General features: G+C 38.1%; 1 long non-coding RNA gene across 1 annotated transcript; it reads right to left on the minus strand.

Annotated features, from left to right (window-relative positions):
• Nucleotides 1-26414: 26414 nt before the first annotated feature.
• LOC137215889 (uncharacterized) lies at nt 26415-43511 on the minus strand. Its single transcript, XR_010939474.1, has 3 exons — nt 43356-43511; nt 38653-38785; nt 26415-26556 (listed from the first exon to the last, which is right to left on the minus strand). It is a non-coding gene; the product is annotated as an uncharacterized lncRNA (long non-coding RNA).
• Nucleotides 43512-72089: the final 28578 nt, after the last annotated feature.

Genomic DNA, 72089 nt, shown 5'->3' on the forward strand with positions numbered 1-72089 from the left:
GAGTGGCTTAGGTGGGTTCCTAGAACCAGGGTCTACTAGTCAAGGTCTCTCATGAGGTTGCAGTCAGGAAATTGGCCAGCACTGTAGTCATCAGAGGCTTACCTGGGGCTGAAGGGTTATTTCTTGGGTGGCTCACTGGCAAGTTAATGCAGGTTGTTGATAGGAAGTCTCAGTTCCGCAATTTGTGGTCCTTTTCATAGCACTACCTAAGGGGCCTAATGACATGGAGATGGCTTCCCTCCGAGAGTGACCCAAGAGTAAGCAAGGCAGAATCCACATGGCTTGTGTGATCCAGCCTCGGAAATCACACACCATCCTTTCTGCAATATTCTACTTAGTTACATGGGTCAGCCCTGTTCACTGTAAGAGGAGAGTACACAAAGGCACAAATACCAGGGGGTGAGGATCATGGGGGATCATCATCTTCAAGTCTGGCCACCAGAAGATACCTGACAAGATGGTGGTGGCATTTAAATAAGTCACACATGTAAACCACCTGGCATGGTGCCAAGCGCACAGTAACTAGGAAATGTCGGTTCTACTTGGTTGCTCAGGCTTCACTGAGCTTTTTTTTTTTTTTTTTTAATCGTGGTAGATTATCGCTCAGTGCTTTCTGTAGACGTCTGCCTTTGTCTATGGAATTCGTATCTCTTTCTCATCTATTCATTCATTCAACAAGTCTGCTGTCCTCAAATACTATAGACCTGTGACAAGCTTATCCACCTGAATTATACATTTTTGGCACTAACCACTTGGTGAAATATGACCCAAAATGGCTGGTCTGCCACTGTGGTATTAGAATGTGCTATTTCCTGGCACCTGTGCAATGATATTATCTCCCGGATTTCCAGGTTACACCTGGTGTCTGTCAGTGGTAAGTAAGTTGGTCATCTTCTCTAACCTGCTCTGATAACTTTGACCCTTTCAACATTACCTTCTATGCTTCCAACCTTTCTACACACAGAGAATAATCTATCACGGCCTCAGCTTGGGTGTCATGAAAGCAGACTGCTGTGGTCTGAGTAATACAGAGCTGTGCAGAAATAAAAGGGATAAGCAAGCAGATGAGAACAAGTCTTTGACAGATGACTGAAGACCAAGCTGAGAAGAGAGAAAAAAAATCCTTCTAAAATGAACTTTTCATCAAACCTGAGAACAATTAGTGGGTGAAGAAGACATTTTGTAAACCTCATTCCTCTTGATTTTTTTCAAATTATAAGCTGTTTATGAGTGCTCTCCCATAAGCATTATTTTGCACATTTGAAGAAACTAATCATAAGCTTCCCCCGAAGCCAGCACCTGCTCAATTCTGTATTGCCAGCAAGGGTGTCACAGGAGTAGAGGCCTCACTCCAGGGAGTTAGCAGAAGATTAAACTTCAGCCGGAATGTTGGCAGAAGCTGGTATGCTGAGTCAATACCAAGTACCAGGTTTAATTTGATGCTTTCCATGCACGATGAAAATCGCGGGTTTTTTCTAACTGTAGAACTATTGCCTCTTCTGCTTTCTTTTATGGGTTCCCTGTAGAGTGTGTGTTATGCTCTGATATTTGAAATTGATCGTGCAGGTTCTATTTCGAGGGTGATAATAAACCTGGTACAAAAGCTGGGGTTAGTGAAGGTGACTATTAACCTTTCTTCTAATACAGTCGATCGATTTTGCCTTGTGGCACCAACAGATTCCCAGTATGATCTGCTGATGTCTTCAATTTAAATATCACCTATAGATGAAGAATTAGAAATGGAAGAGAAATAGTTGTTTGCAGGGAGAGCTAAAAAAGAGTTACCCCTCATTGTGTCCAGACTATAATAAATTTTGCCACTAAGGAATTCATAGGCAAATTAAAACCCTTTATTATCTGCCATGTATAGAACATCACATTTCTCATTTACTTATGAAGGTAAAGATCAACATACTAAAAAACTTTAAGCAATTTTAAGATCAAAATGATTCTTGCCATTGTGTGGCAAAAAGAAGTTTTGTAATTAGATAAACCAGACTTACTGTGCTGTCTTGGGGAGGTAACTTAATTTGAGCCTCAGTTTCTCTATCTGCTAAGAGAACAAAGAATTCCTGCATATTAGTTCTGTGAAGGTCAAATTATTTATCATCTGCAGCACCTAGAAGAATACTAGGTGGTTGTTGAATAAAACGTGAGTTCTCTTCTCTCTTTCTCGGAATGGTTTTTACAACATATGTACAGTTTTTCCATTTGTTTTCCATTTCTGAGTCTAAAGAATCTCAGGTTCTAGTCTCATTTGCTACAACAGATTTCCTTCAGATAATGCACTGGCAAGGTGACAGATGAGTTACCCAGTGTTTGATTGGGAAACACATCTCTGAACTTCTTACTGTCATCTTAAAATGTGGGTGTAGATTGGATTACAACTGGTTTGGCATTAATAAAAATATATATGACAATTATAGTTGCTCTACATGGGAGCTTTCACTGGTGCCTTGTGACCTGTTTACTATTTCAGGTTGAAGTCCAATAAATTTCATTTTTGTAATAAAAAAAGTCTTCATTTCCAAATGATTAGCCAGCTAGAAAAAAACTATAAACCTCCTAACTCAAGACTTGGGTAAGAAAGAGATGTGATGCTCCTTGTAAATTCTCCACTGCAAACAAAATCAACATTTGTGTGATATAAGAATCACATCTTGGGACTTCCCTGGTGGTCCAATGGTTAAGACTCTGCACTTCCACTGCAGGGGGCACAGGTTCGATTCCTGGTCAGGGAACTAAGATCCCGCTCGCCAGGCAGCGCGGCCTAAAAAAAGGAAGAAAAAAAGATTTAAAAAAAGAATCACGTCTTGACCAATTATCGATCATTACATACATGGCTTTAAATTTCTAAAGTTAGGATTATAAAGATATCCAACAAGGACCAAATGAGAACATGACACACGAGGGTAGCCTGACCTTAGAGCTACTTAGGAATTACTGTGTAAAGGGAACTTTGATTTCATGGGTTGAGAATAAGTATGCATCTTGATAGCTTAAAGCAACATTACAAAAGTGGACCCATGCTGTATCAGTATACTTACTCTTTTGTCCAAGTAGAAAACCAAACCTCTTATTGTTTATATCACACCTTTTGGGGGGTAGGAGGAGGAAAAGCAATTTATTTAAGAAATTAAAAAAACAACATTGAAAACAACTCGAAGCCCCAGGAAGCTACAGGACATGGTAATAATTGTGCCTTCAGAATGAGGTAGCAAGAGCTGTATGTTTTACTGAAAATGACTGAGTTAGATAACAGTTGTAAAAAGACTCAAGTGTTTCAACATTTTACTACCTTAAAAATGGGAAAGACAAACTCAATTAGGTTTTTCCTGAAAAGTCTCTCTTGTGCTAAAGAAATTAATACACATCCAAGGCTATGGCATATGTATATTGTATTTGGAAGTATCCTGTTGTGTTTAATGCAAATTCTTAAAGTAATACATTCAAGGCATTGCATGCATCTCACCCATGGTGTAAATTTGGATTAAGCAACAAAACAGAAGGCCTGCTTTGTTCATGACATGAAACATATAATTTAACAGTCAATGAGTAAAAACTGCTAATGGACTCAACTCGGTAAAATGTCGTTTTACACTAACCCTTAGTCAGTCTCCCTGAGTTTGCTGTGCCTATGAATGCCTGGAAGGGGATGGAAAACCATGGCCTTCCTCGGCATGGAGAGCTGACATGGGTTTGACTTCCTGATCAGCTCATTTTGTAATATTCCTTTCTCCTTAGATTTTCTGTCTTTCATGTTCTAAAACACTTTTTCTCTCTACCTATAGAATTTTATTACTAAAAGGTAACTTGATAGTACGTTTCTTGAAGGAATGGTTTGGGGGGCTACAGGCAGTTAGGAAAATGTTTGTGTAAACATTTTGTTTTCTTACTAGAAACTGGTTTGACAACTTAAGTCTGGCTGTGTTGTAGGCAGATTTTATAAACTCAGGGTTGGGACTGCTAGAGAGGCCAATTTTATTGCTTTGGCCTTAGTTCTGGAAAGGATTACTTAGATTTTTTTTTATTAGTATTGCCTGAAAATTTCACAATCCTCTAGGAGTTAAGTACATGGACTCTGATTTTACATGAGCCAGACCTGACTCTGACTCCTGATTCCAGCACTGCTTATGTGACCTCTGCCACCTTCCCTCTTTAAGCCCTAGTTTCCTCATCTGGAAAATGACATCATAATAGTATCTATTCCTCATGTTTTGAGGATTAGATTGGGTTTCCTTATGCAATACAAAGCACATGTGATTACTGCATATTAAGTTTGCAGAACTTTTTAGCTTTTTTTACGTTTATTCTCTGTAGATGTCGGTTTCGCTCAGTTCCTTCCTGAAGAGCTCTGAGCAGCTTTCTTGCCTCATCAGTCTTACTCTGTGAAAACCACTCTTCCAGGTACACAACAAAAGAGATCTGTGACTTTCCAGAGCTCCCTCTCTAGTGGGGGTAAATATGCACAAAAATAGCTTCAAAACAACTGCGTAGATGATAACCGTTAGAGCAGAAATATAAAATTGTTAACTTTAGGAGTACAGGAAGAAGACCCGGCTGTATAATTTTCGAGTCCAGTGCAAAATGAGAATGCAGAGGCCCTTGTTCAAATTTCAAACAGCAAGAGCAGAGCATGAAGCCAAGCACTGACCACTTCTGAGCTTGGGGCCCTGTGTGACTGTGTTTGTCCCACACCTATGCATCTGGTCCTGACTGGATGGGCATATTCATTTCAAGAAAGAAAATTAGAGATCTATTTATTGAAAGATCTAGCAGCTCAACTAGACCTTGAAGAATGGAAAGAACTTTGAAGAATGGGTAGAAGAGCCTGGGCAAAAGAGAAAATTTGTGTCAAGCCCCCATGGAATTAAAAATAGTTAGTTTTTTTTTTTTTTTTTTTTAAGAAAATGAGACTTATTGGGGAAAAGGAAAAGTGATTTGTCAATAGGAAAGGAAGGGAGACGGGGAGATAGTAGAACTAAGTCTGAATTTTCTGCTAAGAATAAAGTAATCCAAAGGATTTTGAGAATAGATACAAGAGCAGATCAATTTAGGAATATGTCTCTGGTGGCAGAAAAACAGAAGAATTGATTTTATGAAGGAAGTATAGGCAGTAGGAACTTTGCAGGTGAAAGTGACAAATTCCTTAACGGGGAAGTGGCAACGGTTCTTCCATTTCTGTCTGTTTTTCTGCAGTCTGATGTATGCTTTTTTCTTCTCCCACACGAAGCAATGATCTGTTTCTGTGTTGAGGACATCTTCAATTATACAGTGCAGGCCAAAGAAAAACATAATGGAATTTTAACCAGATTGCTTTTTCTCTGTAGACAGATTTTCAGGAACATCTCCATTCTGGTTATAGAAGGAGAGCTTGAAAACACCGCAATGTGCATTAAAAACCTATCACCTTTTCTTGGCCTTTCAAACAGAACTGTGTTCCAGAAACACCATGTCATTTTGTATTCCAGGCAATGCTTTTAAGACAACATGGGTAAACCCTTGCCCTATCCGTTGCTGAATAGAAGTGCAAGTCTGTGCACGTTTGTGTGTCTGCCTCTCATCCTGACTGTCTTCAACAGTGGGGAATTAAAATCTTTTTCCTTCCTTTTCTGTTTTTTTTGTAATAACTCAGCCTCGAGTCAGAGGTACATGTTCAGCCTCCCCAAAGTGCTGCTGTCATGTAGAAGGAGTTCCTTAATTTATCACGTCTTAAGGAAAGCTAAAAAGTTCAGGACGACAAGGACAGGATCAGCCATCCTCAGAGTGGTGAATGCACATGGGGGGCTGTAGTTCAGTATCTACAAAACACAGGGAATACAATCTTATCCACATTGCAGATTCCACTGAAACGGGAGAAAAGGGTGAATATACATTAATGTCAATGGAAATTATTAAAACTAATTACAAATTTTAAGGAAGAACTCTAAGGTAAAAATTCAGAAATTGTTTTTTTCTTTTGCTCCTCCATTAAACTGTTACTATCTCTGTTAAACTGGGCAAATGACCTAAGTCTCTCCAAGCCTCAGATTCCTTACCTGTGAAAGGAATAGGTACTTGCTAAGGTCTCTTCAGCATTAGAACATAAGCCTTGACATTCTCTGGCTCAGTGAATCTCCGTCTCGGATGCCTCTGTAGCGGGTAAGAGGGAAGGGGTCACATTCCTGCCCAAATATGTGCCCACAAAACGCCCATACCCTTGAGTGCAGCACTTACCTCTCTAAATGTCTATATTTCTTAAACAAGGGTAGTTACCCTTGTTATTTTCTCCGGGATAATGTGCAGATTGCAGGCAATAATTAACATTCTTCTAGCCATGTGCAGCCAGTTTAGGATTGAGTCAGCAGCTGCCGGTCAAGCTCAATCAGACTGGGGGGCGGGGAAGGGGGCAGTGGGAGGGGAATGCATATTCAGAGGCATCATGAGAAGCATGCATTTCCAGGGCTCTAAGAATGGGGCTGAGCAGCCCTTTGAATTAGAATTTCCTCTGTAGGTCTATTTCATAATTCCAACCAGACTTGAATACTGTTTCTTCATTTTAGTTGCTTTTTAAAAACTCTGACCCTTCACTTTTTGCATTTCTAATGTGCTACACACACATATACACACGTATATACACACACACATACTAAAAGAATGTCTGATAGTTGCGCTGAAGTAATTTTGCTATTTGGAACGTGCACAGCAGTAGGAGCTAAGCGGAGCGACCCTTGGGAAATCTCTATTGTCTGGAGTCTGGATTGTCGGGAAAAAGCTACATCAAAATCCCATATTATGCCAGATAGTGAGGTGAGTAATGTGGTGGGGAATCTCAGATGGTCCAGGAAACAAACCTTTTTCCAGTGACCACAGCTGTAAGAGGCGTGGGTTGTGAGAGTGTGAGTATGAGAGAGCTATAGGCGTTTACTGCTTTCCTGGAGAAGGGCTATGGGGTGAGGATGGGCAGTTTCCTTAGAGCATTTTTCACTCAGTAAATGGAGAATTTACTTTTAGACTTTTAGAAAATACCTCCAAGTAGGTACCAAGAATAACTCCAAACTTCTGTCGTTGAGCTGCAGGAACAGAGCAAGAAGTTGTTTTGTTAAGGGGCAAGAAGACTGTAACTAATTGTTTAAAAATGCTAATAACCATGATGCCAGTGATTCAACGTCTTTAGATTTTTTAGTCACTGGAATATGGGAGTGCAGATATCTACTGATAAACAATAATAGAACCACGTACCAGTTACCTGCCTCACAGTCTGCACTCTCACATGTATTATTTCTCCCTTTTTAATGTATATTGCAAACAAAGTTCAAAGAAGTTTAGTGATTTGCCCCAAGTCACTTAGAAAGAGGCAGAGCTTATAGATCCCACAGCTTAGAGGGTAGCTTTGCTGCTTGCATTATAACACTTTACCTCTCAAGGAAGGGTGGTTTTACTAGAGGCCAAGACTTCTCATTTTCCTTAAATCGCTCATGTTGTTGTTTGTCTCATTCTTCTTAAAAATAGTATATGTCAGTTTTAATATGTTTTAATTAGAATATTATTCACAGATATGAACACAATGGGGAGACATTTCTCTCTTGCTTGTACTTTTTGGAATTTCTTCTGAAGAAGGTAATAATACCTTTGAATTTATGATTATTTTTGTTTTCTTTCATTTTTGCCTCTTACTATTTCTAGTATGGCTACATAGAACCAAAATGCAAGAATTTTTGTAATTCAAAAATTTGCAGAAGAGACAAAATGGTTCGTTCAATCCAAAGAATCACTGATATTTGGTGAACTTAGCAAAATGCACAAAACATTAGTCATGAGTTTTAATTTCTACTCCATTACCAATTCAATCATATTTTTACTAGAGTCAGTGGGTGAATCTGAATTAAAGAAACATCAAAGTTTCTTAAGTTTTGTTTTGCCTGTGTTTATATCTCGTATTGTTGTACACCTGTGCACTCCTGTTTTTTTAAGAAGCTACAACGTATAGGCATCTTTCTCATTTGAAAGGAAGGTTATGTTCATTTGAAAGGCATGGGCTGCCTAGAGTACTTCTCTCCTTTTACCTTTACCATCTTGCTGTAGAAGGTCATATGTCTCACAGTGTGTATCCCTCTGTTACAATTTGCTTCCAACTGAGCAGAAGGGCTTAGCCAAGTTCAATGTGTCTAACAAACCTCTAATGGGAACCAGAGGCTGCAGATGCTAGGAGAGTCAGAAAAGCACCTGATCCCTCTTTATTGGCATGTTGGGGCTAATTGTGCTAATCGATGCTCCTTGGATTCCTTGCTTCTTCTCTGATACAGCACTTTATAATCCTTTCAATTTCATTGAGCTGCTGGAGCTCCCTGTGGAGATAGGAGATAGCTCAGAGACACGCAGATAGGTACGGTCAAGAAGAAAGTCCTTGAGGAAACTGCTCTGAGTCAATCTGTTTCTTTTGTGATCACTGTGGCAATGTTACAACAAAAAGAAAAAAGGACAATTTAATTAATCAACAAATTCTAAACACAGACTAAGTAAAATATGTCAAAGACAAATATAATGTGATTTCACTTGTATGTGGAAATCTAAACAAAACAAATGGACAAATGTAACAAAACAGAAACAGTGTCAGAGATACAGAGAACAAACAGGTGGCTGCCAGAGGGGAGCAGGGTGGTGGGGATGAGGGAAATAAGTGGGTGGAGGTGGGGGTGGGGAATCGGAGGAAGGCAGTCAAAAGGCACAGACTTCCAGTTGGAAGATAAATAAGCTCTAGGGATGTAATGTGCAACATGATAAGTATAATTTATCCTGAAGAAAGATAAGTTTAAATAATTCTAAATCTTTAAATGTATTATTTAACAACACTGCTGTATGTTACGTATGAAAGTTAAGAGCAAATCCTAAGAGTTCCCACCACAAGGGAAAAATTTGTTCTCTTTTTCTTTTCTTTTGTTTCTATGTGAGACGATGGATGCTCATGAAACTTACTGTGGTCATCATTTCACAATGTAGGTAAGGAATGTCATTATGCTGTACACCTTAAACGTATACAGTACTGTATGTCAATTACATCTCAATAAAACTGGAAGGAAAAAAGTGTTTGTAATAAAAAATAAATTCCAAACATACAGAAGAGTTTCAGCGATATAAAAAGAACTACCTCATCCCTGGGTCTACTCTTTATTAACACTGTGACCAGGACCAAATACTAAAACCTCTGTGAGATATAGCTTTTTCTTATGTTAAATGGAAACTGACAAGAATTCCCCAGCCAGATCTGATAATAATCACATAAGATAACATGTGTGAAAATCGGGGGACATACTAAAGTGTTGGGATTTTATTGAAGCATCAGAATATTCTTAGGTTTTTAAAAAAGTGGCCACATTAAGGAATTTTTTATTTTTATATGGTGGCTTTGACATAATCTGAACAGTTTCAAAATAATGTCATAAGAAGGCACATGTGCCACAAAAATAAAGTTAATGGCAGGTTGTATATAAATGGCATTACTTTCCTTCTTAGATTATTTTTCTCTGTTGCTGTTTTACTTTTTTGATAATTTGTTTACTCTCTTGATGACATACATGGAACCAAGGTTAATTTTTTCTTTGTCTAGCTTAAAATATACAAAACCAGTGTGCAATACTTACTTATGCATTTTTCCATCAGTCAGGTGTATTTAAAACAATTTTAGTTTCTGATCCCTGCTCTTATCGGAAAGCTCCTAACAGAAATACAGCCCCAGGGGGAGATATTCAAACTGATATGTTTGTGTAGCTCCCATTAGTGATCTGAAGTATATAAAATATGTATTAAAAGGTTTCCCTATGCTCCACTCACCCCTTCATGACCTTTGCTCAAACAGGGTGCACCAGCTGGCTGCCCTGAGGGCTCAGCAGTTAAGCTACATAAAGAAAGCATTTTTTGAAAAGGGTAAAGCAAGGTGTTGAACTCAGGCTCTTGGTAACCTGCAACCTCACTCCAAGACTGCACCGCTCCAGAGGCACATAAAACGCATTCCTCTTTCTCTCCTCTTAACTTCGCAGGCAGCAATGATAAGAACCTAACAAGAACTGCCTTTTTATCACTAGAAAATGCTAGAGTGGATCCAGAGAAATCAGAAGTTAGAGGGGTCAAACTGGGCACCGGAATTGTTCTCTCTGTTACAGGAACTATTCTCTATGTTTTGATCCAGCGTTGGCTGTTTCATTCTTCGTGTTGACGGGATCTGAGGGAGGGCAAATGGGGCAGAGTCAGATGAAGCAAACAAAAGGTTCATTTTACAGTTGTGGCCTGTTACTGACTGGTGCAAAAGAGCTTTTGAACTATCACCCTGATGTTCAAGGAAAACAAACAAACAAAAAAAAACAGCAAACAGGCTGAATTCTATAACCATTTTCCACACATACACATCTGAATAGAATTAATTAGCCCTCTTCATTTTCACACATTTTAAAGACTCAAACTTAGCTTTGTCTAACCCTTAGAAGTTCATTCGATTTATTTCCCAAGCACAATGTTCGAAAATGTGAATTCACAGTATACTGATATGAGAACTTGTTTTCTACTCCTGTGAATATTTAAATAAATAAACGAGAAGAGAAAGAGAAAAAGAGAAAGGGAGGGAGGAAAGGAAGAAAGCAGTTAGGGAGGGAAGAAGAAAGAGAGGAAGGAAGAAAAGAAAGGCATTCTTGGTATGAAATAAAAAGCTTAATGTCAATTTCCTCTACTTTGGGGATGTTCCAAGTTGATGGAAGATGGGTGATAGAAAGAAACCGGAGGAAAAGCAAAGACCATAAGGATGTTAGACTGTAATTTTTCAGTCAAAGTAAAATATAATATTTGAAAGCAAAAATTTGTTATCATATGAAACTACAGTCAAAATCTTTGTAGAACTCTCCATATATTTCTATCTCAAAACCCATGAAACTTTAATATGCAGAGAAAAATAGGGTAGAAAAAGGAAGATGATACTATACCTCAAAACTGTCTTTCTTATTAAAACCTCACCTTTGGAGAGGTCTACATGACAGCAAGTGAACATCTGGAATCTGCTGATTAAATGAATATTTCTTATTTTAATCCAAATACACAGCATTTGTGCAGTTATATAAAAGTGTATACTGAGAAAAACTCTGCAGCACAGAAACCATATCTCCTCTTTGGAAAATGTGTTCTCTTGTCCTTTATTTTTAGAGACCCAGGCTGCAGAACTGGTTTATCATCGTGACTTGGAAAAGGTCATAAGAGACAGCCTTGTTACTATATCCAGGTGTGGCACAGAGCACAATGTCGAGACTATGCCCTAAGATTCATAAGATTCTTCCAGCATTGCAGGACTAAAAACTGGATAGACCCCATTATTGAGTATACACAGAAGCATGACTATGACAGCTCTTCCAGTTGGGTGGCTACATCCAGGATGTCTGGTGAAGACCCGGAACACAGCAAAGCAGAGTAAAACACCCCACAGAGGGCATGGTATTCTTTCAGGGATTCTAAACACTGTATGTATCTTCCTAAGTGCCTAATTTGCTACTGAAGAATGATTTGGCTTCTGGAAGTAATTTAGTTAGAAAATAGGGGATGACGACCAGGCTAAGGACAGTCTGTAATTTAGGGTCAGACTCCATGGCCCAACATCGCAATTTCTCAGTAGTTTATAATTTTTGCTTCCAATCTTAAACTGGAGAGAGTACAAGTGTGAGAAAACAAATGACCATTTTTCCTTCCAACATTCTAAATACTTCATCTGGAGTTGGGTACATTTTTGAATTTTCATTGTGTTAGGAAAGATAACATTATCTTAAATCATTTCTCTGTCTGTGTGCCTAATCATCAGATTGGCACAAAGAATCTCCATGTTTTTCATATCATTTTGTAAGTTTATCACATGTGTACATATATATGCATGCACGTGAATTATGTATATTTATTTGTAAGTCATATCAATTGTTGTAATACATTTGAAGTTTAAAAACTTTATATTTGGGCAATATTACATTAAGTAAGAAAAAGTTATATACCCTCAATGAATAGTGTTTCAATTTTTGCTAAAGAGACTATGGAAAAAGTCAAGTGAATCTTTGATAGGCACAATAGTGTTTTAATTATGAACACCAAAGGACCTCGTAAAATCAACAGAGGTTCAGAGAGCAAACTGCTGTGTTAATGCTAATCATATTCTTATCTAACTTACTGAAAATGTCTTACCATGATATTATGTACCAATACAGTTGTAAAGTGGCAAATCTTTAGAAAATGGCAAGTTGCCGAATAATAATAACCCAAGAAATTATGTATCATCTGAGGTTTGGAACCGAAATGAAGTACACAATTTGTAATAACCACCTGCAAATTTGCAAAGCCACCACACAATCATAAAGTGTGATCAACAATGTGAACAAAGGGACTTCAAAAATGAAAGAAAAATTAAGGCAGGTATATTCTTTTCCAAGAAAACAAAGATAAAACTGAAGTGTGTGTTTTGTATATTTGTATTATAGAAAACAAACTGACCTCAAAACAGTATAAATGACTTGTGGAAGTTAATGACTGTCATCCTTTTGCCCCTCCCCCTCCCCCCAAACACACACACACACACACAATTTTTTCTCAGGAAATGCATGGGGCTGTGAGGATTTTTCTTAATTGAGGTAAAGGGTCTAAAACACCTAGAACCCACAGTCTTTTTCCATTTATGTACAAACCTTTACATTTTGTGAAGTTAGCAGTGTCGTTGATCAAGTCATCAGCATAATGAAACAGTTGGTGTATTGAGCACTTCGGGTAATGGAGTCATTAACTGTACTGGGAAGGAGTACATAGGTTACAGGCTCCCATCACTGTACATATTGGAGAAAAACAGGTTTTTTAAGTTATAACTTTTTATGGTCAATGTAGTTATCAACTGTAATCATAGAAGTATTAACATGGCATAGTATTTTGGTATTGAAATGAAATGCAGCATTACATAAAAGTAATGCTGTTTATTTCAGGAAGAACTCTGTCTAACCAAGATAATTTCTACACATCTTTAATGAAGGAAGCTTAGCACTTCCCTTGATAATTATTCCTACAGTCTAACAATAGCTCTATTCAAAAGCTTTTGTTATATGTAGTAAAATAGTTGCTCCAATTTTTACCAGTTTCTCCCTGAAGAGAAATAATTGATTCTTTGAAAGCTTTAAAAGGCTTTCAGATGAATGTTTCTGTCTTATGACAAGTGAGGAGATCTCTGGGACCATGGCCTGGTCTCCATGCAGTTCACATGGGTCATGTCAGTTAGTCTATTACAGTGGAGAAGGGAGGAGAATCCCATATAAATTGCTAATTATGATCAAACCAGTCACAAGTAACATGGAACAATTTGAAAAATGAAAAATAAAATGTGTCTAGTTGTTCTGATTATGTAATTACACCAATGTGTGTAAATCTATAACCAAGTATCTTTTTTATTACTCCCTATTGACCGGGGAGCACATGAAGCTATAGAGATTATTTTAAGGACAATAAGACATGATTCTGTCCAGAGTTCCAAAGGACACCTGAATCTCGTCATGGCCCAGCCATTCCTTCTCCAGTGGGATACCTAATGGTACAAATAAAAGGGAAGTCAAAATGTCATTTAATTATTAACTAGGCTAAATCACAAAACCCAGTTATTTGGTAAAGTGAACTGAGCAGATGGTCGCTTCCCCCAAGAATGAATCTTACCACCAGATGGGCCACAAGAAACTAAAGCAACCAGTGTTTACATAGAAAGAAAAGAAGGGAAAAAAGATATCTGCTGGCTTTCTTGTCCAGCCAGCTCTAAGGAGTAGGAAACCAATGAGAGACACTTACATAATAAGTAAATTTGGCCAATCAGATTTGTATTTCATCCACTTTACAGAAAACAAAAAAGTGATGGGTAGAGGGGCAGGAACCTTAACTCCTCCCTTGCAAGACATAGAGCGTTGAAGAAGTCAGGCCTATTCTCTTACCCAGTATGTAGGATAAAATTCTCCCTCGGTATCTGCAGGGGATTGGTTCCAGGACCCCAGGGGATACCAAAATCCCAGATGCTCAAAAATGACATATTTGCATGTAACCTATGCACATTCTTTAAATCATCTCTAGATTACTTATAATACCTAACACATGTAAGTGTTAGGTAAATAGTTGTAAATACAATGTAAATACTATGTAAATAGTTGCTAGCACATAGCAAATTCAAGTTTTGATTTGGGGAACTTTCTGGATTTTTTTTTCAAATAGTTTTGATCTGCAGTTGGTTGAATGCAGAACCCTTGGATACAGAGGGCCGACTGTACTCTGCAAAACCACACAGGAGCACCAGCTCCTCTCTGGGATATCCTGCCACGGCACAAGTTTCACAAGCTTTCTCTACAACAGCTAAAGGGGGAAATCAGGAAACTCCAGACAAGAACTCCCAACCATTTGGGGCAGCTCTCCAACAAAGAAATTCCAGGCCAGTGATCTAAAGTTGGAATCCTTTGCTCTGAAGGCAAAAGTTCTACTAAATAGAACAACTTCAACATTCTTTCCTAGCGCTGTCTTCTGGACTGCATGCTCCTTTTAATTACACAATAGAGTGTTATCAGCTATAGTCACCATGTGTCCATCAACGGATGAATGGACAAAGAAGATGTGGTCTATACATACAACAGAATATTATTCAGCCATGAGAAAGAAGGAAATCCTGCCATTTGTGACAACATGGATGGACCTTGAGGGCATTATGCTAAGTGAAATAAGCCAGACAGAGAAAGACAAATACTGCATGGGATCCCTTATATATGGAATCTAAGAAAAAAGTCAAACATAAAAACGGATGGTAGAAAACTGGTTGCCATGGAAGCAGGGGTGGGGAAAATAGGAGGAGGTTGGAAAAGGGTAGAAACTTTCATCTATAAGATGAATAATGTCTGAGCATTTAATGTATAACAAGGAAGTTCTATTCTTTTTGGTATCTGTATGCCTGGCAATAAATGTTTGTTGAATGAATGGAGCAGTGAGATATATAATTAATTTTTGAGGAAAGAGTCATTTGAAAAAAGATATGCAACCAAACATAGTAAACATAACAATTATTCATTCTGATTTGTAGGCTGAAAGATAATGACACAAACTATCTGCATATTTTATTAACTACACATACATGGCTGTTATTCAACTCAAAGTCATGAAGTAATATGAGAAGATGCAAAAGATGGGCATCCATCAAGAAGGATTCCAAGGGGGGACCTGAATATTACTAAGACTGTTTTAAAGTTTCCAAGCTGTAGAATACATCTAAATAATTAGAGGAATAAGTTCACGAGGAGACGTCGAGGCTTCCATCCTTAACATGGGTGCTGCAGATATTCATTCAGTTATTCAACAAAATGTCAAGAGCACTATGTTCCAGGGACTGTACTAAGCATCAAGAGTTCAGAGGTAAAGAAAGAATAATTCTTGGCCTCATGGAAATCCCATTTTAGCCAGGTATGCAACATGAGAAAGAACAGTCTGCAGATCTTCGGGAATGTAGGAAAGGAAGTATTGGTTTTCCATATGCATCTAGATGAGCAATTTAAGGGAAATTTTTATGAGATCTGAAGCATGATCAGGATATTTCTCCATGTGACCTTTGGGTGGGAAGGAAATGGGCATTAGGCAGAGCTGGGCTAAGTGTAGAAATAGGGGTGGGGGCAGTTAGGTGAAAACAAGGTAAAGAACACAGCATAATGAAAGTATAAAAGGGCATGATATTTTCTGGAAACTTAGTTCTCTGGTGGTTAAAGCAGATTGTGCCGATAAAGAAAGGGGTGAAAATTTTCAGAAGACAAGTGGTGGAAAGTGATACTTTAAGGTAGACGGGGGACAGCTTGTAAATATTCTTGGCTTCCATGTTGAGGAGTTTCGACTGCTAGCCCTTCAATGCAAATCTATGCTTAACTTCTACCTCCAGATCAACGTTCTTTGCCATCCTACCTAGAAACCTTGATCTCAACCCTTTGCTTCTTCTCTGGGATCATGCTTAATGAATTATTTCCTTTATCATCAATCTCTCCTTTTTTCCTGTGTTTTCTCTTTAGTGTTTGATTAGCCTCAAATATCTTACATAATTAAAAAAAGAAACATTTGAGTGATCCTCACCAGCCACCATGCTCTCTCTTTCTTACCCTTCACTTCATGAAGATTGATCAGTATAGTTGCTTTACTCCTAATTCCACCGCAACTGAGATTCTGCTCCACTGGTATACCTCCTGTGTTAAGACAAACATCATCACTGACCCTGTTGTTGCCAACTCTAGGGGATGTCTTAAAATTATCTGTGGGGTCTTCTGCTGCATTTGTTAGTGTCACACATGTACTCTATACTTTCTAGTGTCTTGTCATCACTCGAGTTCACTTACTTTTTTTTTTTTAACCATTCATTCCCAGTCTCAAAAGTAGGATACTCCTCTGTCCGCCATTTAATGTTGACGTTCTTCAGGATTCAGCCCTTGTTCCACTTTTCTTCTCATTCGATACACTGTTCATGAGTAATTTCATATTCATTTGTGGTTTATTTTATATGTATATATAATGAGTCTGAAATCTGTCTCTCTGGCTTGGTCTTCCTGCATTTTAGATTTCTCTGCACAAACTTCCATCTGTACATATCCACTTGGCTATCCCACAAAATATCTCAAACTTTGAAAGCCCAAGAAATAATGCAAAGATCTCCTCCAAACCTTCCCTATTGCTTGTATTCTCTAATATCAACTGTCACTAATATTCACCACATCATGAGAAAACCTTACATTATGCTAGACTACTTCATCTCCACTATGACACCCTCCCTCACAAAATTCTGGTGATTTTACTCCTAAATATTTCCTAAATTTTTTCTTTCCTCTATACAAATGCCAGCCTCATCATCTGTTGCTTGCGCAACTTCTATACCCTTCCAATTAATATCTTTCCCCCAGTCATATTTCTCATTTATTCAACTCTTCTTCCAACCACTACAGTGAGTCATCTTAAGCATGATTATAAGTTTCCCTAGTTAAAATCTTTTACTGGTTCCCCATTACTCAGAGATACAGCCAAACTCCACTTCATGCTATATTCTTGCTTGTTTAAGACTATCCAAAGTTTTCCCATTGTAATTATGAAATTCATATAAGTCACCAAGACCTACAGTACCTTGCAAGAAAGGTTCCTCCCTATGTCATCAATCTCATTTTTAGTCACCCTGCCACCTTTGCTTGCTATAGCCATGTTCGTATTTTTTCAGTTCTTCAAAGAAGCCAAGCTCTTTCTTTCCTACCTCAGGTCCTTTGCAATGGGACTCTTCCCCAACTATGTGTGTTAGTTTCTTCTCACATTTAAATGAGACCTGATCAGAAAGGCCATTCCTGGCCATCACATTTCAAGTATGTCCATCCTCTCACTTTTTATATCAGCAGTTTGTGTTTACCTGCATAGCACTCCTAAGAGCTTACACTGATTTTTTTTTTTTTTGACTCTTTAACATGTAGAGTGTGAGCTTCAAGAGAGCTGTGTCCACAGCAGAGTGTCTGGCATACATTGAATAATCACTCAATGAACGGTTATTGAGGCTGTAAATTGCATGTGATATTCATGATAGCTCATTTTTACCTCCTTTTCTATCCTTCTGAACCTCTACTTCCTACCTCATAGTTTATGTTTTCATAATTCTGAACTGTTTGCAGTTATAGAGAAATGCCATGTTACACGGTTTGATACCTTTTCTCCTGCTCCTATGTTTGTCTGGATAATCATCTATGTTTCCCTTCCTTCTGAGCCTGGATGACTTATTAAGCCTCAACGCAGGCGTCATCCCACCAGGAAACCTTCCTGAAAATCTAGGCTATGCTAAGTCAGGCTCCACTGAGCTCCATGACACTCTGGGTTCCCTCTATGGTACACTTTCCACGTTGTATTGAAATGATCTGTTTTGGGCTGACTCCCCACCTCCCCCATCACATATCTGTATTCATATTCCTTTAGGGGAAGGCTCACATCTTATTCCACTTTGTATTCCTTCTACAAATAAGGTGGCTAACAAAAAGATACTTTTGGATGACCCTATTTTTAAACTTTGTTTCAAGTAACAGGAATTTCAAGAGTACTAAACAAAACCATGACATGGTCAATTCCGTGCTTTTACATAATCACTTAGCTATATGGAGGCTGGACTGTAATAGAGCCTATTAAAGCCTAATAAGAAGATGAGACACAGTGATGGAGCAAGCAGGAGATGCAGAACAAAAGGGAGTTAAGACTCAATAGGGGGTGAGGGAAATAGGGATGGATTGGTAAAAGGCTGCAAACTTTCAATTATAAGATGAAACGGGTCTGAGGATCTAATATATAAAATATGATAACTACTGTTGATAACACTCTATTGTAATAATTGAAATTTGCTAAGAGGGTGGAAATTAAATGTCCTCACCAAAAAAGAAGGGACAGGGTAAATAAGTGAGGTGATGTTTGTGTTAATTAACTCGATGGGGGAAATCCTTTCACAATGTGTATCAAATCAACACATAGTACACTTCAAATATCTTACATTTTGTCAATTATATCTCAGTAAAGCTGAACAAAAGGAATCAGTAAGACAGAAGGGCTAAGCTGAAATGGTAATGACAGGGAAGGTGAACTGAAAAGAAGGAAGAATCTAAGATGATTACATTTTCTGATTTCATTAATGGAAAGGACGGTATAACCATCTATAAAAAACAAAATGATATATGATGAGGCTGCTAATGCGCTGCAACTTCGGTTCTCATAACCTTTGAATTCTATCAACCTTTCCTATAAGTCAAAGAATAATTTAGTTTGTTCATTCCCATTCCTGCATTTGCTAATGTGGAGTTTGCTTATGTGTGCATTCTGAAATACTTACCATTAGTGTGAAATGAGAATGTATCTTTCATTTTTTCTGCCTATTAGTCCATTAGCCTTTCATGTTAATTCTGTGTAATTCGAAATGCAACCAATATAGGAGAGGATAATTTTTTACATTTTCCTAAAAGATGGTACACTCACTTGGTAAAGTAATCAATTTTACACATTTACTTCAATTATATCAATTTCTAAATGTTATGAACCTTTCTCTTGACATCTATATAATTCTACATAATTTTCAATTGCTTTCAATTCCACCACTTAGTTGAGCTTCATTCCAGTTACTAAATAATGAGTTTTGAGAAAACCAGAATAAAAATCAAATATAAAATTCCAAGGATTATGCTAATGTAATGTTTTTTCCTGTGTGGAAACTTGGATATACACAAAAGGAAAAAAAAAGACATACAAAAATTTGACTTAAAGTAGAGAAAAAATTCCAAAAATCACCAAAACAATTGTAATGCTAGTCCATATCAGATCTACTCTACCTACGATTAGAAAAGAATTTTGAAGGAGTATTTCATGAAGATAAAATTTCAGGGTGTAATCCATGAAGATTTCTTGAGTGTACTGATTTATTTAAAATCTTTATTGGCGTATAACTGCTTCACAATGTTGTGTTAGTTTCTGCTGTATAACAAAGTGAATCAGCTATACATATACATATATCTCCATATCCCCTCCCTCTTGCATCTTCCTCCCAGCCTCCCTATCCACCCCTCTAGGTGGTCACAAAGCACCGAGCTGATCTCCCTGTGCTATGCAGCTGCTTCCCCCTAGATATCTATTTTACATTTGGTAGTGTATATATGTCAATGTTACTCTCTCACTTCGTCCCAGCTTACCCTTCCCCCTCCCCGTGTCCTCAAGCCCATTCTCTACGTCTGTGTCTTTATTCCTGTCCTGCCCCTAGGTTCATCAGAGCCATTTTTTTTAGAATCCATATATATATATGTGTTAGCTTATGCTACTTGTTTTCCTCTTTCTGACTTACTTCACTCTGTATGACAGACTCCAGGTCCATCCACCTCACTACAAAAAAGTCAATTTCATTTCTTTTTATGGCTGAGTAATATTCCATTGTATATATGTGCCACGTCTTCTTTAACCATTCATCTGTCAATAGACACTTAGGTTGCTTCCATGTCCTGGCTATTGTAAATAGTGCTGCAATGGACATTGTGGTACACGACTCTTTTTGAATTACGGTATTCTCAGGGTATATGCCCAGTAGTGGGATTGCTCGGTCGTATGGTAGTTCTGTTTTTAGTTTTTTAAGGAACCTCCATGCTGTTCTCCATAGTGGCTGTATCAATTTACATTCCCACCAACAGTGCAAGAGGGTTCCCTTTTCTCCACACCCTCTCCAGCATTTGTTTGTAGATTTTTTGATGATGGCCATTCTGTTGTGAGGTGATACCTCATTGTAGTTTTGATTTGCATTTCTCTAATGATAAGTGATATTGAGCACCCTTTCAAGTGTTTGTTGGCAATCTGTATATCTTCTTTGGAGAAATGTCTATTTAGGTCTTCTGCTCATTTTTGGATTGGGTTATTTGTTTTATTGATATTGAGCTGCACGAGCTGCTTGTAAATTTTGGAGATTAATCCTTTGTCAGTTGCTTCATTTGCAAATATATTCTCCCGTTCTGAGGGCTGTCTTTTCATCTTGTTTATGGTTTCCTTTGTTGTGCAAAAGCTTTTAAGTTTCATTAGGTCCAGTTTGTTTATTTTTGGTTTTATTTCCATTTTCTAGGAGGTGGTTCAAAAAAGATCTTGCTGTGATTTATGTCATACAGTGTTCTGCCTATGTTTTCCTCTAAGAATTTTATAGTGTCTGGCTTACATTTTGGTCTTTAAAACATTTTGAGTTTATTTTTGTGTATAGTGTTCTAATTTCATTCTTTTACATGTAGCTGTCCAGTTTTCCCAGCACCACTTATTGAAGAGGCTGTCTTATCTCCATTGTATATTCTTGCCTCCTTTATCAAAACTAAGGTGACCATATGTGCGTGGGTTTATCTCTGGGCCTTCTATCCTGTTCCATTGATCTATATTTCTGTTTTTGTGTCAGTACCATACTGTCTTGATTATTGTAGCTCTGCAGTATAGTCTGAAGTCTGGGAGCCTGATTCCTCCAGCTCCATTTTTCTTTCTCAAGATTGCTTTGGCTATTCGGGGTCTTTTGTGTTTCCATACAAATTGTGCAATTTTTTGTTCTACTTCTGTGAAAATTGCCATTGGTAGTTTGATAGGGATTGCACTGAATCTGTAGATTGCTTTGGGTATTATAGTCATTTTTACAATGCTGATTCTTCCAATCCAAGGACATGGTATATCTCTCTATCTGTTTGTATCATCTTTAATTTCTTTCAGCAGTGTCATAGTTTTTCTGTATACAGATCTTTTGTCTCCTTAGGTAGGTTTATTCCTAGGTATTTTATTCTTTTTGTTGCAATGGTAAATGGGAGTGTTTCCTTAATTTCTCTTTCATCATTAGTGTATAGGAATGCAAGAGATTTCTGTGCATTAATTTTGTATCCTGCTACTTTACCAAATTCATTGATTAGCTCTAGTAATTTTCTGGTAGCATCTTTGGATTGTCCATGTATAGTATCATGTCATCTGCAAACAGTGACATCTTTACTTCTTCTTTTCCACTTTGGATTCCTTTTATTTTTTTTTCTTCTCTGATCGCTGTGGCTAAAACTTCCAGAAATATGTTGAATAACAGTGGTGAGAGTGGACAACGTTGTCTTGTTCCTGATCTTAGTGGAAATGGTTTCAGTTTTTCACCATTCAGAACGATGTTGGCTGTGGGTTTGTCATATATGGCCTTTATTATGTTGAGGTAAGTTCCCTCTATGCCTACTTTCTGGAGGGTTTTTATCATAAATGTGTGTTGAATTTTGTCGAAAGCTTTTTCTGCATCTATTGAGATGATCATATGGTTTTTCTCCTTCAGTTTGTTAATATGGTGTATCACATGGATTGATTTGTGTATATTGCAGAATCCTTGCATTCCTGGATTAAACCCCACTTGATCATGGTGTATAATCTTTTTAATGTGCTGTTGGATTCTGTTTGCTAGTATTTTGTTGAGGATTTTTGCATCTATGCTCATCAGTGATATTGGCCTGTAGTTTTCTCTCTTTGTGACAGCTTCGTCTGGTTTTGGTATCAGGGTGATGGTGGCCTCGTAGAATTAATTTGGGAGTGTGCCTCCCTCTGCTATATTTTGGAAGAGTTTGAGAAGGATAGGTGTTACCTCTTCTCTAAATGTTTGATAGAATTTGCCTGTGAAGCAATCTGGTCCTGGGCTTTTGTTTTTTGGAAGATTTTTAATCACAGTCTCAATTTCAGTGCTTGTGATTGGCCTGTTTATATTTTCTATTTCTTCCTGGTTCAGTCTCAGACGGTTGTGCTTTTCTAAGTATTTCCATTTCTTCCAGCTTGTCCATTTTATTGGCATATAGTTGCTTGTAGTAATCTCTCATGATCCTTTGTATTTATGCAGTGTCGGTTGTTACTTTTCCTTTTTCATTTGTAATTCTATTGATTTGAGTCTTCTCCCTTTTATTTGTGATGAGTCTGGCTAATGGTTTATCAATTTCGTTTATCTTCTCAAAGAACCTGATCTTTATGCTTTTTTTTCTTTTTTTTTCTTGCGGTACACAGACCTCTCACTGTTGTGGCCTCTCCCGTTGCGGAGCACAGGCTTCGGACATGCAGGCTCAGCGGCCATGGCTCGTGGGCCCAGCCGCTCCACGGCACGTGGGATCTTCCCGGACCAGGGCACGAACCCGTGTCCCCTGCACTGGCAGGTGGACTCTCAACCACTGCGCCACCAGGGAAGCCCTTTATGATTTCTTTCCCTCTGCTAACACTGGGTTTTTTTTGTTCTTGTTTCTCTAATTGCTTTAGGTGTAAGGTCTGGTTGTTTATTTGAGATGTTTCTTGTTTCTTGAGGTAGGATTGTATTGCTATAAACTTCCCTCTTAGAACTGCTTTTGCTGCATCCCATAGGTTTTGGGTCATTGTGTTTTCATTGTCATGTGTCTCTAGGTATGTTTTGATTTCCTCTTTGATTTCTTCAGTGATCTCTTGGTTATTAAGTAGTGTATTGTTTAGCCTCCATGTATTTGTATTTTTTACAGATTTTTTCCTGTAATTGATATCTAGTCTCATAGCCTTGTGGTTGGAAAAGATACTTGATACGATTTCAATTTCCTTAAATTTACCAAGGCTTGATTTGTGACCCAAGATATGGTCTATCCTGGAGAACGTTCCATGAGCACTTGAGAAGAAAGTGTATTCTGTTGTTTTTGGACGGAATGTCCTATAAATAACAATTAAGTCCATCTTGTTTAATGTGTCATTTAAAACTTGTGTTTCCTTATTTATTTTCATTTTGGATGATCTGTCCATTGATGAAAGTGGGGTGTTAAAGTCCCCCACTATGACTGTGTTACTGTTGATTTTCCCTTTTATGGCTGTTAGCAGTTACCTTATGTATTAAGGTGCTCCATATGGTGGGTGCATAAATATTTACAATTGTTATATGTTCTTCTTGGATTGATCCCTTGATCATTATGTAGTGGCCTTCTTTGTCTACTGTAATAGTCTTTATTTTTAAGTCTATTTTGCCTTATATGAGAATTGCTTCTCTCGCTTTCTTTTGATTTCCATTTGCATGGAACATCTTTTTCCATCCCCTCACTTTCAGTCTGTATGTGTCCCTAGGTCTGAAGTGGGTCTCTTGTAGACAGCATATATATGGGTCTTGTTTCTGTCTCCATTCAACCAGTTTATGTCATTTGGTTGGAGTCTTTAATCCATTTACATTTTTTAGTTATCAATATGTATGTTCCTATTACCATTTTCTTAACTGTTTTGGGTTTGTTATTGTAGGTCTTTTCCTTCTCTTGTGTTTCCTGCCTAGAGAAGTTCCTTTAGCATTTGTTATAAAGCTGGTTTGGTGGTGCTGAATTCTCTTAGCTTTTCCTTGTCTGTAGAGATTTAAATTTCTCTGTCGAATCTGAATGAGATCCTTGCTGAGTAGAGTAATCTTGGTTGTAGGTTTTTCCCTTTCATCGCTTTAAATATCTCCTGCCACTCCCTTCTGGCTTGCAGAGTTTCTGCTGAAAAATCAGCTGTTAAGCTTATGGGGATTCCCTTGTATGTTATTGCTTTTCCCTTGTTGCTTTTAATACATTTTGTTTGTATTTAATTTTTCATAGTTTGATTGATATGTGTCTTGGCGTGTTTCTCTTTGGGTTTATCCTGTATGGTACTCTCTGTCCTTCCTGGACTTGATTGACTATTTCCTTTCCCATGTTACGGAAGTTTTCGACTATAATCTCTTCAAATATTTTCTCAGACTGTTTCTTTTTCTCTTCTTCTTCTGGGACCCATATAATTAGAATGTTGGTGCATTTAATGCTGTCCCAGAGGTCTCTGAGACTGTCCTCAATTCTTTTCATTCTTTTTTCTTTATTATGCTCTGTGGTAGTTATTTCCACTCTTTTATCTTCCAGGTCACTTATCCGTTCTTCTGCCTCAGTTATTCTGCTGTTGATTCCTTCTAGAGAATTTTTAATTTCATTTATTGTGTTGCTCATCATTGTTTGTTTGCTCTTTAGTTCTTCTAGGTCCTTGTTAAACGTTTCTTGTATTTTCTCCATTTTATTTCCACAGTTTTGGATCATCTTTACTATCATTACTCTGAATTTTTTTCAGGTAGGTTCCCTATTTCGTCTTCATTTATTTGGTCTTGTAGGTTTTTACCTTGCTCCTTCATCTGTAAAATTTTTTTTTTTGTCATTTCTTTGTTGTTTTTGTTTTTTGATGGGTGGTGCTGTATTCCTGTCTTACTGGTTGTTTGGCCTGAGACGTCCAGCACTGGAGTTTGCAGGCAGTTGGACAGAGCCAGGTCTTGGTGCTGACATGAGGACCTCTGGGAGGCCTCACTCCAACTGATATTCCCTGGGGTCTGAGGTTCTCTGTTAGTCCAGTGGTTGGGACTCGGAGCTCTCACCTCAGGAGCTCAGGCCCGACCTCTGGCCTGGGAATCAAGATCCTGCAAGCCTCGGGGTGTGGTTAAATAAAAAGAAAAAAAGGAGCAGTGCAATATCAAAGAATAAAAATCAAAATAAAATTAGAAAGATCAAAAATATATTAGGAAAATAAAGCTATCATTGAAACAACTGCAACAAGGTAAAATAAAACCACAACAGAAAAAAGAAAGGAGTAAAAGGGGGTGGGGACAAGCCCAAAGGAGAGAACAGTAACAAAGTATAAAGAATAAAATAAAATGAGAAAAATAAAAGATTTATTAGGAAAAAGAAAAATCTAAAAGAATCAACAACGAGTCAACAAGGTAAAACAGAACCCCGATCTAAAAGAGGGGGGAAAAAGTCTTGGCTATGGGGGTGGAGTTTAGGTGGGGGTGGAGTTTAGGCAGGGGCTGGGTTTAGGGTGGGGTGGGACCTAGGCGGGTCGGGGGTGACGTTTGAGCATGGAGCAGGGGCATAGGCGGGGCAACATTCAAGATGGGGTGGGGCCTCTGCTTAGGACCTGCTTGGAAGGGGAGAGGCAGCACGTGGAAAGGAGGGCCTCTGGAATGTGGAGTTCTCCTAGTTTGAAGGTAGGGCCCTGAGTGAGGGTGTGTGGGTGGGGTTTAGGCCCAGTGTGCTGGAGGGGGTCTCCGAGTGTAGACTTAGGGCCCTGCGTGGGGGTGTAGGGGAGGGGCTTGGGCTCTGCAGGGCAGGAGGGAGGCTCCGAGGGCAGAGGATTAGGCCCATGAGCCCAGCAGGCTTCCCGGTGCCTAAGTAGACAGGGAAAGCACTGGCCCCAGCCCCTTCCATTCCTTTGCGCCCCTCTCCTACTGTCTCCCCCAGGGTCTCCCCGTCGCCGCTGGACCCCTAACCGTGGGTGGGTCCCGCTGGGTGTAGGAACTCCTCCCCTCCCCCAGCCACCCCTCAGGGATGCCAGTCCGAGGTCCGGCCTTTACTTTTGCTCCCCCTTCCCTCCCTGCTACTCCCTCAGGACCCCTGTGGCTGGAGGGGGCCTCGGTGGGCAGAGAATCTGGACTGAGATCTCAGCAGGTCCCTGGGGGTGGGGAGGAGTTTCCCCAAGTGGGCAGGGGAAACCTAGCCACACACCCTTTTTTTTTTTTTTTTTTTGGTGGTACGCGGGCCTCTCACTGCTGTGGCCTCTCCCATTGCGGAGCACAGGCTCCAGACGCGCAGGCTCAGCGGCCCTGGCTCACGGGCCCAGCCACTCCGCAGCATGTGGGATCCTCCTGGACCGGGGCACGAACCCATGTCCCCTGCATGGGCAGGTGGACTCTCAACCACTGTGCCACCAGGGAAGCCCCACACTCCCTTTTGATCCTCTGCCCTCCCAGTGGTTCCCCAATTTCCCCGCTTCGGACGTGGGATCCCTTCCCCTCCCCCAGCTGCCCCTCAAGGGCGCCAGTCCCGTCCTGCCTCCCCTTCTCCTCCCGCTTCATCCCCCACGCCCCACAACCTACCCGGTCGCTGGGGGCTCCTCCCGTCCCCTTAGGTGTCTGTGGTGTCCCCCACGGGTGCCTGGTAGGTGCCCTAGTTGTGAAGAGACACGAACTCCACGTCCTCCTAGTCTGCCATCTTGACTCCAGCCCCCTGTACTCACGTACTGACATACAGTATAAGGGCACAGGACCTGAAGTCAGAGAGGCTTTTACTCAAAGATTTTCTTTCTGGCAAATTTCTTAATTTCTCTCTGAGCTCCATCCCATTGTAAAATAAGAAAAATAATTCAATTAATTCAGATTTTATAGGATGCAAGTTTTAGAAATGCAATTCAAGTTAGTTTCAGTGCAGAAAAGAATTTATTACCACAGCTTACCAAAAAGTGTTAAGAATGCTAAGTGCTAACTTACTCAAGTGGTATCCATGTGCTCAAACAATGGTTCTTTTTCTCCCTCTTTATCACTTGTGACTGTTTCTTGAGGTTGGCTTCATTCCCAGCCAGGTGCCAGGGCCTATACACATGGTGGGAAAGTTGCTAGCTCATTTTTTTCTTTTTCTTTCTTTCTTTCTTTTTGGTACCATGAGCTGAGAGGACTTATATAATTCTGGAACTCACACAGAAAAAAACAGCAACTTTCCTAGGGCAGAACAATTAGTCATGCTTGGATCATTGTGACCAGCCCTGAACCAATTGTAGTTTCAGGAAGAAAAATAATTACGATCATCCAGGCCATGGGTCCAGCCAGCATTTGGTCCACGGGGCAAGATCAATTCCACCCAACCACAAGGTTTCTGCAGAATAAGGAAAGGGTGCTCCCTGAAGGAGGAGATAACAGAGAGGCAAAAAACTGTTTTCCATTATAATAATACATATTCCAAGGTGGTTGGAAGGTTAAGTTAGATGATACACAAAAGTACATCAGAAAACTCAATAAAAGTGGATTTATTATTAATTACTGATGTGCAATATTAATGTAATCATGGGCTATGCTTATCTTCTGCCTATAGAGGAGAATTTGGTCTCTGCCTGACCAATTCCTGGGCCTTTATTGTTCAGGTTAAAGATAAAGATAAGAAACACAGTGTTGAAGAATTGAAGAGAGTAAGGGATCATATATTGAACAAATATTTGAGCCTGTACTTTGTGCTAGACAGTTCTAGGTGCTAGGATAAAGTGGTTAAACTAAACAGATGCAGCCCCTCCTCTTGTGCACTTGTTCAAACAAAATAATTTCAGGTATGATCAACGATTTCTAGAAAAGTAATGCAAAGTAATAATGCTAAAAATTGCCTAGGAATGAATTATTTTAGATTGGGTAGCATGAAGAGGCCTTAGCAAGAACGCAATAAGACAACGGTACAAGACAGTCAGTACCTGTTGGCTAGAATGTGGTGGGTGAGAAAGGGAAAAACAGAGATGAAGATGGAGAGAAAACAGCGACCTTCTTATGATGAAGAATCTCAATTTGATTATTTGAATCTAAATAGAAGCCATTGAAAGATTCTGATCAGGAATAAAATGTGATCTGCTTTAGGTTACTGAAAAATCATGGTATCTTTTTTTTTTTAATTATTAATTGGGGCAAAAATAGAAACAGGAACACCAATTAGGAAGTTTTTGCATTCAATGCTGTGATTATGGTGATGAGAAATATGAAGATCACAATAAAGGTGAAAAGAAAAGTGGATCGATACCAGATAATTTTGGAGATAAAATTGACAAAACTCAGTATTGTATTGGATATGGAAACAGAGTAAAAGAAGTATCAAGGATAGTTTCTAGGTTTTAGCCTTGAGCAACTGGATGGATGAAAAGATAGGAGGAGAAATAAATTTGGGGATAAAAGCATCAATAAGGGGCTTCCCTGGTGGCGCAGTGGTTGAGTCCGCCTGCCGATGCAGGGACATGGGTTCATGCCCCGGTCCGGGAAGATCCCACATGCCGCGGAGCGGCTGGGCTCGTGAGCCATGGCCACGGAGCCTGCACATCCGGAGCCTGTGCTCCGCAATGGGAGAGGCCACGACGGTGAGAGGCCTGCATACCACAAAAAAAAGAAAAAGAAAAAAAAAAAGGATCAATAAGAGTTTCCTTTTGGCCATGATAAATTTGAGCTCTCTATTAGACATCTAGGTGGCAATGTCAAATAGGCAGGTGATCACATGAGTCTGGAGTGGTCAAGCTGAAGATATAGATGTCAGAGTCATGAGCATATAAATGATACTAAAGCCTCAATGTTGAATGAAATATACTAGGGAGAGGTTTTGGATACAGACATGTAGGGGGCCTAGCAGTAAAGTCTGAGACTCACATATTAAGGTGCCAAACACAGAAGTAAAAGATGACAGTTTAGATGCTGAAGAACACAGGTTATCAGTGAAGAAAAAGGAAACCATGGAATTGTGATGTTGCGGGGAGTCTTTTCAAGAAGGGAATGATGAATGATGTCAAATTCTTCTGAGAAAATCTGACAGTGTCAAGAGAAGTGACCACTGGATTACACAACATGAAGGTCCTTGGTGACCTGGACAGGTGTAGTTTCAGTGGATTGATGGTAATAGAAGCCCAGATGGAGTGGATTGTAAAGAAAATGTGGAATGAAGAACAGGAGAAATAGAACAGTAGTTACAGGTCAGTGTGCTCAAAGGATGGTTTTCTTAAGCCATGAAAGTTGATGATAATAATCCAGAAAAGAATGTGAAACTGAAATGCCCAAAAAAGGTGTGTGGTGGTAGTTATATGTGGGTAAAATTCCAAGAAGTAGAGAAGGATGATATCCAGAGCACCAGTAAAGGAGCTGCCTTTGACGGGGCTGGAGCCCTCAGCCACTATCACAGGAGAGAAGGAAGGTAGAGCGTGTGTGTGGAGATGGAAGTATTTAGATGGACTTGATGGTGGAAAAAAGAGAACATTTTCTTCTGAGAACTTCTATTTTCTCGATAAAATATGTGACAATGTCATTATCTGATAATTTAAACTATGGGGGGATATTGGAGGTAGCAGAGAGAGGAAACGGCATAAAATTGCTGTTTCAAAGTGTAAACAAGCAAACTACACAGAAAGGTGCTATAGGATGAGGGGTGCATAGATCGTCAGATAGTATTTGTGGTCATGGATTTAGGCTGAGCTCAGGGAGCTGGCTTGTGTGTCATTTCTAGCAACTTTTAGTATACAAATAGTTGGGATTAACCAAGTTTGGGATTTTACTAGTAAAAATCATATTGGCAAAGAGAGGCAAGGAAGTTAAGGTTGTTTGCAAGGGAATAATTAGACTTATACTCAATCTAAATTAAAATATGGAAGGAGAAAAAGTAATGTTGAGGGTTATGGATAATTTAAAAAGTGGTGGAGTCAGTGAACACTGAAAACTGTTGGCACAAAAGCAAGTAATCGATTTTCAAGAATTGATTTGAGAAAATATCAGAGTCAGTGTGGACTGGATTTGGGGAGTTTAGAGACGTTTGGCGAGAGGAAGAAAAATCTAGGTGACAGCTCTGTGAAAAACAATGATGCACAAGGATTTTAGGAGGGCTTAATTATTATGAATGGAACTCTTCGTTGGCATTTTTTGAGGCACTGCTGCAAAGATTTACAATTGCTTTACACGGATGTTTTGAAAAAGGATTGGCATTTCTTTGAACATGACCCAGCACTGAGAATATGCCTGCCTGAACTACATAGGGGATTCTGATTCTTTATAATTATCAGATCTTCATCAGACCTACGGAGCAGCCAGGATGATCTTTTAGAAGACAAGTCAGCAAACTACTTTGTACCTAAAGTGTTACTGGAACCCAGACTTACCCATGTGTATACATATCACTTATGGCTGCTTTAGCACCATACCTGCAGAACTGAGTATAGTAGGATAGAGTACACACAACAGAATCCACAAAGCCTGAACTATCTCCTATCTGGCCCTTTGGAGAATGTTTGCCCATCTCTGTTTTAGAACATAAATCAAATCACATTGCTCCCTACTTCAAACCTTCCAGTGACTTTCAATAAAATCCAAATTTGTTACTCCAGCTGACCTCTCCATACTCACTCCCCTGACTCTCCTTCCAGCTAGCTCATTTATCCACAGCTACAGAGGCCTGCTTTCTGTCCCTCCAATGCAACAAGTGCCTTTCTGCCGTGTGCCTTTGCCATAGGCTAAGAACACTCTGCCCTGAATCTTCACGTGGCTGGTTTGTCTCACCATTCAAGCTTCAACCTCCATGTTTCGTACCAAAGATCAGCTCTGTGGCACTGCACACCACACTTTCCTTCAGAGCACTTACAACTATTGTGTACTGACTTGTTTGTTTCTTTACCGTCTGCTTCTCTCCATGAGAATGTAAGTCCTCTCGGGATGGGACCCATGTTTATTTTTTGTTCCCTACTTGTAAGCCTCAGAGGCTAGAGCCTGGCACAGAGGAGGTGGTCATGAACACTGGTTAAATAAATGAAAGAAAAATAATAAATGCCTAGCACTTCAGAATGTTACATATTTTTCGCAATACTGCTCTGAGGTCTATCCTCTAAGGAGTTCGTACTGTGACTACCCTTAGTGTCTTCTTTATAGTGCACAGATTCTAGAGCCACGCTGAATTACAGCTCTGCTCCTTGCCAGACGTGTGACCTTTGATAAAGCACTTAACCTTTATTTCAGTCTGTCCATTTGGAAAATGTGGATAAGATAGTAGCTATCCCATAGCGTTGTGAGGATTAAACAAATTTATGCATCTTAAGGGCCTCACAGATGTATGTCTTGTGGTAAGCAATGAACAAGTGATGGCTATTTTTAGCATCGCCATCATCATCATCAACATCCCTAGACCAACCAATTATTGCCAGGGAGGCACTGTCACATAAGAACACAGAAGCTTCTGCCATGTTAAACTCCATAAGGATCATAAAGGTTGGGGAGGGGATTGCTCAGAGAAGACATGGTGATGCATGATTTATGATTTTCAATCTTATTTGAATGCTAAAAAGAACAAATTAGCAGAAAGATAACAACCTTACCTAGAATACATTTCAACCCTGTGGGGATCTGGGCATGCCATTTTACTTGTTTTGATCTTAATTCTTTCATTTGTAAAATAGATTATTTCTAAAATCTTTCCAGTTCTAAAAGTTTATGACTCTTACAACCACAAATTCACATGTAATACAGAGGAGAAAAACTTAAAAATTAATTTCCTACTCAGTTTTCAACAAATTCTAACTTTTTAATGTATAAGACATGAGCCAGTTTTCATTTTCATCCTGATTTATATGAACAATATTTCTGGGTCTCACAACATTCTTATGCTGTAAATTAAGTACGATTGTAGTCTATTTCATGAATAGGTTAAAGGATATTAAATGATTTTTCCAAGGTCTTTCTAAAACTTATTTTAGAAGACCTGAGATTGAAATGAAATTATTCCGAGTTTCTTGTCACTTGACTGAATTAGCTTTCATTCTCTCTCTGGCACAGCTAACTTGATAACATTCTCCTGTTAAGAGTGTAATCTTGGATGAAATAACCATACATCACTCCAAAGAGATTTCAAAGTACCAAGAATGCTTTCTGGATTATAAATTCCTAGGAGACTTTACTTCATATAGACCACAAAATATATTCAAATTAACCAGTAAAGAGTCAAAAGTTATTTCACACTAGGAATTAGATAGGTGTCAAAGGGGAATTACAAAAATGTAACCATTACAGAAACCTCTTACTTTACATTTAGTGGCTGCTGCTCCTTTCTGTGCAATTCATCATGTAGATAATGATTTAAGTGGCTGTGAATACTTGTTTTAAGATCACTTATCTAGATTTTTTTTTGGTTTATTTTTTCCTTTAGATCTCAATTAACATTGACAACAGACATTTAAAAACAGCTAACAAAAGATGATTTTCATATGCTAGAAATCACATACATGAAAGTAGTATTTGTCAAATGTATTTATGCTGCATTAAAAATTGCATTTAAAAAACAAAAAAAAAAACCCTTTTTGTTGATCTCTTTTCAACCATTAACAAAAGGACTAAGGGGCTTCCCTAGTGGCGCAGTGGTTGAGAGTCCGCCTGCCGATGCAGGGGACATGGGTTCGTGCCCCGGTCCAGGAAGATCTCACATGCCGCGGAGCGGCTGGGCCCGTGAGCCATGGCCACTGAGCCTACACGTCTGGAGCCTGTGCTCCGCAACGGGAGAGGCCACAACAGTGAGAGGCCCGCGTACCACAAAAAATAAGAAAAAAAAAAAAAGTACTAAGAATAACAGAGAGACACATATCTATGGTTATAGAGATAGATAGATAGATATCTCCCTCATGAAATGTGATGATGATAAAGATGTGAATAGCATCAATATGTGGATCATTTTCATGAGCTTTATTCTCCTTTAATAAAAATGAGAATAATATTGACCTTAAAAATACAGTGAAGTTTATTATTACCACTTCCTGGCCCTTGGTAATTCTTGCCCTTCTGAAACTTGGGGGAAAGCAAAGAGTAAACCCTCCTTGGAATCTACGTATCAGTCATGTGTCAGGGATGCCAATAACCTTAAGGGCCAGATAATTTATAGGAACATCACATTTCACATGAAATTCCATCCCCAACAGAATCCATGGATCATTTCCCTTTAGGGAAACCAAATCAAAACAAAACAAGACAAGCCACACTTTCCAATTTTGCAGCCAGGATGTATCAAAGGGATGTTTTCTTAGAAGAAAAGAAAAATCAATAGGCATATATTCTGCAGCACATGAATCACAAAACCCTGAATTTCCAGTTTTCTACCACCTCTCAATGTCCTGCAAGGGATATTTGTCATTGTCACAATTATTAGACTCTTCAAATAGAGACATGTTCCAGAACCCTCCAGGGGATAGGTTTCAATAGCACTTTAGGCAGTTTACACGACCCGCTTCCCACTCAGCCGGAGAAAAGGCCCTCAGCTCACTGAGGGCTGCTGAAGGGAAGGGGCGTTCTGCGTCTTTTGGTAACCTAACTGGCTTCCATTTTGCCCTACCCCACAGTAGATAATATCCCTCACAAATGGCCTTGTCTGTTTTCATTCCACTCTCCTCTTTTTCTGTTCCCTTCCTCCTGATTTTTGCAGTTTCCTTGCTTCCTACATGTCTCTCTCCGCTTACATTTTTGCAGCAGAAAACAAGAGAATATGATTTAAAAGTGGTGAATACGAATTGGCAAAGAAATACTATTCAAATGTCTTTCTTTTGTCCAACTTCTTTGTGAAGGGCAAAATACACATTCAACAGAAGTTGTATGGGTGATACATAGTATTAATAGGAATGTTTTTCTCCGATTATGTTTATATCACTATTTAGGGAATGTATAAAATGAGAGACTTATCTCCTGTTTGTAACTTTACTAGGAAAACACACAGTTTATCTAACATCGTAAGATTAGAGCAAAAATTACCAAATTATAGCTAAGTTCTCTTGTATAAGCTATATGAACTGCTTTACGGAGCTGGAAGTTTGGATTAGGCAATGGACTCCATGTTGTAATGTAAAATTCCAAGGGGATTTTTACAATTTTTCCAATCCATTACAAGTGCAGAAGGTATATGTTTTACTTCACAACTTTTGCTTTCTATTTTCGTGTGTGTGTAACAATGCACTTAATATGTGTTGTGTAAATGTGTAAATATATGTATAAATTGGCAATGGGCAATTGAAGTTTTGGAAGACCTCTGAATGAGAGTATCTTCTGTACCTAAAATATTATTTTTAGCCATATCAAATAAGACCTCTAACAATGTTCTCTTTTCAAGATTCTTGAAAGGTAATTTTCAATTTGGCATAAGCTTTGGCTATTTACAGATTTGTCATAATTAACACTTGGGCTTAATCAGGGTCTTTTCTAAAGCTGTAGATAGATCCCCATCTCTGACTATTGATCATAGTGAGGTTAATAATTAACCACACAGCAGAAGGCATTTTCATTTGTTTTAATCTAAGTTCATCATTCTCCTCAGGGTCAGTTATCCACGTGAGTGGCACCACAACCTGCTAGTCTGTGGGATTTGTGGAAGACACAGCACTACCTGTAAAGCATTTTCTGAACAATACCTGTCTTGGCATCCAGAGGTAAGTCTCTCAAGGTGTGCTGCAAGAACCCATGGGGAAAGGTAGATTATAATGCGTAAGGCTCTATTTTTCCCTCATATGAAAAGCAGGAATAAGATCTTTATCTTAATTTCTTGGCAAGATGTTTGCTGAGGGATTGTGAATTTTCAAAATTCTCTTTGTATAAATAATTACTACTGATTTCAAAATCATTTCAGCTGTCACCATGATAACCCTTGGTAAAACAAAAAATCTTAACACAATAAATGCAATAGCAAGGGCCAATATGGGGAGAAAAGGGTACATATAACTAATAGCAGGAAAATATAAAATGTTGACCAATGATGGACAAATATTAGTTTAACGCTGCCGCTTACTAGCTGTAAGACTTCAGGTGAATTTCTTAACTATGACACACCATATTTTTTCTTATTTGAAAAACTTGGGTAATCATAACCTACTCAGCAACGTTTCTGTGTGGATGAAAACCTAGACTATATTCCACAATCAGTGAAGTATAGCTGTCATTATTACTGTTATTATTATTATTACATTGGAAATGTAGAATTTGACCAAAATGACAAGTCTTTACCCTAGCTTGTTAGAATCCTTTGGATTGTAGACACACACTGCAGGGACAGTTTTAGTTCAGATTTCAGACTTTCTGCTTGGGCTAAAAATGCCCGTTGATATTAGCATAAGAAGAATTTTGGTTACTACAGAATTAACTTCCATAGAATCTGCAAAGTCTAGGGAAAATAAATCTGCACGTGAGCTTGAATATCTCTGATCCTCCATGACAAGGTAAAGGTAGGAAAACTACTAAGTATCACTTGCCGAGTGGCAAAATGGAGACGAAATGGGGATGAGATGGCTAAATCCACGCCAATGCAGGATAAATGAAAGGGTGCGCTGCTTTGTCACAACCGTGGCCTGACACTCAGACCTAAGTGTGAATCTCAGTTTACCCACCTAGACACGGGATGCTAAGGAAGTAACAACTTCAGCAATGAGTCTGCTTCCTTCTTGCAAAGCACATTCCCAAAAAGCTTTTTTTGAAGTGTTACTGGGAGGATCAAATGAGACAACATCATTGAAGATGCTATTTAATATTGGTGAGTTTTTTCTTTTTTCCCATAGAAATGCTTGTGGACTACTGTGCAAGTTTATAAACAACATGTTTCAAAAAAGTAAGGTGAAAATAAACAATGGTGCCTGGGGGGGGTATGCCCATTTAGCCAAAGACTCCTTGATGATTAAGGAGGAAATTAAAATTCCACATTTAGCTAACAAACATTAAAGAAAGATAAAGGTAGTACTGAGCAGCCCCTAGAATGTGTTGTCTTTTCCTCATTTCCAACTCAAACGAATTACTAAGGACAACAGAACCATTCTGTTATTTCACAGTAATAATAAGGAGCCCCACTGCAAATCGCTGAATATCCCTGATTAATCACTAAATAAAGAAGTCCCATTAAAAAAAAAAGAAACATAACAGTGATGAGATAGAGGAGGTGGTATGTTCATTCTGTAACTGCAGCTGAATTTTAATTATTTTGGATAATCCTTTATTCCACATATATGAATGCTCTTTAATGCATTTGAGGTAATATCAGACGGCCTCACCATTTCCATGTCTCCCTGGAATTATCTAAATACTGAACGAGTCCATTAAGAAATCTGGATGATGGGTTTATATTAACATATGCCACATTCATATTTTAAAATGGTTTTCATTATCTTCTCACTTTTCTTTTAGGTTTTGATCATTCCTCAAACTCAGGCATGCCACAATCACCATTGAGTAAAGTCACGAGTTCAGCAAGGAAGGAAGCAGGCACAACACTATTAATTGGTTCTCATACACTCTATTCGCAATCAACAATGATCACAATCGCTGAGGCAATCATGTGATCATCTGCTGTGCCTGTTAAAATGGCAGCAATAAGTAGTTCAGCTGTCCTCAGACTATTCAGTTTTACATAAGTATACACTGACTCTCCAGCAGACCAAGGGTATTCAAATGAGATAGTCAGAAACAAAAGCCACGTTTGCACATGCAAGAAAGCAAGCCATTATTCTAGAACCCAGAGCACTCTAACCCACCTTACAAGGTTATCATAGAAATACCTTACCTATGTCTGATCCACTAACATAAACTTATTTGATAGTAAATAACGCATTCTTGAAGAAAAGGCCCCAAATTCAATTTACATCTCACAGTCGAAGTAAATAAGAAAAGACTGACAAATCTCCCTCCATAAATCCCCACGATTTCATGTTCCTTTGGCCAAATTGGGGAAAAGGCAGAGCAGAAAATGAGGTTTCTGCTCTGTTAGAAGGCCGCATAAATAAATAGGAAGTTTGTTTTTAAAGTACTCCAGGAGATCAATTATATCAAGGAGATAGGTATGACAGAAATAATATTTGCAGAAAATTAAAGGGGATTAAAATGAAAAAGTCAAGTTAATAAAACTTCTTAATCAAAAAATTATTACCTAGTCGTTAATAACACATGGAATAAGGGATCCTGCTTGTTTGAAGAAAGTATAAATTGTCCTCTGAGGATATATATGCTACTAGTGAGCAAAGGAAAACAGATGCTGTTCATTTCAGAATACCTAATACAGTTATTTCCCAGTTCAGGATAAAATGAGCAGTTTCAAGGAGAGGAACTTACTACAACTGAGACTATGAGGAGAGAAAGCTTTGGTAGCCATCTATGAGCTATTTCACTTACAGGCTTATATGTCACAACTAGTTGTTGACATTGGCTGGAACAGCTGCTGGAGGATGAGACTACTTGTTTTACCCTCCCTTTCAAAAACTACTTTCTAATGTAGCTTGTTTACATTGGTACTACAAAAGCACTGACCATCGTACTTAGTTTTAATAAAAGGACCTTGATTCTACCCTCTGCCTTATAGATTTTTTTTTAATTTATGGATCTCTTTTAGAATTGCAACATGACATGGATGGATCTAGAGATTATCATACTAAGTGAAGTAAGTCAGAAAGAGACAGACAAATACCATATGATATCACTTATATGTGGAATCTAAAATATGACACAAATGAACTTATCTACAAAACAGAAACAGACTCACAGATACAGAGAACAGACTTGTGGTTGCCAAGGGGGAGGGGAGGTGGGGGAAGGAGGGATTGGGAGTTTGGGATTAGCAGATGCAAACTATTATATATGGAATGGATAAACAACAAAGTCCTACTGTATAGCACAGGGAACTATATTCAATATCCCGTAATAAACCATAATGGAAAAGAATATATAATATATAAAAAATATATAATATATATATAAAATATATATATAAAAAACTGAATCACTTTACTGTACACCAGAAACTAACACAATATTGTAAATCAACTATATTTCAATAAAATAAATTTTTTAAAAACACTAAAATTGCAAAACAAAATATCTTTACTTTTGGTTCTTGCCTTTTATTACAACCTTGAAGTTTACACTCTTCAATTCTTATTAAGAATAGAGCTAGAATTCATACATTTATCTGCACGTTCTAAATTTTCTCCTAAGGTCAATCCTGACCATCAAAATAATGTTTGTTTTACATTGTTTTTGTTGCCTCTTGTAAAAATACTCACAAAGCTTCAGCACTCCGTCATTGACATATGTTGAGAGATGTTGTATATTGAGAGTGAACCTACGGATCACTATTTATTCACTGTAGTGATGATATTAAAGACGTCACCAGGGATCACCTTAAGAGGACTAATGGGAAACACTTCTTCTGACTCCAAAATGAAGGAAAGCAATGATTCTCATAAACAATTGAGTCGTATTCATTGTCTGGTTACTATTTCTTGTAAATGGTGGTGTCTCTCTCTGCTTTGGCTCTCCATTAACTTAGATACTAGACTTAGGTTTGCTTCAAGCAATCGTGTGTCAACTACACAATACAATATATATGTTGATGTGTTAATTTTATTCCTGAATATATTAGTTTCCTATTGTTGCATAATAAATTACCCAAAATATTAGGGCTTAAAAGCAACATTTATTACCTCATAGTTTCTGTGGGTGCAGCTTAGCTGGGTGACTCTGCCCCAAGGTCTCAGACAAGTTTGCGATCAAATTTTGGCCAGGGCTCTCTTTTCAACTAAGGGCTTAAGGAAAGGAGTATCTGCTTCCTTGGAATCACTTACGTGGTTGTTGATAGGATCCAGCACTTCACAGGCTGTTGGACTGAAGTCCTAAGTTTCTGATTGTTCGTCAGAGGACTTGCTCAGTTCCTTGTCAAGGGGACTTTTCCACATTTCTGTTCACATTCATGGCAGACTAAGTGAGCAACAGAGAAAGCAATAAAGAAGATGCAAGTCACTGTCTTTTTGTAACCTAATCTCAGAAGTGATGTCCCATCACTTCTGGTATATTCTATTCAATTAAAAGGAAGCCACCAGGTCCAGCCTACACTCAAAGGGAGGGAATTGCACAAAAGCATGGAGACAAAGAGGTGAGGCCATTGGGGGCCAACTTAGAGACTATTATTTCTATTTTCTTACATGAACTTACCCTTTGCCTTATTCTTCATTATTTTTATTCTTTGTACTATACATACTTCAATAACCTTGCTTACAATGCATACATATATCATATGATAACATGTGGTGTGTCTTTAATAAATGTCTATTGTGTTAGACTGAACAGCCTTGGTCATTCCCTTCAACAACTGCAGTAATCATTAATCCATCCACTAAGCACAGATCTGTTTTGGGGACTAGGTACACCATGATTTTTAAAAAGGAAGAAAAAAGTCATGCCTTCAATAGTGGGTGTGGGGAGTCAGCACAGAAAGTGAAATTCTAATCATCATCCATTCAGTTCTTTAAAAATCACTGACTCAGTGCCTACTATCTGTCAGGCACTCTTCTGGCCATAAGGTGTTTTGATTCTGTAGGACAGAGTATGGCTCAGGAAGAAGTTGGAGATTAGGTTCTAGGTGAGAATCAGAGATTGGAGGAGGCTATATTTCTGTGTAAATCTCACACAGAAATTTATAATATTTTTTGGTGAAAAGTTTAACGATTTGCTATTTTTTGTCATGACATCTGCATAAATATCATGTACTCTGCAAAAAATGCAGTGTCCAAATAACCCTCGAGTGAACTTGCCCATGTCAAGGCAGGCACGACTGAATGACCACGCCCAAACGCCATGTGCTCAGGAGGGGTGCCATGCAGTTCCTCTTGGGCTCTGGATCATAACAGTTATAGGCTTAAATTGTTTGAACTATTTTTTTTGTTAGACAACTGATATCACACAATTTATCAAAGTGATAGAACTTTTATTTGGTGAGTTGTATTAAAGTACCACAAATACAAAAACGTGCACAAATCATAAATGTAAAAAAAATTATGTTTTTCTAATATAGAGAATTCAAAACTCTAGGGAGGTGAAATAAACTTTGAAGATTATAATTTTGTATTTTAGAAAGCTGTGATGCAAATAAGTCTAAGGGCCACTTAGTTCATTCACAGCAGCGACAGGGCCACAGTTCCCACCTCATGGCTCCTGCCCCAAGACCACATCACACCACGTTGTTCTGTAAGAGAAATTATATATATAGAATCTATCTTAAGAGACTCTTAAACATTTTGTTTGTTTATAGTTTAAATATTCAATAGCAAATATTTACATAATTCTTCATGATAAGATTAACAATAATTAAGTATTCAAGTAAATCTTGGAAAATTTCAAGTTGAACAAATTTAAATATATTTTTCTATAGTAAGATTTCTCTGATCCTCTAATATATTAAAACAGTGTTAATTTTGCTCACCATCTAAATGTTTATTAATGTGAGTTATATTTTTTTAATATAAATTCTTTTTGCCTATTGAGGATAAACCCAATCTTGCCTTGGTGTATTTTCTTTTTTAATACACATTGGATTTGATTTTCTAGTTTTCTAATATAAACTATTTTTAGGACTTTTTACACCTATATTGAAAAGTAAAATTGACCTGTAATTTTTCCTTTTACATGTCTTTTTTGGCTTTTGATAGGAGGGTTATGCTTCTTTTGTAGAATGAGTTGGATATTCCCTCTTTTCTTACCATTAAAAAGAGTTTGTTAAATTCAAAGTTAAATAAATTAAAGATACTCTGCATTTTGAACATTTGGTAGAATTCGCCTGTAAAACCATCTGATTCTGCTGTTTTATTTGAAAAATTTTATTTTTATCTGTTTTATTTGAAGATTTGAAGACTAGTTTGTTTTAATACTTATAGAATTATTCAAGCTTTAACCCTCTTTAGATCATTTCTACACCTATATTTTCTCAGGAATTTTTCCATTTCATCTCACATTTCAAAATTGTAGGAATATAGTTGTTGATAGTGTTATTACCTTTTTAATTTCTATTTATAGGAAGAGTCCCCTTTCACTCATAATATTATTTATTTATGTCTTCCTTCTCCTGATCAGTACTGTCAGGGGTTCATCTCCTTTGTGGGATTTTTATTTTCATGTTTTCCAATTCTGGATTCTTGGATCCCTCATCTGACTTTTGCGTTTCTACAATATATTCCACAATTCTAGTCTCTCCTCTTGATTACGAATGCTAGCATCTTGCATGGCCCTCAGTCCCACTTTCTGCCTGGGTTTGGATTTCCCTGATTTGTTTTGGATGAGATATTACCCACTATTGTAGGAATACGCTCTACATATAATCTTAACACCTCTTCCCCTTACACTGAGGAGATTTGGATATCATGTGATAAAAAGTAACCAACTCTCTACTCCACCCTAGTTCTGGTCCTGTAAGCCAATCCTGTCTCAATAAAAAAATATACACTCAGGATGGAACAAAGCAAGTCTCTGAGTCCCAGGAGCTACTTCCCATCTGCTCCTGGCTCCTCTGCACCTCGGTCCCTAAACCTGCCTCTGGAGCTTTGAATTATGTATAATGCCATCACTTGCACCTGGCCAAGGTTCGGACCCTTCCATGCTTCTTCCTGGCCTTTAGCCACTTAGCCAGTGTCCAGCCTTGGCTATCCCTGACACTCTCCACCTTGAAAATAGTCTACTCCATTTGCTTCTTGTGTTTTGCCCCCAACTATTTGTGTCTTCAAGGGGGTGTGAGCCACTGAGACAGAGAGAGGAGAAGTCCAGAGAGAAAGAGGGAAATGGATAAGCACTGGAAATGGGTGCCTGAAAAGAGTTCTCCTGACTGAAAATAAAAGCCTGAAGCTGAGGCTTGGGGGATTGACTACACTTGATCCCTCATGTCCATTACCCTTTGGAAGATTTAGCAGCTATCATGTCTCCACTTAAAAGTAGGCTGAATAACTCTAATACAAAAAATAGACCTCTTCAATTAAACAATCTTTTGAATTTTTATTAGATATATTTTAAGCGGATTTTTCTTTCTGCATCATGTACTTTCTGCCTAATCTCTGACATGCCACTCACTCACATCTAAGAAATATGTGATACGCTATAGCCTGGTGACTGGATAAGCTGCTCCAGCTCTCTGTGTGCCTAGTATTCACTTACAGTTTTCTAATGCCTGCACTTCATCTTGATGTGGCTTAGTACCCATGTGACAACGAAAGTCAGGCTGTTTATTTCCTTGCCCTTGACATTATTTTGTTAAATGCTGACAGCAGACGTAAATATGAAAATGCTCTAACTAAAGTGACTATGACAGCTTATTCTATAATTTTCCCATTTTTCTCCTTTCATAAATTGGCAAAGAATCTCATCAGTCAAAGCCTCGGAAAGAAAATTCTCCAATTCTTTTAAGCTGTTTTACAAAGGCTGTGTCTTTTTTAATCTCCTATGTGGGGATCAATGCTAAAAGGAATAAACAGATTCTCTCCCTGAAGAAAACTGATATCAAATGAACCTAAAAAATCATCTTTGTTCAGTATCAATCATTTGCTTAATTATCACTAACTTCAGAGCTCTTTGAATTAGAGACAAGACCACAATGACACAGAATAGAGAAGGCGCCCTTTATTCCTTGAATTAAGGGCTCTTCTGCTGTCTCTCCCTCTTATTTGACACATCTAACAATCTGGAGGTGAATGTGTTTAATAGGCTTTGTCTGCGAAAAGCTTCATTTCTTTTTTGTGAAGGCAGCTATAGTCTTGGACTTGTCTCCTCATGCATTCCACCTTTTGACAGCACTGAGCCTTTATTTATGAAGGAAGTTTAATTAATGCCCTTGGATATACTGTTAACCTTTGAAATGGTTTCCTGATGCATGGAGGCCCTTTCTCTCCTGCCAGGAATTGATTTTGGAAATGGCCCTGCCTCTTTGTGGCTTAAGGTTCAGAGAAAGGAAGAGACCATGCAAAGTGTAGCAAGGCAGGGATGAGAGCCTTGTGAAGTGTAGTGATGGAGCACTTGTATCAGTATCTGGAAAATATAGATCAAAAACGTGGGGAATCAACTTCAAAGAAGATGATGGTTCTCTGAAGAGATTAGAATATCATTCCACTGAAACAGAACCATAGCACTGAAAATAGAAGGCAGGTTTCAAATAAACTAAAGCAAGCCTCTCACATTTCTAGCAAGATAATACAGATTTTTAAAAAATGGCATAGACGATGGAGACACAGAGCGGGGAAGGAAGGACACAACTTTTGGGCCAAGAGATTTTACTGTATTTTCCTGGCACGGCTCCCAGAGACCTTGGCAAAGAAAAGGATGCCAAAGAGTTATTCTTCAGAGGCTTTATTCTATTAATGTAGATATTATTCAGTGTACAGTTGTTTAATGGGACAGATGTTATTTAATTAACTGCTATTTTAGAAAAGTGATTTTCCAAAGCAGAAGCAGTGCTATGGGGCAGAGTGTGTGGGGAGAAGTACTGCAGAAGTGTCCTCGTGTTTGCGCTTACCTATTCCAATAGTAACTCTTGGTATAATTAAATCACTGCGGCCCTCACTGTGTATCCATGGTAGGACAGTCAATGGAGACTCCACAATTCGTCATCTCAATTATGGCCTTCAGAAGACGACCATATTGGTTTGCTTGCATGGAAGTTACCAAACATACAATCTGCACTGAAAAAAAAAATGAAACCTTGTTCTCAGTTATATTATTATCACTTCAGTTTTTAGATCTTCACTTATAAAAGCTATTTGTCTTCTATACTAGCGATACAGATTGCTTATTGAATTAACAAGGACCAAGCAATATAGATCTGAGAACAATAACAATTTGGAGCCCACTGGACTATAAAAAAATTCCATTTTATCAATCAAATTGTAAGCGTTAAGCTGTCTGTCGCCTAATGAGAAATACCACTGCACTGTGTTTCCCCTCTAAAACCCTGGAATTTTCAAATTAGGAGACAGGTGTATGCTTGAGGCTATGCTATCTACCTTCATGGCTTTAGCCAACATGGCACATTCTGTGGAGAATGATGAGAATTGGCTAGAGGTGAAAGAATGCTCTTTTGGCCAGGCCAGTGCGTCCCAGCCACATCACTCCTCACTAACTGGGAGCCACAGCAGAGCCCTTCTGGTAATCCACTCACTCCTCCACTGGTGAGGACCACTCAGCCAACTGCTGCTCTGGCATGTGTTCTCTTGGCAAGGTCCGTTCAGATGAGTGCAGCCCAAGAGATGTGACCTGGCCCGAGGCTGTAGAAGAAGAAAAGGCAGGACAAGTCATGAGTCACCAACTCTTCCAAAGTGAGGGGATGTTGCAGGCTCTGGCGTTCCTCTGACTCGAGCAGGTAGCCAATTTCCTGGAGCATGATCTTATTTTAAGATTCCTTCTGAATTTTATCACGAATGTTCAGTATCTTAGATGGCAGAGGATCATAAAATCTAACCTTTATTTTGCTGGTGAGAAAATGAAAGACCAGGGAGCATTAACTTCCAGTAATTTCCCAATGGTGCACAGCTTCATAAGCAGCAGCCCCGTCTCTACAAGCATCTGATTCTCAAAATTCTTAGTTGGAGGGCTTCCCTGGTGGCGCAGTGGTTGAGAGTCCGCCTGCCGATGCAGGGGACACGGGTTTGTGCCCTGGTCCGGGAGGATCCCACATGCCGCGGAGCGGCTGGGCCCGTGAGCCATGGCCACTGGGCCTGCGTGTCCGGAGCCTGTGCTCCACAACGGGAGAGGGCACAACAGTGAGAGGCCCGTGTACCGCAAGGAAAAAAAAAAAATTCTTAGTTGGAGGTTTTTACCAATATGTAAGGGAAATATAATTTTGATGTATAAGCAGAACAGAAACAGCAGCAATGTAATTTTATCTTATCAATGTTAAGAGATTGTGATGGAACGTGTTCCCTTCTGTCCAGCACACAGTAAGCACTGAGAAAGTGTATCACTGTGATGCTACTGCTACTGCTGCTTCCCGGAGTTTTTAGGAAGGTGGGAGGGAGGAAGGAGTCTAAGTATTTCCTCTTCCTTTCAACCTACAATAAGGCCAGGATTACACTGAGATCTCCATTCAGCACTTATCATTGTTCACTGGACTATAATGAAAAGTATTCACTTTCTAATTTTCCAGGAGACAGCAAACATCATGTTCTGTCATCTCTGAATATTAGCTAACATTCTGGTCTTTGGGAATGATAGTCAAGGATTGAAGTCTGTCATAGCCACTTGGAAACATATACAATGATTCCAGTCATCTATTTTAGTATAACCTTAAGCACCTGAATAAATGATTGGTATCTAGTATGCATACATCTGGTCACGACCTCCATGCTCCTAATTTCCTTCCCTGTGCTGTACTTTATAAAACACATAGAAAATACCAATTTTCATAGTATTTTTCACCATCTGCACTGTGAACACTCAAGGTCAATGGTTCTTGAACTTCGAAGTGCATCACGTTGCTGATACCCACTCCCAGAGTTTCTGACGTGGTAGTACATATGGGGTAGGGCCCAAGAACGTGCATTCCTAACAACCTCCCATGTGATGCTGGCGCTGCTGACCAGAGGACCACACTTAGAGAACCATCGCACTATTCTGTGGAGATTTTAAACACACAGGTTGCAGATGTGGGGAATTAGGCACAAGAGGAGAACCATGGAAAGTGGGTAACTTTCATTCATGCTCAAATACAAGAGGAGCGGTTTCTTTTATTTTGGGGGCAATAAAATTTACAGAATACGTTGGTAATTTTTATTACCTCAAAAATCCATTTTATGGGAATCATTTTAAACCTAAATTTGCAAACATGTATATGAGAAGTGTTTAACTAATACTGCAACATGCTATTTAACAGACAAGGTGCTGCTTAGTAATTAAAGTTAGACACACTTGGATTTGAATGCTGTTTCTACTAATTACCAGTGATGGAACCTTGGAAATATGTTTTAACCTCTCCACCTCATCGATAAAATGAGGGTTATAACAGTGGCCACTGACAGGGTTGTCTAGTGAAATTCTTAGTTCAGTACTTGGCATTGCATGGGAAACAGTAAGCACATTTTAAGTCATGGAATTAGCAAAATAGCCACAGTAATACTCATTGTAACTAGGAAGTAGGCTAGTAATAATGTGAAGAAAATTTACAATTATAAGGAAGATAGTACCCAAATCTAATTTCAGTCTTTGTTATAGTTTTGCCTCCTTATATAATTTTTGCTCTATGTATGACAGTTAGAATTGACTGATTTAGTTTTAAGATTTTCATTTTTAGTATTCTTCATTAGAGTGGCAACACTTGATGGGAGATAAGAAACAAAACAAAACGGGCAGATATTTTCAAAATTTAGATACCATAAGTCTAACTAATAAGGAATTTATGTGCATCACTTCTTTTGATATGAACAAACAGCTACAGGAGAAAAACACATTCCTTGTGTTATTCACAGTGGTGAAGACTATGGTTCTAAGGACACTTGAAAGCTAAGTGAGTTACACCTGATATCTTACTTCTCTGGTATGGCTATTGAATAATAGTGTCCTAGAACATAAGAATTTTGGCCCTCAGTAAAAATAAGGTTTTATTCTTCCCTAAGTGCAGCCAGGTTTTATTTCTACTAAGTACTAGAGAGTAGGTGTTTTACATAGGTAGATTGAAACTCTAGGCTTTATCCTATCAGCCAAGTCAGCAAATACTTTGAGTACTGACCTTTAGGCAGCAATTCAAGTCTCATCCATCTGCAAAGGTGTAAAGCTGAATAGGAAATGGAGCTGCCCCTCAGGCTCTCTGCATAGGAAAGGAATTTTTCATTGTGACCCTTTGTTCATAATAACAGGCTCGCTTCAATATGAACAACGTGTTCATTATGAAAATCAAAAAATGAATGACTTACAAGACACTGTGGATATAAATATTATGCCCTTTTTAACTGACAAGTGAAATGAAGCCAAGAAAGATGAAGTACGTCCCATAGGCCACACAGTCAGTGGCAGAAACATACTTCAAAAGTTTTGATCTTGAGTCCCTGTCAACATTCACCTTCCACATCCAGTGCCACTTTTCCTTGTCTTGGCTTCAATGTTGATTAATTTAACTCTTTTGAGAAGGAATTTCTTTAAAGACAGCAGAATTGAAGAGTCCTCAGAAAATGTTCTCTTTTATAAATCTCAATTTAAAATTAAAAGAAGCTGCTATGAAAGCCTGAAAGAAAATGAAACATGATTAATTAAGCTTGTAAACTAACCAAAGAGATGTGTAGCCATGTTAATACTGTAATAACCATCATAGCCAATTTGTGAAACTTCAGAATTTATATCACAGAATTACAAATGAGGCAAAAAGAATTACCTCTTTTGCAGTGATTGTGGTGTGTGAAAGGCAGGTACATTCTACAGATGCTAGAATACAATTTCAACTTCTAGCTAACATCTTGCACACTCAGCCTACAAAGTGCTTTTCAAAAGAATAATTTAAATTGACATGGAAAATGAACACTTCCTCTAATAAAAACTCTATGTTCCAAAGATATTTCCACAGTCTTACTATTAGAATAATGTTCAGGTGACAAGTTTATTTATGCATATATACAAAGGATTCACTGTTAAAATGAACTGAAATTAGAGACAGAACTGAATCTCAACAAAAATGAGCTACTTTTCTATATAAAACTGACATTTCTAGGGATATGTTCATATTTGTGATATACTTGATACCATCAAACAAAATTCAACCTATAGAATTAGCCATGAACACATAAATTCCCAACCCACTAAGATCTACAGCAATGGCCTTTATCTCTACAGCTAATTCCACATTTCTTCTTATGGTCTTTTGCTTAAATATTGTATTGAATAAGGAACTGTTGACAACAACAGACTAAAAGGAAGTGTTTTAGGGTCAGGTGTGGAAGAGAGGTATTGAACTATTATGATACACTTTACCTAAACACTATTTAGGAGCTGCTTAATAATGTTCGTTCAGCTTTCAGTTAATAGGCTACCTTGGGAAATATCTCATGCAGAAAAGATGCACAAAGGTCTGGATGACAGGGTATCAAGTAGCTTTGTATTTTCCTCCATCATTGGGAAAATGACAACAATGACTGAGAGATCCACAGATTCTCAACCAGCCAATGATTTTAGAAATCTCTGTATAAGAATGAAAGTTCATCCACACACAAAAGCTATATGTAGAACATCCCTCAAAAGAGTTGCCCTCTCGGTCCAGAGGACCCAAGTACGGTCAGATCTAAGAAATACCACAAAAGCTCCTAAAAACAGAACTCAAGAACAACCTTGAAATATGTCTAAAAAGAGTATGATTCCACTTTCCTGTAGTTTCTACTGGACTCCTATTTGGCCCCATACCCACTCTTACACTTCACTTCCTACTCTGCCTGTGTTCTCCACCCCACGCACAGATGTAAAATTCTCTTTCAGAGTCCCTGGTTCTATCTTATTTCCCTGGGTAAAAAAAAAGAAATGGAAAATGGAAGGTGAGTGGGACAAAGATACTTCAATATGTAGTAGACATATTTTCTACTATGTCTAGTATTATTGTCCATCTAGTATTATTGACATTGAAATGCAGCTGCACAGCATTTCACACACAGCAACTGCAAATTCCCATGTCACTTACGCCCTGTGGGTAGAGAATCATCTTGGTCTTCAAAAGTCTGTGTTTGACGTTTAGCTGCTGTGGACACATTCCATCTAAAAATCTCTTAATTTTACTCATGAAATTGAAAACATGTATTATAGTATTTTATGAAATGCTATTATTTAATTGAAGCCAAATTCTGTGGATTTTTTATGTTCTTAAATCTCCTTGTCCCGTAACAAATAAGTTTCTATTTTTCTGAATGCTCTAGCTTTGAGTTCATGGATTCTCTTCACTATATATTTTCTATTGTGGCAGGCTGGCATACTCTCTTTTCCTTAAATAGGTTTTAATACATATTTTTTATGTTCATAATTCCAGCTCTAAGTGGTAAGCAAAGGGAATTTTGAATTAATACACACTTTGAAACCAAGCACTGTACTATTACAAGGTCTCCAGAGATTTACTTGTGCATAACAGTTAACTCTGAAGTAAGGTTAGAAAGGTAAGATAGATTACTGGAAGAAAAATGATTTATTATTTTATTACTTTATCTCTAGTTATAAATTTTTAAGCATCCAAATGACATTACTCTCATTATTTCAAAAACTAGCAAGTGGTAAATAATATATTAGGAGCATTTGAGAAATTAAAAAGATTCAGGTGGATAATAATTCTTTAAAAGCTCAATTTAATGTCTCTAGAGCATTTACTTTGGATTAATCAGACAATTTTAATCAGTACATTCAATATACGTTGCTTATTAACACATATTTCTTCAGGATTAACATCCACACTTCACAATTCACATATGTGACATCAGCATTTACAATCTTTCTGATACCCAACTATTAATATTATGTGTAAACTTTACCTAAAAACTCTTGTCTCCTGTCAAAGTGCTCACTCTGCTATTAATAGAAATTATGCAGGAATTAGAAATTAGAAAGAAAGAGGTAATAATCTGTGTGTATTTTTACCACAGCTCTTGACACATTTTACTGAAATTGTAAATTTATATCCTATGAATTATAAAATCAAGAATTTCCATATCTCTTTCCTCACAGGGCTTAGATGATATGGTAAGCTCCTCAAAGACAGATAGTGTATTTTAGCTGATGCAGAAACTAGGACTGTGTACGGCACATAGTAAGAAAGCAATAATGTTTTTGCTACTAACTTAAACCTATGGTAAGAGGTTATTTATCAATATTCAAAAGTAGAAGAGGTCCAATATATAACAAACACTGCTCAACCAAATTGAATTTTAATAATGGTTAAATTACATTAACTAAAACACTGAAGGGCTCTTACTTTACACATAAGAACTAAAACTTTAAAAAATGTTAGATGACAGTATAATGAACATCAATATGGTATTTAAGGAAGCCTATGGAACTGAAACTAGAGAACAGCCACAATGTTATGATTAGGAAATAGGTGTGATATATTTTTTAAATGGTATTTTAATAAGTAAATACCAGGCAGTAGAATTTAAAGTTTTATATGCTTATATGCTTTATAAAAATACCAATTAATAATTTTATTTTTAAATTTTTATTGGAGTATAGTTGCTTTACAATATTGTGTTAGTTTCTACTGTACAGCAAAGTGAATCAGCTATACGTATACATTTATCCCCTCTTTTTCTGATTTCCTTCCCATTTAGGTCATCACAGAGCACTGAGTAGAGTTCCCTGTGCTATACAGTAGGTTCTCATGAGCTATTTATTTTTTACATAGTATCAGTAGTGTATATATGCCAATCCCAATCTCCCAATTCGTCCCACTCCCCCCATTCCCCCTTGGTATCCATATGTTTGTTCTCTACATCTGTGTCTCTATTTCTGCTTTGTAAATAAGATCATTTATACCATTTTTCCAGGTTCCACATATATGCGTTAATATACAACATTTGCTTTCCTCTTTCTGACTTACTTCACTCTGTATGACAGTCTCTAGGTCCATCCACGTCTCTAGAAATGACTCAATTTCATTCCTTTTTATGGATGATTAATATTCCGTTGTATACATGTACCACATCTTCTTTATCCATTCCTCTGTTGATGGACATTTAGGTTGTTTCCATTAGTAATTATTTTAATGTTTTAATAAAACATGCCTTCGTAAAACACGCCTTCGTTTTCCTTCCACTAAATGATCAAAATGTTTCAACTTTAAAACTAGGAGTTCATTAGTCTGTATTTGTTCCATCACACATAAATGAACACAAAGAACTACATAGCAAATTTTTCAGACAGACAGCTGCACAGTAAAGAGATTTTACACAGTAGCAGAGCATTCAACGCGAACATTTTCCCCTCCCATCATAAATCAAAGTGATCTTTTTCCCAGTCCTGTACTAATAGGACCTACAAGGCAGGGTGTGTATGAGTGTGTATGGGATGGGTGGGGATGGGAGTTGAGGATAGAGAACTGGTCACAGTATATTATCAGCCCAGAACCTGACTATATTGTATAGAATGCAAATCCTGTTAATTCACCCCTGCTGGGAAACTTCTAAAAAATTGTCACCAGAGTCCAAGTTTCTTCTTAATGGTCTTGTGCACTAAAGAGTAGGAAAAGAGCTCATTTTTACGCACCAGACCATGCAGAAACAATCCTAAGCAGCAAAGTGCAGCATTGCAAAAAATATTTAAAAACAAATTAAGCTGAATTATATACATACTTGAGGAAAAGCAGTACTTTAAAGTTGAACTTTGTAAACATACTAGAAAAATTCTGTAATTAATTTAGCAACCATGGTACAAGAATATGACAATCTGAATGCAGACTAGCAGAGAACCTAAGAGGACAACCTCACATATAATCAAGTCGACAGAGGAACAATTTCACATTTCCCTTAGCTACACTAGCTTAGGGTTTCACCAAAACTTTAAAGAGGTGATGGAAAATAAATAGAATGCCTGGGTAACTCACTCTATCACCTGTCTATCTATGTGTGCTTATGTGTATACATCTCCAGGACACTGAACATACAATGTCCTAAGTATAAAACTCTGTGAAACCAGAGACTTTTTAAATATGTTTTCTTCACTGATGTATATACAGTACCTAGAACAGTGCCTGGCACATAGCAGGTGTTCAGTAAATACATGCTGGATGAATGAATGAATAAATTGTATAAGCAGTTTTACTTTTGTTTCCAACTGTCCCATTAAAGCTGTTTGGTACTTGCAGTCCATCCCCTGACCTTGACAGAACAATGAAGACATTTCTACAACTCTTTCGGTCACTCAGATAATAGAAAGGCCTATGATAACTTTAAGTAATGAATATGATCTCAACTAATATAAATTTCCTTTCCCAGGTAATACTGAAAAGCTCTAACCTGACTCAAGTTAAATCCCAGCTCCTCCCTCAGCTGAAGCCTGTAGCGAGCAGTGAGGATGAAATTCTTTTCCTGCTTCGGCCAGCTGGGGTTGGGGGAGGTTGGATGTAAAAGTGACAGGAATATTCATGCTTCTGACATGACCATCACTGTCACAGGTCAGTGTCATGCTTTCCAGCCCTTGCACATGTTTTAAAGCTGATGTTCTTGTGCAGGTGCTTGTGTGAGTCCTTTGACAATTCCTCTGTTGGGCCCCACCAATTGCCACTCCCATGGCATGGGCAGTGTCTTTCCTTGAGTTTTCAGCTCTGGAAATCGCACTTCAACTTCTGTCCCTGGTGGTGCACCTTTCAGCCAGTTACCACTGGGGTCACCTTACCCTGGCAGGAAACGCCCTTGGGCAAGATTCGTTTTGAAATGGCATCACTATGATGTCCTCTGGCCAAGTATCCACACCTCTGTTGACTTGCGTTGGTGGGGAATGCATTTTCTTCCCAGTTACAGCGTTCTTTTCTTCCACACAAGCCACTTCCACTTTCTCAAGCGTGACTGTGCTACTGCAGCCCTTTAACTACAAAATTGGCCAAGTCATCCCTGAAAGCAGCCCTTAATAGCCTTGAGCGAAGGGAGTATGACTCCTTAAGGGGAGTATGGCTCTTAATGCCATCTCGACATAGAAACTGTCCTTACAAAATCCCTTCCCAATCTTGCTCAACCTTTCACTATTTTATCTTTTATTGTGAAGGGCCCTGGAAAGAGACCCAAAATCATGTAACCAGTTCCCAATAAAAAGTTTGAACTTGATTTAATCATTTTCATCTTCCAATTTAATAGCCTGCCTGGTTATTAATATACAGCCAGGGATGGCAAATAGGTTCAACTCCCATGCCAGCTCTGATCCAGTCACAGAGCACCGAGGTGAGGAGGTCCAAGTTTCAGGGTGAAAACGTCTTTGTTGATTAGTGATGCCTACCAAGGGAGCAGGAGTAGATGTCAGGGACACTCCTTGTGCTGGGCAGGATCTATAAGGGCTGACGCCCTCATGTTTGACCTGTTCATGCTGTATTTCCTGACCTAGCAACATGCCTGGAATCAAGTAAGTTCTTGATAAATATGTGTTGAATACATGAACAAGAGTGTGTATGTGTAAATGAGTGGCTATTATAAGTTAACTTATTTAAATATATTATACATTAATTTTATATACATATTTAATAAGCTAAATATTGTTTAATAGGCCATAGTACAAGTTCAGTTACTTTCAACTAGTTGTTTCCTATCTTTATAAGAGTAATTTATAAAACCTAAGGCAATAGAAGTCCTTTAGGCATAATTAAAAATATAAACTTGAATTCAACTCAAATGACAATTATGACAATTTTAATATCCCTTTCAAAGAAAAGCCTAAACATGGACAATTGCCGGCTACATTACCATACAGAATATGCTTTTAAATAAAGTTAATTCAGGTTTTCAGAGTATGTTAGTAGTATCATCTAAAAAGAAAATTATAGTCAGAGATATAAAAATTGATAACTTTATGACTTGAAGTACATATTATTTGATAATGATTGGTAATTATTCATCCTCTATTCGCTGACATTAAATTTATAGTGGGCTTAATGGTTGTGTTGAGTAATTGATGATACAGATCCAAAGATACCGTTGAGAACACAATACGCATGTAAATGTAAACGGAGTTACATTGTAAGAGATAAGGTAATGAGAAACATCCATTTAAAAACATTAATTAAATTATATATCTGGAGAGGCAGCATTATTCTTTCAGCTTTTTGTTTAGAATAACATGGGAAAGACTTTAGGAAGTATCCACGTGTAAGGCACCTTCGCATAAAGGTTAAAAACTTCAGGCATTTATCTGAAGAGTCTCTCCATGGAATGCTATACGTATGGGAATTCAGAAGACATCTGGATGTTTGGCTACTTTTGAAAATTTTTCATTTGAGTATTTAACTTCGTGAAACATTCCTTGTTGTAGAGTATTTCAGATTTCTAAGTGTTATTATATAGATTGACAATGGACTTAATTCAATAGCAGTAAACAGCCAAAAAGGGGGGAAGCATGCAGTAAGGATCATACAAGTCTATTGGTTATAAATGGTGGTAAAAATCAATTTCAAACAAGTACCTTGTCAATGATTTGCAAATCAGAGCTAAGTGACAGGATAAAAAAAAAAACTATTTTGGAAAATAAGATATCTGGATCCAGGCAATAGCAACGGTTGGACACCAGGCAAAAGCTATTTCAACTCTCTAAGTTTTGGTTTCCTACGTAAAAAAAAGCAGGTTAAACTTAGTAATTACTAAGGAAATGTCAGAAAGCACAAATTTTATAAAGGCAACCCTAGCTAACGGAGCCCCTGTGCAGGAGAAAAAAAAAACGGAATACAGCAGAAAATATATATGCTTAGTTACACTTAACTGTGAATTGTTTTATGGGGGCAAGTGGAAAGAAACATACTATCTCCTGAGGACGAAATTCAGCATGACCTCTATGTTCATGCAACATTCATAAAGCCTAGGAGTTGAGGGGATGTGAATGACAAAGGACAAATCACCCCTGATAACGTTCAAGGGGCACTTCTTCCAATCGTTTTCAGTAGCACTGTTTGTATATACAAAAAAATATTCTATTTTAATAATGACAGCAGTGTCTTAACTGTGAACTTGGCAGAAATATAGTCCCAGTAATATTAAATTTTCAGTGTGACAAACCTCACCACAACTGCATTCTTGATAACCAATCTATAGGTGTAGACAAATGAGTATGGAGTTTAATTCAATTTTAAAGAAGATTAATATTATTATTTGAGTGTAGTAACTGGAACACTAAAAGGAGATATCTTTAAATACCACTTTCAAAACTAGTTAAAGGAACTAGCACTTTAGTCTGAATATATCCTAAACCTTCCTAAGCAGACAAGACAGGCATTTTAGACATGCATTTACACTATTAACTTAGGTATACATAAGGAACCAACCATAATGTATGATTCACAAATATCACCTCAAAACCTACTCTGAGCACCTGCCCTGTACTTACGCCATGCTAGGCTCTGTGAGCTGAGATAGAAATAGACACGTTTATTCCTAAAATCATAATCGATCCTTTCCTGCCTGCCGAAGCACTGCCCAGACCCTTTATCTGAAATTTAGCCTCACCAAAACCCGAAGGAATTCTAAAGGATGATGAACTCCAGGACCACCAGCAGAGGAGAATGGAATTTATTTTTCTGCCCCAAACCCAGTATCCATAATCCAGTGTTCACTAGGCTTAGAATAAGGCCTGACCACATTCTCCATTTGTCATAAAGACTGGCTTTTTGCCCTCCTGAGAGAACTGACTCTTCCTGCCACTGGGGCTGGAGTTCTGCCTTAAAATTTAGACCTTTTGGCTGGACAGTGAACCCATTAGGTTTTATCAACAACCCTCCAGCCTCAGGGGCCAAACACACTCCCTCCACCCTTCCATTGCCAGCTGGAGGCTTACTTAAAGCTAGACTCTCCTGTAATAAACCATAATGGAAAAGAATATGAAAAAGAATATATATATATATATATACACACACACACACACACACATACACATATATATGTATATATATAAAACTGAATAACTTTGCTGTACACCTGAAACACAACTTTAAATCAGCTATGCTTCAATCAAAAAAATGTGGATTTAAGACTCAAAAAAAAAAGCTAGAATCCCCTGAAACTTAGGTGACAGCATTCCCCTCACTGCATCCTTACCCCTGTCTAGTGGCTTCCTGCTTCCATGTCCTAGTCAACAGATTGGACCTCTGGGAGAGTAACCCTACCCTGCTAGTCACCAAGAGTCACCTGTTTCCCAGATACTGTTATATAAAACACCAGCCTTCCCCATGTGGAGACCAGCTCTCCACAAGGAGAATCCCATTAGTCTGATTCTGTCTCTATTATTTTTCCCCTTCATCTCTGTTGAGGTCTCTGCATGTCTCACAACTGAGGAGAAACAATACTTGTATACGTGAAACAGTCAGAAGGTAAAGCAAACATTTTATAATAATTGATTAAGTAGATACAACCAAGGACTAATTCATATAGTATAGCCTTCATATGTCACAGGAGAATATCAAAAGGAACACATTTCACTGCAACATTATTTACAATAGCCAAGAAATGAAAACAACCTACTTGTCTATTAATGGGTGAATGGATAATAGAATACTACTCAGCCATAAAGATAAGGAAATCTTGCCATTTGTAACAACATGGATGGACCTGGAGGGTATCATGCTAAGTGAAATAAGTTAGACAGAGAAAGACAAATACTGTATGATTACACTTATATGTGAAATCTTAAAAAACACCAAACTCTTAGACAAAGAGATCAGACTGGTGGTTACCAAGGCAGGGGGTAGAAAGTGGTGGAAATGGGTGAAGGTGGTTAAAAGGTGCAAACTTCCAGGTAAAAGGTAATTAGTACTGGGATGTAATGTACAGCATGGTGGCTGTAGTGAACACTGCTGTTTGGTATATTTGAAAGTTAAGAGAGTAAATCCTAAAAGTTCTCATCACAAGGAAGACTTTTTTTTTTTTGTATTTATATAAGAGGATAGATGTCAACTAAACTTATTGCGGTAATCATTTCAGAAGATATGTAAGTCAAGCCATTATGCTGTACACAGACTTCTACAGTGCTGTAAGTCAATTATAGTTCAATAAAACTGAAAAAAGTAAAAATATAACAAGAGAGAAAAGTGAAAGAAAGAGATATGAATCGTGCACAAAAACATAAAAATTTCCTTAATGTAGACAAATTGTTATCCCAAGAGAATTGACAGAAATGCTATTAAAAATAATATCAGATACCAAAAAGGAACATATTACACGTAAGTAATTAATTGCATAACTTCACTAGTTACACTGGTCACTGTTCACGATTCCTGATTGGGATGATGCATAATGGTTCCTCGTCCATGGCACATGTAAAGTGATGTTACTTCTGAGAAGGAACTTCTTTGGACTACCATTTAAATAATTTAGATTCTGGAAAATATTCACATTCTAATTCCTCTCAAAGCGCAAAATACCTTCCATTAGACTTCATGATGAACATAATAAAGCTTTTAAAAACCCGTAAAAGTAATATTCAAAACTCATGTTGAAGCTCTTCGTGGGAAGCACTTCAGTATGGCTCATTTAAGTTCACTGCTGCCACTTGGTTGAGATGAATGAGCTCACAGATTTGTGGCTATTATTCAAATGAAGACAGCTTCCCAGAAGGCCAAATTAATAGAGCACATCCTGCCAGGTTCTGCTTTGAAGGTTGTATCTTCACAGTGAAAAGAAACAAACATCAGAGGACTAAAATGTAAGACTGGTTTACCGAGCTTCCCTGGTGGCGCAGTGGTTAAGAATCTGCCTGCCAATGCAGGGGACATGAGTTCGAGCCCCGGTGTGGGAAGATCCCACATACCACAGAGCAACTAAGCCCCATGAGCCACAACTACTGAGCCTGCACTCTAGAGCCTGCGAGCCACAACTACGGAGCTCGCATGCCACAATTACTGAAGCCCACGTGCCTAGAGCCCATGCTTCACAGCAAGAGAAGCCACCGCAGTGAGAAGCCGGTGCTCCACAATGAAGAGCAGCCCCCGCTGGCTGCAACTAGAGAAAGCCCTTGCACAGAAACGAAGACCCAACACGGCAAAATAAATTAATTAACTCCTACCCCCAACATCTTCTTAAAAAAAAAAAAAAGGCGAAATTCTTTTTTTATGGCGGAATGATCTTCCATTGTGTATATACACCACATTTTCTTTACCCATTCATACGTCGATGGACACTTAGGTCATTTCCATATCTTGGCTATTGTAAACAATGCTGCAATGAACATGGGGGTTTCTTCTACTCCTGGTCCACTGCAATTAATCTGAGACAAGCCCAAGGAGTATTTTTCAGAAAAAAATGGCTAATGGCCTATTTATTGCTTTCCCTAGGACAATAACATGTTCTAAATTCTTCCCTATTCCACCACTGAACAACAACAACAAATCAACAGCCTTGTCCATTGGTGGATGAATGGATAATCTTCTACTCTTCTAGAGAACTTTTCTAAAGGTATCAGTATTCACGATGGTCTTCCCCAAATATCTTTGTCTAAGTAGGTCTAACCTTTTTTTTGAAACAAAAATTTTCATGATTGTGTTGCTGAATATCTTCTAAAATACTTACATTCCCCTAAATTCAAAATGAGAAATCTTGTCTATCCTCAAGTCGATCTAGTATTCTTCTCATGACACATTATTCCGCTGAGAAGAGCATCTCGGATGAGGACTTGGAGAAAGTCTGCTCAGCGTCACTTTTATCATATTTTAATCTCAGTCCTACTAATCAAGAATTGGATGGTTACTGTTTCCTTTAAGATACATGTATTAAAATATATAATATTCTTAATGATCCAAGTTGCAGCATAGTTGAGCTGACTGCTCTGAAAGTCTTCAAAATCAATGACTGGACAAACCATTTATAATCACTTACAATCATTATAACTGGACAAATTGCATTAATTAGGGCTGTGGAATAATCGAATCAGCAAAGTTTCAATTTGACTAATTCACTAATAATCATGAAACCATAACTTGGGCTCCTTTGGACATTTTCATTCCAAACTAAACCTGAAAAAGTAGACAGAATAAATAAAAACAGTCTAACATCCAAACTGAGTTCAACACTATTATTAGAAGCAGTATACAGGAGAGGTGAGGCAGTGAACATACTTGGCAAAAGTGTGATTTTGATTCCTTGACTCTGCTCCCTACTGTGTGACCTTGAGCAAGTTACTTAAACACTCTGTGTCTCAGAATAACCTTCCTCTTCTTTGCTATGAGCTGGGAGAGGCTGCTGAGCCGGCACTGTGTGGGCCACCTCTTCCCGAGTCCTATGGAGGTGTATGAATAATGATACTCTTCAGAATCACTGGGCGCTTCTCACCAGTGTGTCTCATCTTTGGGGTCTCAGACATAAAATGAGATAATTTAACATCCTGTTTCATTGGACTAGCTATTTTAAATATTTTGAATGTTATTATCTTGCATTCCTGTAGCATTGTATCACATATTATTTTTTTCTATTTTAATTTGAAAAAATTCAAATTTTAAGAAAAGTTGTAGAAATCATAGAGAAATACCCATATACCACTTTCACCAGTTGTAAACATTTTGCTACATTTTCTTTCTCTCTCTTTCACATATATATGTGTATGTGTGTGTGTGTGTATTTTGCTGAATCACTGGAGATTAAGTTGCACATATCATGACCCCAAATACTTTAGCATGTCTCCTAAGAACAAGAATATTCTCCAGAAAACCACAATTATTACATTCAGTAAGTCTGATATTCATTCAATACAGTTTTCCAACAATGTTCATTATAGCAATATTTTTTTTCTGATTCAGCATCCAATCCAGGATCTTGCATTACATTTGGTTATATTTTGTTACTTATTATAACACTGCTTTACTAATTTTACCATTAGTCTCCCAGTATTAGGCTAGGTTATAAACTCCTGATACATACTATATTTTAATATTTATTTTAATCTTTGTACTTTGGGCATAAGCACAGTTCTAGCACATAAAAGGACTTGGTAACTATTTTACGAAAGACTTGTGGAAGCTATTCTTCAGTTTTTCCCATATTAAGTACTAAGCCAAAAATTTGACAATGATATTTTCATTAAAAAAGTGGGATTCAGGGCTTCCCTGGTGGCGCAGTGGTTGAGAGTCCGCCTGCTGATGCAGGGGACACGGGTTTGTGCCCCGGTCCGGGAAGATCCCACATGCCGCGGAGTGGCTGGGCCCGTGAGCCATGGCCGCTGAGCCTGCGTGTCCGGAGCCTGTGCTCCGCAATGGGAGAGGCCACAACAGTGAGAGGCCTGCGTACCACAAAAAAAAAAAAAAAGTGGGATTCAGAAATTATTTTGTCCAAATCCTTATTTCTTAGATGAGAGCTCAGAGAGTAAGTTGCCAACATTATGAAGCCAGGAGGGCCAGAGCAGGACTAGAAGCATGTTCCAAACTCTTAGAGCATCATGTATTCTGTCATGCCACGCTGGCTTTCTCAGCCACTCTCAGAATCCATTACAAATATGTTCCCTTGCTCAGCATCTACTAATGTGGGCAACTGCACTAATGAAAAGAATAAGCATAATTTAATATCTTGTACTACCTTCTCTGGTCTGAGCCATTCTCATTTGGAACAACAATCATGGCACAGAAACAACCTTTCATAATTGTGATAGACGTGGATCTGCTATCACTGTGCATCAAACAACAAGCCATTTTCCGTCATCACATGGGACATTGTTCAGTGTTCAACTGGAGTGTTGGAACATGAATATCACAATCAATTTAACAATTAGCATTTTCCAAGACAATAGACACATTATTGGTTGGAACAGTTGCATACACTTTAAACAGAGAGCCATTGAACCACCACTTAATGGCTGCTTTAGTCCCTTCTATGTAGGCTTCATCAACAAGGATGAATGTTAGGGAAAAATTTATTTGGAAATTCATTAAAAACATATTTTATTCAAGCATCTTTATTGGAGTATGATTGCTTTACAATGGTGTGTTAGTTTCTGCTTTATAACAAAGTGAATCAGTTATACATATACATATATCCCCATATCTCTTCCCTCTTGCGTCTCCCTCCCTCCCACCCTCCCTATCCCACCCCTCTAGGTGGTCACAAAGCACCGAGCTGATCTCCCTGTGCTATGCGTCTACTTCCCACTAGCTATCTATTTTACGTTTGGTAGTGTATATATGTCCATGCCACTCTCTCACTTTGTCCCAGCTTACCCTTCCCCCTCCCCGTATCCTCAAGTCCATTCTCTAGTAGGTCTGCGTCTTATTTACCACTGCAACAAAAAGAATAAAATATCTAGGAATAAACCTACCAAAGGAGACAAAAGACCTGTATGCAGAAAATAATATGGATTTTAAGGATGAACTCTCTTACTGATTTTCACAGGCATACATTATAAATTCTCTGACATTACAATGTAGTATAATATGTCATAATATAACAGTATTATATAAATTAATACACGTTATCATTTTTACCAGCTCAAAAAGATGGTTTACATCCTTAAGAGGAACCTAATTCAAAAAAAAGAGGAACCTAATTCATATTGTATTTCACAATTTTACCCTAATAAAAATATCCATTTTATACATAAATTGTTAAACTGCAGTTTTCTCTGTGATAGAAAAGGGAAAGTCAAGTTTCTCTGAGATTTAAAAATCAAAGAGATAAATTCCATTTTATTCCTAGAGTCATTAGGCAGATTAAGTCTCTGGAGTACTGCTCACTTGACTATGGCATTACCTTTCCCTGATAAAATTTACAGCTATCAATGAAAAAAAGGGTACATGTCACCTCGTCTATAAAAGGATCAAATAAAGGGGAATAAGTGTCTTGGGGGAGGGGAGAGAGGAAGGACTCTCTCCAGAGATCAAGATCAAGAGTCTAATTCAGTTCTGACCATCAGAGGGGCAGAAGCACAGAGTAGTTTCAGCAGAGGTGTGTGTGTGGTTTTTGTCTATGTGTTTCTCCTCTTCTACCAGACTGTAAACAATTTGAGAACAGAAACGATCTTTTTTACCTATACTAACCACAGTGTTTCACCCAGTGCCTTGGAAGGAAGGAAGGAAGGAAGGAAGGAGAGGGAAGGAGAGGGGAGGGGAGGGGAGGGGAGGGAGGGAGGAATCAAGAAACCTTCCAAAGAAAACTAAAATCTTCTCTCTTCCACTTGAGTAACTTCCCTCAAATTGTTTGCTTGGAGCATCCTCTTTCCTTGAACTTCCTCATCCTCTGCCTGGCCTCACAGGAGATCTCAATTCTCACAAAATGCAACCACAGTGTTTCTTCTTCTAGACCTTTCTACCCCTTATCCCAGTCTTGCCTAACCCCTAACTGCAATGTTCTTGAACCTGAGAAACTTAAGTATTGGGTCTATAAGGAATTTAAGATAATCTAGTCCAACTCCTTCATTTAAGAGATAAAGAAATGGAAACAAAGGGATGAAGTGATTTGTCCTCCCTCAAACAGCCAGGTCATAGCACAGCCAGCTCCAGAAAATAGATTGTTCTAGATTCCTGATATTTTTTTCCTTTTTTTTTCTTTCAAAATGATTTCAAATTTCAACACAGTTTTTCTGCCTTGATGCCCTGTTACCCTCAGTTATTTTAGGATGTGTTTCCTACAAGTAGTACCTTTTCCTACAAAGCTCCAATATAGTAATCAAAATAAAGAACTTAGTGGTAATATATTTCTACCATTTAATCCATGTTCATATCTCCCCAGTTGGCCAGAATATGTGTTTTAGCAAAAGGTTCAAATCTAAAACCCTATTGGGTGACCATGTCATTTTAATCTCCTTCAATCTCAAAGAGTTTCTCAAAGTTTCCTTGGCTATCATGACATTGAGACTTTTGAAGATTACAGGCCAGCTATTTAGAAGGATGCCCTTCACTCTGGCCATCTGATGCTTCCTTATGATTACATTCAGGTCATATATTGTCGGTGGGTATCACCCACACAAATGTGATACTGTGTTCTTGGTGCAGCCTAGCAGTGTTGTATAATTTTGCTTTGTCTCATTTGGTAATGTTCAACTTGATCCCTTGGCTAAGTTGTTGTCTGCCAAGTTTCTTCACTGTAAAGTTACTCTCCGTCCCTCTGTGAAGGTACTTTAAGCCAGTAACCCATTCCTCATCAAAGTTTCTACCACTAATTAATATCCATGGATGTTTCTGGCCTGAATTATTGTTACGATGGCTGCCAAATGATTTTCTTCTTCCTTATACATTAATCAGTCAGTAGTTTACTGTAAGGAAAAGGCTGACTACCATTTTTTATTTTGATACTAAAATTGTCCCTTATTTGGCCACCTGGCTTCTCTGTCCTTTTGAAACGTCCTCACTGTTCTTTGAGTACTTCCTTATTTCTGGCATAATGAGATGCCTCACATTTATTTTGAAACTTCCCTGATCCCTCCCTAGAATCAGCCATTTCTCTGAGGAATCCTGGTTCTTTTACTGGAGCATGGAATTTACATGCCAAAATCTGGATGGCACAAGTGTGCCACTGCTCTCAGGCTCTCTCATTGCACAGAGCTAGTTAATGTATGTATGTATGTGCATGCACATACTGTATATGTACACACACACCTATGTATCTATCGAATATCTGTATATTGAAAACCATGAGTTCAAACCAATACCTCAATTCCAAACTAACACCACAGAGTTTATTCCAGTTTTCTCCTTTTCCTTATTTCCTACAATGAGAAACCTGTCTCTCTCTGTCTTTATTGTACTTATTTATTCACTCAGTCCCCCAGAAGGTAACCAATTCCCCATCAAACCACCTCCACTGCCAATCTTCATGTAGATGTTCTCTTCAGCACCCCCAGCCGCTGCTGCTACAGTCCCTGCACAGGTACCCTACACACACAGAGGCTTGGGCTCCAATATTCATGCACAGATGCTGCTGCCATAGCCTTTGCCTCCCACCAGGATGCTCTCAGTCACCTTGTTCTCGGTCTCCATGACCCATGGTGGGTCTCACCTCCAGCACCCACACACAGGCAGCCTCCTTCTCCCTCTTGGGCTCCGATGCTCCTTGCCAGGCTATATGCCCTTTGCACCCTCTGAAGCACAAACTCTCCCCCAAAAGTAGGAGGACTTCCACCTCTCAATTTTAAAACTTGCTATAAAGCCACAGTAATCAAAGCAGTGTGGTTAGCATAAAGATTTACATATAGATTAATGGAACAGAATAGAAAATTCAGAAATAAACTCATATATTTATGGTCAATTGATTTTTGACAAAGAACCAAAGAAATTCAGTGGGGAAAGGATAATTTTTTCAGCAAATAGTGCTGGAATAATTGGATATCCATGCAAAAAACAGTGATAGTAATCATCATCTTAGCTCTTTATAACACACACAAAACTCAAGATGGATCATAGACCTGAATGTAAGACATAAAACTATAAATATTCTAGTGTAAACATGAGAGAAAATATTTTTGAAATTGGGTTAGGCACTTTTTTTAGATGTGACACTGAAGTCGTGATCTATAAAAGAAAAACTGATAAATTGGACTTCAGCTCCGCCTTGCCCACACAAAGACTTTCTCCTTCTCTAACTGACTTTCTCTACCCATTGCTGTCAAAGCCGCTGCCTCCTTTCAAGGAGGCCCCGTTCACCCGCTCTGATGCCAGCACCCCTCGCTGGGGCTTCCACAAGCATCCACCTGCCCCTCCCTAGACAGAAACCCGCTCATCCAAGTGGGTTTTAGAACCCCACCTCCGGCGGCACAGATGGTATCCTCAACTTGTTCAAGCATGCACAGGACAGAGTAATGCATCTTCTGGGGCTCTCAACAAATATTCATTGGCTGAGAAAAATATATTTTTGTTGCCAAATACATAGCAGTTCAATTGAAATTGAATTTCACATCATAGTTTGTGAGAGCTATAAATTATACGTTGTGAATCATAATTAATGAATTAAATACATATAAGGAATTAGATTAATAAATTTAACTCAAGAATATTCCAGCAATTGTTCACTCCCATCATTTTGTTTTCTAGCCATGAGCACCAAAAACAATTCTTTTCTTTTAGTAGAAATTTTTAATGAAAAATCTATAATTAATATGTTGTTTTATTTTGAACTAAATCATTTCAATAGGCAGGGTGACACAGTTGTGGCTGAAATCTATGACATTGAATTGACAATAAAATATCTATTTTTTAAAAAATCATTTGATTTGAAATGGCCATAACCTTCTGTTATAATACTGGCCACTTAAAATGAATTTCTTCTTATGTCTCAGCATTTGCCAAACTGAAGGAAAATCTATTCTTATAATAAGCCCATACTGAAAATAAAAATTTAAAATAGTCAATGCCAGATATTAGAAGCCTAAGTCAATATAAACTATACCATTTTAATTTAATTTATAATTGAATACCTTCTAAAAACTTTGGTCATGATTTATTTTAATAGTGAAGTTTTGTTATGGTTTCTGCTGGTTTATGATTACCTAAATATTATGAAAGCCTCATAAACAATGCACTGTACATACAGAAAATAATGGAGACAGATGACCTGTTATAGCATTCAGCTTTTTTTTTCGGTACGTGGGCTTCTCACTGCTGTGGCCTCTCCCATTGCGGAGCACAGGCTCCGGACGTGCAGGCTCAGCGGCCATGGCTCACGGGCCCAGCCACTCCACGGCACGTGGGATCTTCCCGGATCGGGGCACGAACCTGTGTCTCCTGCATCGGCAGGCGGACTCTCAACCACTGTGCCACCAGGGAAGCCCAGCATTCAGCTTTTGAGGTGACTGAAACTTTACAAACCAGAAAATTGGGGGGAGGGACTGGGAACTGGTGGAAAGAAGACGGAGAGTTTCCATCTATCTACATTCATGAACTAAAATCAGTTCTGTGCAAAGTTAGACCAAGAAACAGAACACTGAAGAGGATGTGCGTGATAATTTAATGATATGCTTTGTACTGCACTGAATTTAACAAAACTGCATTTCTCTCGATCCACAATATACGTGGATATCCTTTGTCTAAATGTCTCAAACGGGCACTGCCTTCATTGTGTAGGTCTGGATAAATCTTTCTACTCTACAGACTGCATAAATATGAAATTTTGAGAGGCTGGGCCTCTTCTGCCTAAAATCTTGCTCAGCTAGTGAAAGCACTGAAGTTAGATTTAGCTCCTTTCACTGCAGATGGTCATGTATTTCATAGCCCTTCTTCTAGAAAGAAGGCTTTTATCAATTCAACAGTGCCTCATGATCTTCACTCTGTTTATCAGGCATGCTCCCTCAAACGTTCTGGCAATTCAACAGCAGTTCCAGGTTTGGGTATCATTTGCAACTATCCTCTTCTTTCAAACAGGTCCTTGCATGTTTCCAGCCTTAGTCTGGTGATTCTCTATTATCAAGTAGTCTATAATAACACATATTGTGATGCTAACCAGATTAGCACGCTTTAATCACTATATTTCTGTGGCTTATTTTATATTAATTAAAGTTAGTAAAATTTCCTGCTAATTTAATTAATGAAGGCACTCATCTTTGACAACATCATCTTTCTTTCTTTTCTTTTTTTTTATGATTCAACGTCACACTTTAATGTTTGCTTTTACTTATATGGTGGATAAAAAAGTTTTATTTGCCCTTTCAAATACTGATTTTTTTAAAGCACTTTACTGAAGTATGAATGACAAATAAAAAGCTGTACACATTTAAAACTTGATGAATTTGGAGATAAGTAGGGATCTATGAAACCATCACCACAATCTTTGCCATAAATATATCTATCATCTCCAAAAGTTTTTACTCACCCTATTTATTATTAGTTATTAATTTTTCTAATAAGAACACAAGATCTACACTTTTAGCAGTTTTTAAGTATACAATACAGTATTGTTAACTATAAGCACAGTGTTGTACAGTATATCTATAAGACTTATTTACCTTGTATAACTGAAACACTGTGCCCTTTGATTGATAATCTCTCCATTTTTTCCTCTCCTCTGCCCCTGGCAACTACCATTCTACTCTCTGCTTCTAAAAGTTCGACTATTTTAGATGCCTCATGTGAGTGGTGTCATGTAGTATTTCTCCTTCGGTATTTGCTCATTTCATTTAGCTTAATGTCCTCCAGGTTTATCCATATTGTCACATACAGCAGGATTTCCTTCTTTTTTAAGGCTGAATAATATTCCATTGGTTGTATATACCATATTTTCTTTATCTATTTATCCATCAATGGACATTTATGTTGCTTCCTCCATGTCTCAGCTGTTGTGAATAATTCTGCGGTTAACATGGTTGTGCAGATATCTTTTTGAGATTCTTATTTCAGTTCCTTTGGATATATACTCAGAAGTGAGATTCCTGGATTATATGGTAATTCTATTTTTAATTTTTAAAGGAACTTCCATACTGTTTTCTATAGCAGCTCCACCAATTTACACTCCTACCAAGGAATGTAAAAGGGTTCCCTTTTCTCTACATCCTCACCAGCATTTGTTATCTTTTTGAAAAATAAGTCATTCTAATTAAGTATGGTTTTGGCTCACTGTGGTTTTGATTTGCATTTCCCTGGTGTTTAGTGATGTTGAGCACCTTTTCATAAACCTGTTGGTATATCTTCTTTGGAGAAATGTTTATTCAAGTTCTTTGCCATTTTTAGTTATTTGTTTTTTGCTATTGAGTTATAGGAGTTCCTTATATATTTAAGGTATTAACCCTTTATCAAATATATGGTTTGCAGATATTTTCACCTGTTCTCTAAGTTTCCTTTTCAGTTTGATTGATTTTTTTCTTTACTGTGCAGAATCTTTTTAGTTTAATGTAATCCTACTTGTCTATTTTTGCTTTTGTTGCCTGTGCTTTTGGTATCATAGCCAAGAAATCATTACCAAGGCCAATGTCAAGAAGCTCTTTCCTGTTTTCTTCTAGAAGTTTTATGGTTTCAGTTGTTAACATTTAAGTCTTTAATCTCTTTTGAATTGTTTTTTTGTATGGCGTAAAATAAGAGTCCCATTTTATTATTTTGCATGTGGATATTCAGTTTTCCCAACACCATTTATTAAAGGGAATATCCTTCCCCATTGTCTATTCTTAGCATCCTTGTTGAAGATCAGTTGACTGTATATGTGTGGTTTATTTCTGGGCTCTCTGTTCTGTTCCATGGTTTGCATGTCTGTTTTTATGCCAGTTCCATACTGTTCTGACTACTGTAGTTTTATAATATATTTATAAGTCACGTATTATTTTTCCTGATTTTGTTTAGTTGCTCATGTTCTCTTGTAGTTCACTGAGCATCTTTAAGATAACTACTTGAATTCTTTGTCAGGCAGTTTGTAGATCTCTATTTCTTTAGGGTTGGTTATAGGAACTTTATTTTGTTCCTTTGGTGATGACAACATCATCTTTCTTGCTTCATCCACATATTTAAACAGAGCCTGAAGCCTGCAGGTGATTCAATTAAATCACCATTCTAGAAGGCAGCAACTATGCCTATCTGTGACCAAGGACAAGCTGTCATTTCCTCATAAACTCTTTTATATAATGACAGCTGTGCCCATCAACACTAAAAAACTAGCCTCTTACTCAGCACCTCAAGTGATCTAGACTTGTAATAACTTAAATTTGGTCTGATTTCATATTCACAATCCCAACATAATACACTAAAATAATCATTTTAACCAACAAACTTGTCAGATAAAAATGAAATCAAGGAGCTGTGCTTGAATTGTCTACATGGAATTGAATTAATTGGTTAGTTTAGCTAAAAAGTCTATCCAAATTCTCAGATAAATCCAGGTTTATCTATCAATATATATGCTGAAATAAACACAACTCAGGTTAAACCCAATTTATAAATGAATTGTATTTGTAAAACTATTTGCTCAATTATTTTTTCCAATACAAACATCATTGGTAGCTGGTTTTCTTGGTTGGCCCAAAGAGTGTATTTAAACAATAACTACTGTTCTAACATAATAAAACTACTCACCACAGCCATACAGATTGTGAGCAGGTCAACTTTACTTACTGGGCTATGCCCAGACTACTCAGCTTCCTTCCTCTTATTTGCTTCCAAGCTCACCTCTTTGCTAAAACATTCCAAGTGTTTTCATAACAGCAGTGGCAGCAGAAATTCTAATGCCAGTGGTGACCCACAGCACATGGAGAAAAAGACAATAATGAATTTTGACTCATGAATTTAGAAATAAAGCTCTGTCTTCCCACCAAAAAAAAACAGGTAGCTGCTTCTACTTCTTTTCCCCCCAGAAAAATACAGGAAAACACCTGCGTGACTTGTTTATCTGTACAAAAGTAGCATATCCTAATGTCAGGATGCTTATCCCTTCAATGCAGCTCTAAGGTACAACCTTCGGATTTGGTCTGTGTGAACACTAGGATCTCTAACACTACCCTGTTCTAAAAGTAAATCATGTTAAGTTAGGAAACCATGGAATTGGGAATCCCTAATTATTCTTATTGAAGAAATATTTCTGGTTCTTTGGGTTTCCCCAAAGTTTTGTGATCTGAGGGAAAGTTATAAGGAACTAGTTTATTTCTCTATATCCCACTCTAGGACTCGCTACCAGATGATATGTGGGGTCAATGGATTGAGAATCTGTGTTCTCAGAAGTTCCAATGACATCCAGCTGGAATCATAAGTTCCAATGACAAAAGACTGTTGTTTAGAAATAACTGGTTTGGTACACCCAGAAACGTGATTCTCTTCACATTCAAAGCAGTTAACTCCTCCAGGTTGCTTAAAACTGTGGTGGACTGACCCCAGCAATGCCTTCAATTAGTTCATATATACCTGTATTCTCCTTTGGTAAAGCCCTCCCAGTGGATACTGGTTTTGGCTTTGTCACTTGCTTTCACCAGTGGGACATTAGCAAAAGTGAGATGAGCAGAGATTTCAGAAGTCTTTCCTCTTGCTTTTGTGGGTACTCTGCTGCCATATGGGAACAAGCTCAGTCTAGGCTGTTGTATGATGAGAAACACATGGCCCAGTTACCCACATTGCCCAGCTGACATCCAGTTAACAGAATGACCAGAAGCAGAATCACCAAGATGACTGGCAGGTGACTACAGACACATGACTGAGATCAGGAGAAAAACTGCTCAGCTAAGCACATCTCAGATTGCTGACTCAGAATTGTAAGTTAAACAAATGTTGTTTTTTTTTTAAGCCACTAGTTTTGAAGTGGTTTGTTATCTTGCAAAGGCTAACTTACACAAGAGCCAATAAAAAGTTCCTAACACATTTGTAGAGGTATAAAGGCAAAGATGAGTTCCCCCTTTTCATGATTCTTTTAGGAGTGGAAATTAAACCATTTCCTATAGTGGAAGGAGTGCTACTAGGATAAGATTTGGCTCCACTTAGAAAAGAAGAACAAAGTAGGAGCACTTTACTCAATTTCAAAACTTACTATAGGGCTTCCCTGGTGGTGCAGTGGTTGAGCGTCCGCCTGCCGATGCAGGGGACATGGGTTCGTGCCCCGGTCTGGGAAGATCCCACATGCCATGAGCGGCTGGACCCGTGAGCCATGGCCGCTGAGCCTGCGCGTCCGGAGCCTTTGCTAGGCAACGCGAGAGGCCACAGCGGTGACAGGCCCGCGTACTGCAAAAAAAAAAAACTTACTATAAAGCTACAATAATCAAGGCAGTGTGATTAGCATAAAGACTGACATACACATCAATGGAACAGAATAGAAAGTTCAGAAATAAACCCTTATATTTATGGTCAATTGATCTTTGACAAAGAGCCAAAGAAATTCAGTGGGGAAAGGATAATGTTTTTCAACAAATGGTGTCGGAATAATTGGATATCCATGCAAAAAACAGCAATAGCAATCATCACCTTAGCTCTTTATAACATACCACACACAAAAATCAACTCAAGATGGACCATAGACCTAGATGTAAGAGATAACACTATAAAAATTCTAATGAAAACATGAGAGAAAAATATTTTTGAAATAGGTTAGGCAAAGATTTCTTAGATATGACACTAAAATCATTATCTATAAAAGTTGATAAATTGGACTTCATCGAAATTTTAAAACTTCTGTTTTTTAAATTTTTAAAATTAAAATACAAGCTACAGACTGATAGAAAATATTTCAAATCATATATCTCATAAAGGACTTGTATACTGGATCTATAAAGAGCTTCTACAAGTCAATAATAAAAATCCAAACAACCCAATTTAAAAATGGGGAAAGGATTTGAATAGACATTTGTCCAAAGAAGATATATAAATGTCCAACAAGCATTTGAAAAGATGCTCAGCATCATAAATCACTAGATAAATGCAAATCAAAATCACAGTGAGAGGGGCTTCCCTGGTGGCGCAGTGGTTGAGAGTCCGCCTGCCGATGCAGGGGACACGGGTTCGTGCCCCAGTCCGGGAAGATCCCACATGCCACGGAGCGGCTGGGCCCGTGAGCCATGGCCGCTGAGCCTGCGCGTCCGGAGCCTGTGCTCCGCAAGGGAGAGGCCACAACAGTGAGAGGCCCGAGTACCGCAAAAAAAAAAAAAAAAAAAAAAAAAAATCACAGTGAGATACCACTTCATATCCCCTATGATGGCCATAATCAAAACCCAGACGATAAAAAGTATTGGCCAGGAAAATCTGGAACCCCCCACACATCGTTGAAGCAAATGTAAAATAATACAATCACTTTGGAAAACTACTTCTCTTTCTTAAAAAAGGGTTAAACATAAACTTAGTATATGGCACAAAAATTCCATTATTGGCTATCTACCCAAAAGAAATGAAAACTGACATTTATACAAATATTTGTATCTGAAAATTTCAGAGCAGCATATTCATGATAGCCCAAATTGGGAACAATCCAAATGTCTATCAACTGGTGAATTGATTGGAAAAAAAAAAAAAAAAAAAACAGCAATGTGGTATACCCATACACTGGAATACTATTCAGCAATTTAAAAAAAAGCTACTGATACATGCTACAACAACACAGGTGAACCTCAAAAACATTATGCTAAGTGAAAGAAGCATTCCAAAAATTGTATTGTATTCTACTATTTGATTTCTATAAATTTCTTACAAAAAGTAAATCTATGGGGCAGAAAGGACTCAGTACTTGCCTGGGACTGGAGATAGGAGAAGCGATTGACTGCAAATGGGCACAGGGAACTTATTGGGGTGATGGAAACATTTTAAAACTGGATTGTAGTGATGATTACACTGTTGTATAAATTCACCAAAACAACATTGATTTGCACACACACCTGCATTTTCACGTAAGTTACTAATACCTCAATAAAGCTTGACTGTTAAAAACAAACAAACTTTGGATTTCCTCTTGAAAGAGAGAAAGAAAAGGAACTGGGAAATACCTGAATAAATATGATTTGTAATTTACCTATAGAGAAAATACGGTTTTTAAAAACTGACCCACTGTTATGCCTGTGTGTGTGCGTGTGTATGTGTATTAATGATCGATGTACTGAAATGATTACACTATTCTTTTCTTTTGGAATTATGTTAAAGTGAAAACTTTCATAACATAATCACTCCAAGCAGGAGGGATTGGACAGCAGGGAACTTGTGGCTGCCCACAGCGTGTCTGGGAGGCCAGCAGGAGGACAGATGATATATGCATAACAGGTTGTAACC

This window comes from Pseudorca crassidens, chromosome 21, assembly GCF_039906515.1.
Source record: "Pseudorca crassidens isolate mPseCra1 chromosome 21, mPseCra1.hap1, whole genome shotgun sequence".
Lineage (NCBI taxonomy): Eukaryota > Metazoa > Chordata > Mammalia > Artiodactyla > Delphinidae > Pseudorca > Pseudorca crassidens.